Here is a 72089-nt window from a genome sequence, read left to right as displayed (position 1 = left end):
TAGTGAAGCGGAAGGCAAGATTAGTGGTGAAGGGATGCCATCAGAAAAAAGGCATCGACTTCGATGAGATTTTTGCACCGATGGTGAAGATGACTTCCATTCGTATGATTTTGGGACTAGCTGCCTGTTTGAATCTTGAACTTGAACAACTTGATGTTAAAACTGCTTTCTTACATGGTGATTTGCATGAGGAGATTTACATGGAGCAGCCGGAAGGATTTGAAGTTAAGGGAAAAGAGAATTTTGTTTGCAAGTTGAAAAAGAGTCTCTATGGACTCAAGCAAGCACCAAGGCAATGGTATCACAAGTTTGATTCCTTCATGAGTAGTAATGAGTACAAGCGGACTACTGCAGATCCTTGTGTGTATTTTAGAAAATTCTCTGAAGGTAACTTCATTATCCTTTGCTTGTATGTTGATGATATGTAGATTGTGGGACAAGATGTTGAGATGATTTGCAGGTTAAAAGAGGATTTGTCAAAGTCCTTTGATATGAAAGATTTGGGTCCTGCGAAGCAAATTCTTGGTATGGAAATTGCTCGTGATAGAAAAGCTGGTAAGCTTTGGTTGTCACAAGAAAAGTATATTGAACGGGTGCTTGAAAGGTTCAATATGAAGAATGCCAAGCCAGTTAATACACCACTTGCAGCCCATTTCAAGTTGAGCAAGCGTTGTTGTCCTACAACCGAGAAAGAAAAGGAAAGTATGTCTCATATTCCTTACTCCTTTGTTGTTGGTTCATTGATGTATGCCATGGTGTGTACAAGACCGGATATAGCACATGCTGTTGGATTGGTTAGCAGATACTTGGCAAATCCGAGCAAGGTTCATTGGGAAGCTGTAAAGTGGATCTTAAGATATTTGCGAGGCACATCAAATCTGAGTTTGTGTTTTGGAGGTGGTGAGCCTATTCTTGAGGGATTTACGGATGCTGACATGGCTGGAGATCTTGATAACCGGAAGTCTACCTCGGGTTACTTGTTCAAATTTGCAGGGGGAGCCATTTCATGGCAATCCAAGCTACAGAAGTGTGTAGCGTTGTCTACAACCGAGGCAGAATATATAGCAGCAGAGGAAGCAAGCAAAGAAATGCTTTGGTTAAAGCGTTTCCTTCAAGAGTTAGGTTTGAAGCAAAGCGAGTATGTTGTGTTTTGTGATAGTCAAAGTGCTATGGACTTGAGCAAAAACAGCATGTACCATGCTCGCACAAAGCATATTGATGTGAGATATCATTGGTTGCGTGTTGTCATTGAAGAGCAACTAATGAAGTTGAAGAAGATTCACACCAACAAGAATGGTGCTGATATGTTGACAAAGGTGGTCCCTCGAAGCAAGCTTGAATTTTGTTCCAAGCTTGCAGGTATGTCTTCTTGATGACCTTTTATGTTTGGTCTCCCCGAACTGGGCTGGAGGGGGAGATTGTTAAGGGTCCAGCCCATTGATGGGTGGCCCATATATTTTGGTCTTTGTTGAATTCTTCTAGAAGTCTTGGGCAGCTGATGTTGGTGCTGGGTTTTTTGTTTTGGAAGAGAAAAAAAGAAATAGAGAGAGGGTTTTGAGAGAGAAAAGGGTTGCTGGTTTTTCTGGATAGCGAGACAAAATTTCAGATTGCAAGAGATCCGACCGTTGGATCGTTCTGAAATTTTCACAGCTGGTTCACAACACATAGCACTACATCTTGACCGTTCAGATCGTCAATCGGAGTTCTTGATCGTATGTTATCGTAGCTGGCGTAACCTGCATTGTTTTGGTGATATTTCTCAATTTCTCTTCTCTTTTGTGTTGGCTCTTATGTATGTTGTTGTTGGTGGGCTGTGACATCCTTGTAGACTGATTTGGGTGTTTTTACCCTCAATTTGCATAATAAGAGAAGAAGGGTGGACTCCTTCAAGTCCCGTGGTTTTTATCCTTCATACCGAAAGGGTTTTCCACGTATAAATCTTGTGTGTCACTTGCGTATTTATAATTCATATTTGCTTGTGATTCAATTGATGTGTTGCTGATTTGAGCTTGGTTAATATAGTGGTGAATTTCTTTTGGTAAATTGGTGAAGTATATTTGGTTGATTGTCTTGAAGTCGATCCTTGTAGGTGTTGTATCCTACTTGTGTTGTTTTGTGACTCCCCTCACAACCCCCACACTCCACATCGACCCAAACCCTGTTGGATTATGGGTCTTTTTTCCCTTTCTATGTGGATAAATAAAAGTCCAATTTGGACCAACCCATTTTTGCCCATAGGCCCATTCTTATGAGGCAAATATAAACCTATTTAGGGTCTTATTTTCAGACATACAAGAGTGTTTTTTCAGCAGCCAAAAAGAGAGAAAGAGAGATTTTCGCAGTCAAAAATTCAGCCTTAACAGCCGACTTCAAATTGCGATTCCTGCTTCGTTTCTTGTCCAATTGAGCTGATTTTTGGACAGCATATTATCTTCATCTCAATCTTTGATTAGGAACTGACAGAGGTAAATTTGGTGGCCTGCAGCTTCAGTTTTGCTGTCGTGAACAGTAGCTGCGAAATTGGTGATTTTGCTCCTTTAATTCTCTAGATTTGGTGCAATCTTATTTTGTTGTTGCTAGTTGTTTGGCACTTGTTTTTGTGGCCAATTTTGGAGAACAATATTGTAACTCTTGGTGATTATAGTAGAGCTTTTGGTCCCGTGGTTTTTTACTCTTCACATCGAAGGGTTTTCCACGTAAATTTTGGTGTCTTGTGTGACTTGTTTATTATTGCCTTGTTATATTTGTTTGGTTGAATTACTTGCTGCCTTACTATCATATTGCTTGTGGTTGTTTGTCTTCTCTTGGTTCAAATCGAGAAGGGAAAGTATAGACTTGGGTATTCTTCCGCTGTTATCCTGTCAGACATTCTTTGTTAGTGCCTTGTCTTTCCCAACAAAGTGGTATTAGAGCATTGGTTATTGCTGATTGTCATTTTGAATGATGGAGGTAAATATGAGCAAAATGGTGTGTTTAACTGGTAGTAACTATCATATTTGGAAAGGAAAGATGAAAGATCTTCTATTTGTCAAGAAGATGCATTTACCTGTGTTTGCTTCTAATAAGCCTCAGTCTTTGAATGATGAAGAATGGGAATTTGAGCATCTGCAGGTTTGTGGCTATATTAGACAATGGGTTGAAGATAATGTTAGAAATCATATTGTGAATGAGACACATGCCAAAAGTTTGTGGGACAAGCTCGAGACAATTTATGCTTCGAAGACTGGCAACAACAAGTTGTTCCTATTGAAACAATTAATGAATATCAGGTATAAAGAGGGCACTCCTATTTCTGATCATATTAATGATTTTCGGGGTGTTCTTGACCAGCTGTCCGGAATGGGTGTAAAGTTTGATGATGAGATACAGGGACTTTGGCTTCTTAATACTCTGCCAGACTCTTGGGAAACTCTTCGAGTTTCTTTGACTAATTCTGCTCCCAGTGGTGTTGTAACCATGGAATATACTAAGAGTGGTGTATTGAATGAAGAAATGAGAAGAAGATCTCAAGCCTCATCTTCTTCAGCTTCACACTCCGATGTTTTGGTTACTAAAGATAGGGGGAGAAACAAGTCCAGAGGTCAGAATGATAGAGGTAAAAGTAGAAGCAAGTCAAAGTCTAAATACAAGAATATTACATGTGACTATTGCCATAAGAATGGGCATATAATGAAATATTGTTACAAGCACAAGAGAGATATGAGACAACAAAAGAGAGAAGGCGATAATGAAAATCGTGTTGCTGTTGTTGCTAATGATAATCTTCTTGTTTCTTGTGATGCAAATGCCATTAATCTTGTTCGTGATGAGTCTAGCTGGTTTGTGGATTCTGGTGCTACTTCTCATGTCACGCCAAAGAAGGAATTATTTTCTTCTTATACTCCAGTAATTTTGGAACGTTGAAAATGGGCAATAATCATGAAGTTGAAGTTATTGGCATTGGGGCAGTTTGTTTGGAAAGTAACAATGGTTCCAAACTAGTTCTTAATAATGTCAAGCATGCTCCAGATGTTCGCTTGAATTTGATTTCTGTGGGATATCTTGATGATGAGGGTTATGTTAATACACTTGGTGCTGGACAGTGGAAGCTTACTAGAGGTTTGATGGTTGTGGCCCGTGGTGACAAGTTGTCTAACTTGTATGTATTTTAGGACTCCATGTCCAGAGACTCAGTAAATTTGGTAGAGAATGATACTTCATCAGAGTTATGGCATAGAAGGCTGAGTCATATGAGCGAGAAGGGGATTGATAGTTTGGCTAAGAAAAATTTGCTTTCTAGAGTGAAACAAGCAAAGTTGAAGAAATGTGTTCATTGCTTAGACGGTAAACAGAAAAGAGTTTCTTTTCAGAGTCATCCGCCTTCAAGAAAGCTCGATTTGCTGGAGTTGGTACATTCTGATTTGTGTGGTCCTTTTAAGGTAAGATCTCATGGTGGTGCACTTTACTTTGTGACTTTTATTGATGATCATTCTTACAAACTCTGGGTATTTCCTTTGAAGTCCAAGGATCAAGTACTTGATGTGTTCAAGGGTTTTCAGGCCTTGGTTGAAAGATAAACAGGGAAGACATTGAAATGCATCCGCTCAGATAATGGTGGTGAGTATATTGGTCCTTTTGATAGATATTGCAGAGAACAGGGTATTAGGCATCAAAAAATTCCTCCAAAGACTCCTCAGTTAAATGGTTTAGCAGAGAGGATGAACAGAACTCTAGTTGAGAGGGTTAGATGTATGCTTTCAGATGCTAAGCTGTCAGATTCCTTTTGGGCAGAAGCACTTAATACTGCTGCTTATGTTATCAATTTATCTCCTGCTGTTGCTTTAGATGGTGATGTCCCTGACAGAGTTTGGACTGGTAAGAATGTTTCTTATGATCATCTTAGAGTCTTTGGGTGTAAAGCCTTTGTACATGTTCCTAAGGATGAAAGGTCAAAGTTGGATGTTAAAACTAGGCAGTGTATCTTCATTGGTTATGGTCAAGATGAATTTTGCTATCGTTTCTATGATCCAGTTGAGAAGAAACTTGTTAGAAGCCGTGATGTTGTGTTCTTTGAAGACCAAACAATTGAAGATTTTGACAAAGCTCACAAGGCTGATTTTCAGACTAGTGAGAGCTTAGTTGATGTTGATCCAGTTCCTTTGACTATCGCACCGAAAGAAAATCTTCATAATGATGAAAATCAAGTTGATAATGAAGATGTTGATCATGTTCAGAATTACCGGCATGATGTTGTTGATGCTCCAGTGCAAGATGATGTGGTTGTCCAACAACAAATTATAGATGCTCCAGAGAGTTCTCTCAGACGATCTAGTAGAGAGAGAATTGCTTCATCTCGTTATTCTCCCAATGAGTATGTACTCTTGACTGACGGGGGAGAACCTGAGAGTCTTGATGAGGCCATGGAAAGTGAAGAAAAAGAAAGGTGGTTTGATGCTATGGAAGATGAGATTAAATCCTTGCATGATAATCATACCTTTGATTTGGTTAAGCTACCTAAAGACAGAAAAACTTTGAAAAACAGGTGGGTTTTTCGGGTGAAACATGAAGATGGTAATCCAGTTCCACGGTACAAAGCTAGATTAGTTGTCAAGGGATTTAATCAGAAAAGGTGAGTTGATTTTGATGAGATATTCTCTCCAGTTGTGAAGATGTCATCCATTCGTGTGGTTCTAGGCTTGGCTGCAAGTCTAGATTTAGAGGTTGAGCAAATGGATGTTAAAACTGCTTTCCTCCATGGTGACTTAGATGAAGAAATTTATATGGAGCAACCGGAAGGTTTTGAAGTCAAGGGAAAAGAGAATTATGTTTGCAAATTGAAGAAGAGCTTGTATGGTTTGAAACAAGCTCCCAGGCAGTGGTACAGGAAGTTTGGTTCTTTTATGAGTCAGCAGGGCTTCAAGAAGACTTCTTCAGACCATTGTGTTTTTGTGCAAAAGTTCTCTGATGGTGACTTTATTATTCTGTTGCTTTATGTTGATGACATGCTTGTTGTTGGTCATAATACTTGCAGGATTCAGAAGTTGAAGCAAGAGTTGAGTAAGTCTTTTGCTATGAAAGACTTAGGACCAGCAAGGCAGATTCTTGGCATGCAGATTGTCCGTGATAGAAAGGCCAAGAAATTGGTATTATCACAAGAGAAGTACATTCTGAAAGTACTTCACAGATTCAGCATGGACAAAGCTAAGGTTGTCAGTACACCTTAGCTATGCACTTCAAATTGAGCACGAAACAGTGTTCTTCTAGTGATGATGAGAAGGAAGATATGAAGAAAGTTCCTTATGCTTCAACTGTTGGTAGTTTGATGTATGCGATGGTTTGTACAAGACCGGATATTGCTCACGCTGTTGGAGTTGTTAGCCGTTTTCTTTCTAATCCGGGAAGAGAACATTGGAATGCTGTGAAGTGGGTTATAAGATATCTCTGTGGCACTTCTAGTCTGAGTTTGTGTTTTGGTACAGGGAAGCCTATTCTTTGTGGTTATACTGATTCAGATATGGCTGGTGATGTTGATACTCGCAAGTCTACTTCAGGGTACTTGGTTACTTTTGCAGGGGGAGCTGTGTCTTGGCAATCTAGGTTGCAAAAATGTGTTGCTCTATCTACTACAGAAGCTGAGCTTATTGCTATCGTTGAAGCTTGTAATGAATTGCTTTGGATGAAGAGATTCTTGGGGGGACTTGGTTGTGCTCAAGAGAGGTATGTGCTTTATTGTGACAGTCAAAGTGCTATACATCTTGGCAAGAATTCTACGTTCCATGGTCGGTCTAAACACATTGATGTGAGATACCATTGGATTCGAGATGTGTTGGATTCTAAGTTGCTTGAGCTTGAAAAGATTCATACAAATGACAATTGTTCCGATATGATGACTAAAACTTTGCCAAGAGGAAAGTTTGAAGATTTTTGCATGGTTGCCGGGATGGCGGTCTCCTCCACATAGTCGTGAGAGGGAGAATTGTTGGGTTATGGGTCTTTTTTCCCTTCCTATGTGGATAAATAAAAGCCCAATTTGGACCAACCCATTTTTGCCCATAGGCCCATTCTTATGAGGCAAATATAAACCTATTTAGGATCTTATTTTCAGACATACAAGAGTGTTTTTTCAGCAGCCAAAAAGAGAGAGAGAGATTTTCGCAGTCAAAAATTCAGCCTTAACGGCCAACTTCAAATTGCGATTCCCGCTTCGTTTCTTGTCCGATTGAGCTGATTTTTGGACAGCATATTATCTTCATCTCAATCTTTGATTTGGAACTGACAGATTTGGATTTGGTGGCTTGCAGCTTCAGTTTTGCTGTCATGAACAGTAGCTGCGAAATTGGTGATTTTGCTCCTTTAATTCTCTAGATTTGGTGCAATCTTATTTTGTTGTTGCTCGTTGTTTGGCACTTGTTTTTGTGGCCAATTTTGGAAAATAATATTGTATCTCTTGGTGATTATAGTGGAGCTTTTGGTCCCGTGGTTTTTTACTCTTCACATCGAAGGGTTTTCCACGTAAATTTTGGTGTCTTGTGTGATTTGTTTATTATTGCCTTGTTATATTTGTTTGGTTGAATTACTTGCTGCCTTACTATCATATTGCTTGTGGTTGTTTGTATTCTCTTGGTTCAAATCGAGAAGGGAAAGTATAGACTTGGGTATTCTTCCGCTGTTATCCTGTCAGACATTCTTTGTTAGTGGCTTGTCTTTCCCAACAAACCCTCCTCCTCTTCTACTTCTTCATAGGCAACCATCTTCTTCTTCTTCTTCTTCTTTTTTTTTCATCATTTTTTCATCCTCAATTTCATCATATTCTATTTTAATACTTATTCAATTTCACCATTTTCTTTATATTTGATTTTTCTCTTCGGCTTTATTGGTGTTTGATAAAAATTGATGATCAAGTTTAAAAAATAAAATATAATGATGAATTTGTTGGCATGGGGTGACAAAGAAGGGGAAATTGAAGGTTATGGAGAAGAAAAAATTGATATTGACAATGGTGCTAGTGATATTTGGTGGTGGGTTTGTACCTTTGATGTAATTTTGGTAATGAGTCTGTTTATGGGTATCAAATTTTGTTGTGGATGTTTCTAATTTTTGTGGGGATAATAGTGATAGTATGATTTCGATGGTAGATTTGATTATAGGTAATGAAATTTAGGGTGACTATTTTGATTTTTATGGTGAAATATATAAATTTGGTAATAATATGGCGGCAATGGTAGTTGTTTCATGGTGGTGTTTATTGAAAAAGAAACAATTGAATTACATGGAGAATTTTAGTCAAAATTTGACATGATATTTGATGTGGCAGTGACATGACATTGATGTAGCGCAAGTGTTGTACAACTTCCATTGTAAGAGTGGTTCTACACGCCTTAGGAGGTAAAAAAAATCACTATTTAGTAGCAGAGGTGTATAATACGTTTTTATATTAGTTTAAGCATGTAACTGACTTTTCGAGACAAGTTCAAATATGAATATATGCCTTTTTCTAATATATAATGATAAATATATTAGCTATGTTTGGTATAGAGAAAAAACATTTTCTGAAAAACGTTTTAATTTTCAATTTTCCTATGTTTGCTTGACCTTAAATGTTTGGAAAAATATTTTCATGCGCTAACTACTTAGTTGAAGGGTAAATCACATAAATATGCTATATTATAAAAATATTTATCATTTGTGTCAACATAATTTTTACTAACTAAAATATAATAATTTTTTAGAATTAAAAGTTTTTTTTACTGTTTTATCTTCCTTCGTCTCTTTCTCTGCCTTTTTTCTCTCTTTTTTTTCTTCTTCTTCATCATCTCTTCTTATGTATTCTTTGTCTTCCTCTTTTTTTCATTTTTCTTCTTTTTTAAAAAATAAAAATTCATTTAAATAACTGTTTTTAAATCAGTTATTGCCCATATTGCACTAATTTTATTCAAAAACACCATGAGAAGAGGAATAGAAAAAGAAAAAAAATTATCATATCATGTTCACAAATAGAAATTTCAAATCTTTAAAATTATAGAAACATATCTAATAAAATCATATGTATTAGATAGGTATATTTATTAAAATCATGAAAGATAAATTTATAATACATATTATAAATTTCACTCATTTTTTAGTGATATCAACCAAAATAATTTAAGTAACACCCTTGTAATACATTTATAACATCGGCACAAACATCACTCATGCTCTTTAGATACAAACCAAAATAATTTATAAGACACATATAATACATATTTTATTCATGAATAATACAAATTTTATTCAATCTATAGATTATTGTCTTGTCTTTCGTTAATTACGTTTTCATTTATTGTTAATTTTCTCTTCTAATTCAACTTTACTATTATGTGATACACTTTTAACACAAATTTAATTCATGTTGTAGTTTATTATTTGTTGCTATTAGATTACTTGTTTAATTCATTATTGATATAAGTTTAATTCACTCTATGAATTATTGTCTGGTGTTTCATTAGTTACATTTTTTTTATTCATGCTTAATTTTCTTTTCTAATTCAACTTTTATATTTGTGTAATGCCTTTTTAGTATAAGTTAATTCACTTTGCGCTTTATTCGTTTGATTAGTTATGATTGAATTAATTGTTTAATTTATTATTTGATACAAGTTTTATTCAGTTTACAAATTGCATAATGCTCTTTTGTTTGCTATATTTTTCATTCATGTTTAATTCGCTTCTAATTAAACTTTAATGTGTTTAATACATTCTTAATTCAAGTTTAATTCGTCCGGAAGTTCACTATGTCTCTTCATTTGCCATGATTAGAGTACTTGCGTTTAATTCATTACTGATACATGTTTAGTTCACTTTATAGATCATTATCTGGTCTTACATTAGTTACGTTTTTTATTCATGCTTAATTCTCTCTTCTAGCTCAACTTTAATGTTTATGTAACACAGTTTTAGATACAAGTTTAATTTATTTTACAATTTATTGGTTGATTTGTTATAATTGAATTACTGGTTTAATTCATTATTAATACAAGTTTGTTCAGTTTATAGAAAAAAAAAACTTTTTCATTTTCTACATTTTGCATTCATACTTAATTCTCTCCTAATTCAACTTTAATGTATGTATAATACATTTTAAATTTAAGTTTAATTCATTTTAATTTGTAGTTTATTATGTCTCTTTATTTGTTATGATTAAATTACTTGTCTAATAAATTATTGATACAAATTTTTTATTCAATAGAATTATTGACTATTCTACGAAAGAAAGTTGAAAAAGAAAGTTGAAAAAGAAAGAAAGTTGACATCCAATTTTGACCCTCCCCGGTAGGAATTAATTCACGAGCCTTTTAATTTTCAAACAATTTAGAATAATTAGTTTTATAAAATTGAAATACTTTTCAAAGTCATTTTAAGTGATCCTAGTCGATTTTTATAATTTATAATTAGTAAATATATTTTCATATAGTTTATAGATATAATTAGTATATTTTCTTATTCGAAAATAATCTCAAAAAATATTTTAATTTTAGTAAGTATTTTATTAGATTAGTTAAGTTTAAATTATAGTTATATTTTTGAATCATTAGTTTACAATTAAATTGATTATTTTATTTTTGTTAAGATTACTAAGCTCGTTAATTAATTATATTAATTCGTCTTATCTATATTTTGGTCGAATTCATTAGTAAAATTCAATTTAGCTAAATCGATAATTCATTTGGCTATATGATATGATCAAATTTTTGAGCTCTTACAAAACATTTTTCAGCAGCCCATCCAATTTTTCAAATAGGACCACTTCAATTCCTTTAGCCAAAGAAACTCATTCTTTTCCTGATTTCCTAATAACACCCAGCCCACTTGCTCCTTCGATCCAACCCAATCCCAATTTAATACCCAAAAGACCCGTTCCCAGACCCTGTATGCGTTCTTTCTTCTTCTCCAGAAGTTCCAGTGACCCAGATCGCTAAAACACAGGAGAAAATCGTGACCCGAGTCCGGCAACTCTTGTTGTGTCGTCTTTTGTCTCTCTCGTTTATCCTCTGCGTACTGGAATATGTTGGGTTATGGGTTTTTTTTCCCTTCCTATGTGGATAAATAAAAGCCCAATTTGGACCAATTCATTTTTGCCCATAGGCCCATTCTTATTAGGAAAATATAAGCATATTTAGGTCTTATTTTCATATACACAGAGAGTTTTTTCAGCAGCCAAAAAGAGAGAAAAAGAGCAGTTTTTCGCAGTCAAAATTCAGCCCTAACAACCAACTTCAAATTGCGATTCCCGCTTCGTTTCTTGTCCGATTGAGCTGACTTTTGGACAGCATATTATCTTCATCTCAATCTTTGATTAGGAAGTGACAGAGTTGGATTTGGTGGCCTGCAGCTTCAGTTTATCTGTCGTGAACAGTAGCTGCGAAATTGGTGATTTTGCTCCTTTAATTCTCTAGATTTGGTGCAATCTTATTTTGTTGTTGCTCGTTGTTTGGCACTTGTTTTGCGGCCAATTTTGGAGAAAAATATTGTAACTCTTGGTGATTATAGTGGAGCTTTTGGTCCCATGGTTTTTTACTCTTCACATCTAAGGGTTTTCCACGTAAATCTTGGTGTCTTATGTGATTTGTTTATTATTGTCTTGTTATATTTGTTTGGTTGAATTACTTGCTGCCTTACTATTATATTGCTTGTGGTTGTTTGTCTTCTCTTGGTTCAAATTGAGAAGGGAAAGTATAGACTTGTGTATTCTTTCGCTGTTATCCTGTCAGACATTCTTTGTTAGTGCCTTGTCTTTCCTAACAAAGTGGTATCAGAGCATTGGTTATTGTTGATTGTCGTTTTAAATGATGGAGGCAAATATGAGCAAAATGGTGTGTTTAAATGGTAGTAACTATCATATTTGGAAAGGCAAGATGAAAGATCTTCTATTTGTCAAGAAGATGCATTTACCTGTGTTTGCTTCTAATAAGCCTCAATCTTTGAATGATGAAGAATGGGAATTTGAGCATCTGCAGGTTTGTGGCTATATTAGACAATGGTTTGAAGATAATGTTAGAAATCATATTGTGAATGAGACACATGCCAAAAGTTTGTGGGACAAGCTCGAGACACTTTATGCTTCGAAGACTGGCAACAACAAGTTGTTCCTATTGAAACAATTAATGAATATCAGGTATAAAGAAGGACTCCTATTTCAGATCATATTAATGATTTACAGGGTGTTCTTGACAAGCTGTCCGGAATGGGTGTAAAGTTTGATGATGAGATACAGGGACTTTGGCTTCTTAATACTCTGCCAGACACTTGGGAAACTCTTCGAGTTTCTTTGACTAATTCTACTCCCAGTGGTGTTGTAACCATGGAATATACTAAGAGTGGTGTCTTGAATGAAGAAATGAGAAGAAGATCTCAAGCCTCATCTTCTTCAGCTTCACACTCCGATGTTTTGGTTACTGAAGATAGGGGAGAAACAAGTCCAGAGGTCAGAATGATAGAGGTAAAAGTAGAAGCAAGTCAAAGTCTAAATACAAGAATATTACATGTGACTATTGCCACAAGAATGGGCATATAATGAAATATTGTTACAAGCACAAGAGAGATATGAGACAACAAAAGAGAGAAGACGATAATAAAAATCGTGTTGTTGTTGTTGCTAATGATGATCTTCTTGTTTCTTGTGATGCAAATGCCATTAATCTTGTTCGTGATGAGTCTTGCTGGTTTGTGGTATCTGGTGCTACTTCTCATGTCACGCCAAAGAAGGAATTATTTTCTTCTTATACTCCAGGTAATTTTGGAACGTTGAAAATGGGCAATAATCATGAAGTTGAAGTTATTGGCATTGAGACAGTTTGTTTGGAAAGTAACAATGGTTCCAAACTAGTTCTCAATAATGTCAAGCATGCTCTAGATGTTCGCTTGAATTTGATTTCTGTGGGATATCTTGATGATGAGGGTTATGTTAATACACTTGGTGTTGGCCAGTGGAAGCTTACTAGAGGTTTGATGGTTGTGGCCCGTGGTGACAAGTTGTCTAACTTGTATGTATTTCAGGGCTCCATGACCAGAGACTCAGTAAATTTGGTGGAGAATGATACTTCATCAGAGTTATGGCATAGAAGGCTGAGTCATATGAGCGAGAAGGGGATTGATAGTTTGGCTAAGAAAAATTTGCTTTCTGGAGTGAAACAAGCAAAGTTGAAGAAATGTGTTCATTACTTAGCCGGTAAACAGAAAAGAGTTTCTTTTCAGAGTCATCCGCCTTTAAGAAAGCTCGATTTGCAGGAGTTGGTACATTCTGATTTGTGTGGTCCTTTTAAGGTAAGATCTCATGGACATGCACTTTACTTTGTGACTTTTATTGATGATCATTCTCGCAAACTCTGGGTATTTCCTTTGAAGTCCAAGGATCAAGTACTTGATGTGTTCAAGGGTTTTCAGGCCTTGGTTGAAAGACAAACATGGAAGACATTGAAATGCATCCGCTCAGATAATGGTGGTGAGTATATCGGTCCTTTTGATAGATACTGCAGAGAGTAGGGTATTAGGTATCAGAAAACTCCTCCAAAGACTTCTCAGTTAAATGGTTTAGCAGAGAGGATGAACAGAACTCTAGTTGAGAGGGTTAGATGTACGCTTTCAGATGCTAAGCTGTCAGATTCCTTTTGGGCAGAAGCACTTAATACTGCTGCTTATGTTATCAATTTATCTCCTGCTGTTGCCTTAGATGGTGATGTCCTTGACAGAGTTTGGACTGGTAAGAATGTTTCTTATGATCATCTTAAAGTCTTTGGGTGTAAAGCCTTTGTACATGTTCCTAAGGATGAAAGGTCAAAGTTGGATGTTAAAACTAGGCAGTGTATCTTCATTGGTTATGGTCAAGATGAATTTGGCTATCGTTTCTATGATCCCATTGAGAAGAAACTTGTTAGAAGCCGTGATGTTGTGTTCCTTGAAGACCAAACAATTGAAGATTTTGACAAAGCTGACAAGGCTCATTTTCAGAGTAGTGAGAGCTTAGTTGATGTTGATCCAGTTCCTTTGACTATTGCACCGAAAGAAAATCTTCATAATGATGAAAATCAAGTTGATAATGAAGATGTTGATCATGTTCAGAATGACCGGCATGATGTTGTTGATGCTCCAGTGCAAGATGATGTGGTTGTCCAACAACCAATTATAGATGCTCCAGAGAGTTCTCTCAGACGATCTAGTAGAGAGAGAATTCCTTCATCTCGTTATTCTCCCATTGAGTATGTACTCTTGACTGACGGGGGAGAACCTGAGAGTCTTGATGAGGCCATGGAAAGTGAAGAAAAAGAAAGGTGGTTTGATGCTATGGAAGATGAGATTAAATCCTTGCATGATAATCATACCTTTGATTTGGTTAAGTTACCTAAAGACAGAAAAGCTTTGAAAAACAGGTGGGTTTTTCAGGTGAAACATGAAGATGGTAATCCAGTTCCACGGTACAAAGCTAGATTAGTTTTCAAGGGATTTAATCGGAAAAAGAGAGTTGATTTTGATGAGATATTCTCTCTAGTTGTGAAGATGTCATCCATTCGTGTGGTTCTAGGCTTGGCTGCAAGTCTAGATTTAGAGGTTGAGCAAATGGATATTAAAACTGCTTTCCTCCATGGTGACTTAGATGAAGAAATTTATATGGAGCAACTGGAAGGTTTTGAAGTCAAGGGAAAAGAGAATTATGTTTGCAAATTGAAGAAGAGCTTGTATGGTTTGAAACAAGCTCCCAGGCAGTGGTACAGGAAATTTGGTTCTTTTATGAGTCAGCAGGGCTTCAAGAAGACTTCTTCAGACCATTGTGTTTTTGTGCAAAAGTTCTCTGATGGTGACTTTATTATTGTGTTGATTTATGTTGATGACATGCTTGTTGTTGGTCATAATACTTACAGGATTCAGAAGTTGAAGCAAGAGTTGAGTAAGTCTTTTGCTATGAAAGACTTAGGACCAGCAAGGCAGATTCTTGGCATGCAGATTGTCCGTGATAGAAAGGCCAAGAAATTAGTATTATCACAAGAGAAGTACATTCAGAAAGTACTTCGCAGATTTAGCATGGACAAAGCTAAGGTTGTCAGTACACCTTTAGCTATGCACTTCAAATTGAGCACGAAACAGTGTCCTTCTAGTGATGATAAGAAGGAAGATATGAAGAAAGTTCCTTATGCTTCAGCTGTTGGTAGTTTGATGTATGCGATGGTTTGTACAAGACTGGATATTGCTCACGCTGTTGCAGTTGTTAGCCATTTTCTTTCTAATCCGGGAAGAGAACATTGGAATGCTGTGAAGTGAGTTATGAGATATCTTTGTGGCACTTCTAGTCTGAGTTTGTGTTTTGGTACAGGGAAGCCTATTCTTTGTGGTTATACTGATTCAGACATGGCTGGTGATGTTGATACTCGCAAGTATACTTCAGGGTACTTTGTTACTTTTGCAGGGGGAGCTGTGTCTTGGCAATCTAGGTTGCAAAAATGTGTTGCTCTATCTACTACAGAAGCTGAGCTTATTGTTATCGTTGAAGCTTGTAAAGAATTGCTTTGGATGAAGAGATTCTTGGGGGGACTTGGTTGTGCTCAAGAGAGGTATGTGCTTTATTGTGACAGTCAAAGTGCTATACATCTTGGCAAGAATTCTACGTTCCATGGTCGGTCTAAACACATTGATGTGAGATACCATTGGATTCGAGATGTGTTGGATTCTAAGTTGCTTGAGCTTGAAAAGATTCATACAAATGACAATGATTCCGATATGATGACTAAAGCTTTGTCAAGAGGGAAGTTTGAAGATTGTTGCATGGTCGTCGGGATGGCGGTCTCCTCCACATAGTCGTGAGGGGGAGAATTGTTGGGTTATGGGTCTTTTTTTCCCTTCCTATGTGGATAAATAAAAGCCCAATTTGGACCAATCCATTTTTGCCCATAGGCCCATTCTTATTAGGAAAATATAAGTCTATTTAGGTCTTATTTTCATATACACAGAGTTTTTTCTGCAGCCAAAAAGAGAGAAAAAGAACAGTTTTTCGCAGTCAAAATTCAGCCCTAACAACCAACTTCAAATTAAGATTCTCGCTTCGTTTCTTGTCCGATTGAGCTGACTTTTGGACAGCATATTATCTTCATCTCAATATTTGATTAGGAACTGACAGAGTTGGATTTGGTGCCCTGCAGCTTCAGTTTTTCTGTCGTGAACAATAGCTGCGAAATTGGTGATTTTGCTCCTTTAATTCTCTAGATTTGGTGCAATCTTATTTTGTTGTTGCTCGTTGTTTGTAACTTGTTTTGTGGCCAATTTTGGAGAACAATATTGTAACTCTTGGTGATTATAGTGGAGCTTTTGGTCCCGTGGTTTTTTACTCTTCACATCGAAGGGTTTTCCACGTAAATCTTGGTGTCTTGTGTGATTGGTTTATTATTGTCTTGTTATATTTGTTTGATTGAATTATTTGCTGCCTTACTATTATATTGTTTGTGGTTGTTTGTCTTCTCTTGGTTCAAATCAAGAAGGGAAAGTATAGACTTGTTTATTCTTTCGCTGTTATCCTGTCAGGCATTCTTCGTTAGTGCCTTGTCTTTCCCAACAGAATAGTCTAGGTGTCGAAATCTCATCGCCTCTTCGTCCTTGGTTTCTAATCCAATGGCAAGCCTTTCAATATCGTTGAGGATGGTACCAATTTCAGCTATTAGAAACCTTATCTCCAAGGAATTCGAAATTCGAATTCATCCCGTTTTCCCTCTCAAAATCTGTCCATTTCCCCCCTTATCTCATCACCAATTTCTTCTATATAAACTCTCATCTACTCTTTATTGAAGGGAGGATTTTCGATCTGATAAGGCATATCTCAAATGGCTTCAATAGTTTAAGGACAAGAGTTCAAACAAATATATTTTTTCATTTTTATGAATTCATCAGAATCTTGTGTAGTCGAAGTTCCTGGTGGATGCTGCTTCGTAGTCAAGCTTGTCGTTCCGGAGCGCTGCTCCAACATAGGTGATACTTCTTCCCTCATTTATGTCTTATTTTTATTCCGAGTACTATGTGATGAGCATTCTGTTGGTTTCTCTGGCTTCATCCTTGTTTTCTTCATTATTTTGACTTCTATACTCTTCTTTGAAAGTCTGTTTGGTTGGAATTTCTAACTGATAATTGTGTCATTCATTTCATTGTCTTAGTTAAATGGATGAATCTGAATTTATAAATGCTTAAAATTTGGCTTTCGTTTTGTTTCGAATCGTGTGATCGTCTTGCCGTAATTGTCATGCCTGATATGTCTCAACTTCGTCTAAGTTCTAGTTGAAAAATGCTTGTGTGTAAATTTCCATTTTGATCATATTTTACCTCTAGGTTAGTGTCTATATATGTGATATTAGTACAATGTTTGTGACTTTCTCGTATGAGTTAATGTGGTTCAAGCTTTGTTTTGTGTTCATTACCGTGCTGATTTGAATCATTAATGGTTGAGTTATAAGTTTTTCCTAAAAGATTCTTGTGAATCTGTAATGTGCTATCCATTTTTATCAAGTTGAATTGCTTAATCAAATGTTTGGAATATGTTGTTCACTATCCATATCTAAGAGATAGACGGTAACTTTATTTTTGTTTTATTTTGTTTAGTTCGACTTATAGTTAATAATACCTCTGTTATTTGTATTCTACATATGAGTATCACTTGTTTTGCTTGCAGTTCTTTAATGTGGACATATGTTCTATTTTTCTTTTGAATACACTGAAAATTTCTTTAGCCATGTCTCATTATATTTTCACTAAAGATATTACTCTTGTGAATTAGTTGAAGTGTAAATATTACTCTTTTTCAAGAGCTTTTACTTTCCTTTGCATTGTTTATTTGTTTTGAATTTACATTTGTTAGTTCCAATACTGAGGTTTGACATTAATTCATCTTCTTTTCTTTTGCTTGTATGAACTCCCTTTCGAATCCATGGTGGATTTATCTTCTTCGCATTTTCGAGTTGAGTCATAAAATCTCGATTTTACTTTCCTATCTATCGAATGCGGAAGCTGTTACATGTTCCAGAGCTCCAAAATACTGCTGGAAGTTTGCTCAAAATCCCAAGAAATGGTCAGTATACATACTGTATACAACTTTATACACTCATATACAGGTCAAGAGCAGAAAATACATGGTAAAAAAAAACAAAATACAGGTCGGAGGCGTCAAACCGGACTGTATGCAGTCGCTATAAACTTTTATATACACAAAAAGAGTTAAGAAACGCCCCATATACAGAAATATACGCTTGGTGTATACACATGATTTCAAGGGTTAACATAGGGCCAGAGCCCAAATCAGTAGCCTGAAAAGCCCAAGTTAAAATATTCTTCCCTCTACTATGATTTATTTGCTATTATTGTCATTGACTAACACTTCTGGTTGAATTTTATTAATTTCTCAAGGATAGTCATTTCTCTTTATTTTTATATATTTAAAAAATATATATACATATGGATTTTGCGTAGTCTTTATTCTACTGTTCAGTTTTGAATGACTCTTCTTTACCTTATTTCCCTTTAAAATAATTGGCTATAAATGATATGATAAGTAACAAATAAAAATAAATTTTGTTTACTTAGTCAAGATTTGAAAATAAAAATTAAAAGTCAGTTTTAGTCAAATCGCCTGTTAACCGCGAGTTAGCGGGCATTTTGAGGGCCTAACTTCTTCTCGGATTGTACATTTGAACTTCGAACCTTTTTCAACTAATTTTTATCTTTTTTAAACCTTTTGGAAAATAATTTTATGTTTTCTTGATTTTTACTAAAAATTCAAGTGGCGACTCTGTAATTTGAAAAGTCTGTTTCTCTTAAATCATAAGATTAATCAATTTTTTGAAAATTAGTCCTTTTTTCTTTTACTTATATATTTTCGTAAAGCAGAAATGGCGATTCCTCTGGGGAGTTCTAACCAAAATGATTTGACTATTTTGACTAAATCTTATTATTGAAGTGCTTATATGTGATTAAATTACTTAAATTATAAAGAGGCATTGCATATCATGTCATATTTCTGATATATATTGTATAGTATATTAAAGGAAGATTTGCGGAAACGCAGCCGAATTTTTTATACTCAACTTCTTTCGGAGTTAGCGCCATTTTATTGATTTGTTATGCGTCCAATGGTTGTCGCGATTTCCAGCCCAAATTGTCCGTTTGGGTTTAAGGTCTTTTCAAAATTCACTCCTAGTCAACTAGCGTAGAGCCAAGCCAAAATCCCAAATTTAGGAGCATTTGAACTAGGACGACTCAACACTCAAGGTGTGTTGGGCCCATTAGAAGACCACTATGAGTCCAAAACGGCATACGGCCTAAACGGACGTTCATACTTGTGTGTTTAAATTTGAAGGATGTATACGTTGTTTGAAAAATCATTGTCTAGTGGATAAGAATTAGATCATAGTTTATACTAGCTGAAGAAAGTTTCACAAGCTACTATCCCAAGACATTGGCATCCGGAGACTACGAGTTCAACAACGAAGGTTTCATGGAAGCATAGTGTGATGACCCGCCACAATTCTGGCCATTTTGCATCATCTGAATGGGGCAGACGACCCTAGTGCCTTGGAGAGGCTTGTAGAAGACTCCAGAGCCTTCTAGATCCTTGGGGCAGACTAGAGAATTCTAGGAGCCTTTTGGAAGAGCTAGAGACATATTCTAGGGAATGTAGAACGTGTAATTGCTTCGGGACTTGTAATATTTATTTCCTCTTAGGCCCTTAGGGAGTAGTATAAATAGAGGGTCTCTCATTTGTAACTCATCCAACAATTTAATACAAGTCCTCTCTTCCAAAGTCTTTCTTTGTCTTTCTTTATATTCTCTTAGCGTTCCGAGTTTAAAGGCTTACTTGAGCATACGAGATTGTGAAAGAATCGTGAGTAATTATTTTGTATCCTGTTTTCCTCGGTATGTATCCCCATTTGTCCTTATTTAAATTTGTGTAAATTTGAATTTTAGGGCAATGAAATATTTCAAATGACATATACATCCTACAAATCGTTAGGCCTGCCCTTTGCATAAAAGGGTCACAAGCATGTTTAGGATGCGATATATGTGTTTTAACTGTTTATGTGATATATTGCTATGAATGAGGATATCGTAAACCCACTCTTGCCAGAAATTCCCAGAAATATACAAGTCATTATCACAAAAATGTCCGACCAAATTTTTTGGAGTCTCAAGTTTCTCACTCAAAGACACCTCTCGTATCCCAAATCCTAAAACATTAATCTACAATCTCAGGAAAAGCAAAAATTATTGCTATGGACAAGAATAAGAACATCTAGATGGAACTCACTTGAGAAGAACTACAAAGAAAGATCGAACAGATCACCGGGAAATTCAAGAAGCCAAGGAGAAAGGGCTCAGAGTCGACATGGCCACCGCAATCTACAAAGCTGCAACCGTGACACTGGATGAGGATATGGCATCACAGATGAAGGGAAAGAAAGATATTGAGATGAAGACAGAGGACTTGCGAGAGAAGTTAGACATGTTTCGGTTGAAATTCCAAGAAAGAGATGCAAGAAAGGTGAAGAGCTGACAGTGGAAATTAAAGAATTCGCCTCCATGAGAAAAAGGATGGTCGCACTGAGGAAGAAGAACAAAGCCTTCCATAGAAACATGATTGATAAACTTCAGAAAATGCGCGAAAAGTACCCCGTCTACGAGCAAGGAGCTAATAATGGTCCTGATAACGCCCACCCTGAAGCGATTGGGGAAGAAGACGAGGAAATCGTCTACAAACCTCTATTCCTGGGCCGTTTGAAAGAAGAAGAGTAATGTTGCAACAAGAAGGGAAATGAATAATGTGTCGTCATCATTTTATCTGTTAAAAACTCTAATGTTATCTTTCAATTTCCTTGTAATCGTAATGAACGGATGATTTGAAAATGTTTTATCTTGTACTCGAACTATGTTGGGCCTGAATTCTCCCTGTGAGATACGGAGGCAGCCTTCCCAAGACCGGCCGCTATCTTTAAAAAAAAATTATTCTCCCCCTTCATATTACAAGAAAATACGAAGTCCAGATCAACGGACGTCAAAAAATAGCTGCAAGAAAACCTTAGCTCAACGTGATTTAGCTTTTCTTAGATACTGTCAAACTTAAACAAGCAAACTCTTGCTTGTTAAAAAATCTATTTTCGTCCTCACTCAAAGGTTGAAGATATTCCTCAAACATAGCAACTTGTGTGTTTATCTGCTCTACGTGTGATATTATGTGATTTATATTCTGAATCAGTACTCACAAATTTGTCTTTGAGCTATTTTCCTTCTCAGGTACTCTGAAACTGATCTATGTCGATCAAAAGCTGGCAGATCATCCCAATTTCACCAGATCAAAAGGTCCCGCAGATTTATTCCCTAGACAAAGCTCAGACAAAGGAATGACAGTTATGGGGGATAGTAATGAAGAAGTAAGTCTTATTGATGTTGTGGTGGCTCAACCCACAGTAGCGGACCAAATTGAGTTGATTCTACAGCTGATGCAACAGATTGCAGAAATAAGAGTTGAAATGCAAACAAGGCAAGATCTGACTCCCCCACGATTTGCTGCTAATGCTGCTGATGGGAGACCTCCAATCTACTTCCCTTCTTCAAATATGGATCCAGCCCACAACCAGCCATCTACACCTGCTCAGAATCCGTTGGTTATAGACCTGACTACCCAAAATCCCTAAAATACTTCTGCATCCTACCAAACTCCACCTGTTTCTCAAAACAACCACCCCCAAATGCCACCCCATCCTCAAAATACCCACCATCAAACTGTTCCACTAACGCAAAATCAAAACCAAAATACTTTCAATCCCTAAACACCCCACCACCACTTAAATTTAGAATACCAATTCGCAGACTTACCCACAGAATTATTGAACCGCTCAAAATTCTCAGAGTCCCTCTGTAGCTCCACCGTTAACAAAAAGAACCACTTTACATATTCTTATCCCTGTCGAGCACGATGTGCACGGTTCTGAGCTGGACTATTATGAGGAACAGGAAAAAGAGTGTAGGGCAAAGGAAGAGGCAAAGATCGACATAAAATAAGAGATCAAGAAAGCCATGAAATAGCTCCAATGCGTCCCCGTTATCGCCGGGCTTGGTTATGAAGACTCGTGTATTCATCCAAATTTGGACCTTCCAGAAGGGTTCAAGATCCCGAAGTTTGACACCTTCACAGTAGTGGGCAACCCTATGGCTCATCTGAGAGCCTACTGTGACCAGCTCGTTAGAGTTGGAAATGATGAAGCTTTGTTGATGCGTCTGTTCAGCCGAAGCCTGTGCGGAGAAACTCTTGAATGGTTCACCTCGCATAAAACCTGACAATGTCCCAACTGGAATGCATTGGCCAGAGATTTTATCGATCGATTTGCTTACAACGTAGAAATTGTTCCAGATCAATACTCTTTGGTATAATAAATCAAAAATCAACCGAGAGCTATAGGGAGTTTGCCTATAGGTGGAGAAAACAGGGTGAGACTGCCTATGTCTGAAAAGGAAATTGTAGATGTGTTTGTGCGGGTGCAAGAGCCCGAGTATTATGATCGAATCATGTTACTCGTAGGAGCAAAATTTGTCGAGATAGTCAAAGTTGGTGAGACTATGGAAGACGGGTTGAAAACGGGGAAGATAGGCCATCCTGGATCATCAGGAACGTTAAAAAAGAAAAGAGAAGAAATCGCTGCTGCTTCATATGGGGGAAGGAAAACCCCCAGAAGCTCGTCATATTCCCAAGGTCATTCTCGACCTTCTCAAAACTCTTACCAGGCTAGTCAGAAAAAAAATCCTCCTCTTATTTACAAAAATCCATCTCCCACTTACGAAAATCCACCTCCAATTTACCAAAATCCATCTCTCATATACCAAAATCATCCTCCACTTTATCAAATTCCTTCTCCTTACTATCAAGGTGTTACTCCCTATTGTGCTAACGTGAAGTCGAGCTATAGAGCAACCCCTCCTGTTTATCAAGCCCAAGCTCCACTATACCAAAATCCCCCTCCGAACTACCAAGCTCCAACGCCAAACTACCAGACAAACTCATATCCCAGAAATCAAGCTCCCCGTCCGAACAATCGAGGTTATCAACAGATGCCTCCCCCACAAGGAAATTCTGATCTTTCTCGACCTCGATCCGAGAAGAAACCTTCGAGGAATTTCACTGCGCTCGCAGAAAGCCGAATAAAGTTGTACAAATGACTGGCTGTGGTCAGATATATCTAGCCAGTGGGTCCCAAACCTGTAGATATCAGTTCGAAATTCTATAGTCTAGATCATAGATGTGATTATCATTCCAACAGTATTGGGAATGATACTGAGGATTGTATCAACCTCAAACATAAGATTCAGGATTTAATTGACTAAAAGGTGGTTTCTCTCCAACCAGCTGCACCTAATGTTGATACCAATACTTTGCCGAATCATGGAAGTGGCAACGTCAGTTTGATAGAAACATACGATGATTGGTGTGGGACGAAAGTGGTAACTCCAATCGTTCATGACAAGTTGGAAAAGGTTGTGGCTTCCTTAAGCGTCAAAAAGAAGAAAGAGTTTGTTATTTTGACACCTGCAAATGTTGTTACCTTGGTGCCATCAAAAACTCTTATCAAGCCAAAATTTGTGATTGAGACTGCTGCACAAGGTATGACCCGATCCGGAAGATGTTATACTCTTGAGGAGATTGCTCTCGGAGTTCAAAAAGGGGATCAAGATAAAAAGCCAATAATCGAGGGTGATGCAGAGGAATTCTGGAGAAGAATGCAGCCGATAGATTATTTTATTGTCAAGTATTTGGAGAAGACTCCAGCCCTGATTTCTGTATAGGCCCTGCTGATGAGTTCTCAATCGCACAGGCAAGCTTTGATGAAAGATCTCGATGATACGTATGTACCCGTAGGCATAAGCAGTGATAACGTGGCTACTATGATTCACCAGGTTATTCGAGGGCATCGAATCAGCTTTTGCGACGACGAGTTGCCTTTTGAAGGGAGGTCCCACAACAAGGCACTGCATATCACTATCGTATGTCGCAAAAAGGTTGTCAATTGGGTCTTAGTAGATGATGGATCTGGTTTGAATATTTCCCCGTTGTCGACACTGAGGTAGTTAAGGTTTGACCTTGGGAATCTGGAGTAAAACCAAGTCAATGTAAGAGCCTTTGATGGGGTTCAGAGGGATACGTTGGGAGCCGTAAATTTGGTTATCCAAATGGGCCCTGCCTAGTTTAGCGCACAGTTTCAAGTCCTAGATATTGACACCAGCTATAACCTTCTTCTAGGAAGGCCTTTTATTCACATGGATGGAGTTGTGCCTTTTACCCTGCATCAGATGATGAAACTCGTTTGGAAGAATGAAGAGCTAGTCATTCATGGGAAAGGTAGTCACTCTGACAGACAGGTGCCGATTATGGATGAAGTGTCTCGAGGTACTTATTTCTACACGGTGGAGCTCGTAAATGCTATCGGTGAAGACTTGGCCCCACAGCCTCTCATGTCTACTGTGTATAGGATGATTGCTAATGTGATGTTAAAAAGTGGATTTAAACCAGGTTTCAGATTGAGAAGGAATTCCCAAGGAATTTTTTAGCCCATTCAAGTTCCCGTTAAAGGAGCAAGGTGTGGCTTGGGATACGTCCCCAAAGATAATTATAGAAGACAAAGAAGAAGAAGAAGGATCAAGCATTGGCCAAACCAATTCCACATCTGTATCAATCCTTTCCGGTCCGTGAATATGCCGAGTAGGAGGACCTTGGGGAAGAAATATGTGACCTTTTTGAAGAGGTTGACGCTATCATTGAGGAAGAGGTCGAGCTGACAGGATACTTGTGATGTTGATCCAGGAGAGATGCTGCAGAATTGGACCTCCACGCTTATCCTAATTCCCCGTACTCCTTGGCAGAAGGCATCATTTTATGCATATTTAAATCGGTGGTATCCCGGAAGAGGCCCGAGACCCACAATTTTTAATTTTTTCTTAACTGTTTGAATTTTTGAATTTCTACCTTGATGTTCAAAGAAGGAAACATGGCCCTATGCCATGACCAAAGTTTGCACCATTTCTCCCAATTTGAATGAAAGCCTCTTTTATTTTAAAATTTATTTATTTACTTATCTGTTATACTTTGCTTTTCTAACTTTGTTTGTTTATGGTTTCAGTAATGTAAATTTTAAACCTGCCAATGTCATGTCATGTCACGAGCTGAACGAACAAAATGAGGCAGGTAATGACGAGGTTGATGGTGTTAAGAAGAGGAAAGTGAGGTACCGAAATATGTTGCTGAAGAGTTTTTGCAGTTTGAAAATCAGCATAATCTAAAATTAGAGAAAACTGAAACTGTAAATCTGGGAGACCCAGAGTGTGCAAAAGAGTTCAAGATCATCGTTCACTTGAATGAGGATCAAAGAAAGGGTCTGATTCATTTACTCACCGAATACATTGATGTGTTCATCTGGGAAGTCAGCGACATGTTAGGGCTGAGTACCAATGTGGTGTCTCACAAGTTGCCGATCAATCTAAGGTTCGATTTGGTGAAGCAAAAGGCTCAAAAGTTCAAGCCTGAATTGAGTTTAAAGATAAAGCAAGAGATCACTAAGCATATCGAGTCTCGGTTGGTTGAAGTGACAGAATACCCGACTTGGTTGGCCAATGTTGTTCCGGTCGCTAAGATGGATGGGAAGATCAGAATTTGTGTCGACTAAAGAGATATCAACAAAGCTAGCCTGAAGGATAATTTTTTGTTGCCAAATATTCAAATTCTGATCGATAATTGTGCTAAACATGAAATGCAGTCATTTGTGGATTGTTATACAGGTTATCATCAGATTCTGATGGACGAAGAAGATGCAGAAAAGATAGCTTTTAGTAGACCTTGGGGTGTATATCATTACAGAGTGATTCCAGTTAGCCTCAAGAATGCTGGTGTTACCTATATTAGGGCTATGACGACCATATTTCATGATATGATTCATAAGGAGATAAAGGTGTATGTGGATGACGTCATAATCAAGTCCCGCGAGAGTTTGGACCACTTGACACATTTGAAAAAGTTCTTTGATCATCCACGTCGGTATAACTTGATGTTGAATCCCTCTAAATGTGCTTTTGGAGTGCCAACCGGCAAGTTGTTGGGATTTATAGTCAGCAAAGAGGTATTGAAATCGATCCTTCCAAGATTAAGGGAATTCAAGATTTACCTCCGCCAAAGACTAAGAAGGAGGTGATGAGTTTCTTGGGGAGGTTGAACTACATCAACCGATTCATAGCTCAATCAACTATGGTGTGTGAGCCTATCTTCAAACTGTTGAAGAAAGATGCTCCAACAAAGTAGACTAAAGAATGTCAGACTGCTTTTGAAGCTATCAACAACTATTTGTCCGACCCACTGGTATTGGTTCATCTGCGAGAAGGGAGCCCTATGTTGCTATATTTGTCCGTCTCAGACAACGGACGAAACATGAAAGAAGGAGCGAGCCATTTATTATATAAGCAAGAAGTTTACTCTATACGAGTCTTGTTATACTCTGTTGGAGAGAACGTGTTGTGCTTTAACTTGGCTTGCCCAGAAGTTAAGACATTATCTGTCTTCATACACGACATATCTTATTTCAAGAATGGACCCGCTGAAGTATGTTTTCCAGAAGGCGATGCCGACCAGAAAGTGAGCTAAATGAAAAATGCTGTTGAGTGAATTTGACGTTGTGTATGTTACTTAGAAGGCGATAAAAACACAGGCCTTTGCTGATCATCTTGCAGAAAAATCCTGTTGATGAAGATTATAAACCACTTAAAACTTATTTTCACGATGAAGAAATATCATCTCTGGGTGAGGATATTTCAAAAGCATATCCAGGTTGGAGATTATTCTTTGATGCAGCGGCAAATCATTTGGGGCGGTCTTAGTGTCAGAATACAGTCAGCATCTATCCCATAGCGGATAAACTTCGATTTGATTGTACGAACAACATGGCCGAATACGAAGCTTGTAAACTTCGATTTGATTGTACGAACAACATGGCCGAATACGAAGCTTGTATTCTTGGTTTGAGAATGGCCATTGACATGAATGTCTATGAGTTGTTGGTTATCGGAGATTCAGATCTTTTGATTCATCAAGTTCAAGGACAATGGGCTGTGAAGAACCCAAAGATTATACCTTACGTATAGTATGTGCAGAAGTTGTGCAAAAGATTTCGTAAGATCGAGTTCCGACATACTCCTAGAATACAAAATGAGTTGGCTGACGCTTTGGCCACCATCGCTTCAATGATTAAACATCCAGATACTGATTATATTGATCCTCTGGATATAGAGCTGAAAGAACATCCAGTTCATTGTTCACACATTTAAACAGAACCAGACTGTTTGCCATGGTATTTCGATATAAAAAAGTACTTGGAGTCCGGGATTTATCCTGAAGATGCTACGTCCAATCAGAAGAAGTCGATACGTCGTATGACTCTCAATTTCTTTTTAAGTGGAGAAATCCTGTATAGGAGGACTACAAACTTAGGTCTTCTCAGATGTGTTGATGCTGCGAAGCTTATTGAACAGATACATGCCGGAGTTTGTGGCACGCATATGAATGGGCTCACTTTGGCAATAAATATCCTTCAATCCGGTTATTTCTGGATGAATATGGAGAATGATTGTTGCAAGTTTGTGCAGAAATGTCATAAATGTCAAGTGCACGGTGATTTGATACGAGTGCCGCCTCACGAACTTAATGTTATGAGTTCACCTTGGCCATTTGTAGCTTGGGGTATGGATGTTATCGGTTCGATAGAGCCAACCGCTTCAAATGGACACAAATTCATTTTGGTTGCTATTAATTACTTTACCAAATGGGTGGAAGCAGTATCGTACAAGTCGGTAACCAAAAAAGTTGTAGCTGATTTTTTTCGCAACAATCTGATATGCAGATTTGGAGTGCCAGAATCCATCATTACTAATAATGGTGCAAATCTTAATAGTCACTTGATGAGGGATATTTGTGAACAATTTAATATTACTCATCGAAATTCGATCGCTTATCGTCCTCAAATGAATGGAGCTGTAGAAGCCGCCAATAAGAATATCATGAAGATTCTGAGAAAAATTATTGATAATCACTGTGGTTGGCATGTGTTTCCATATTCTTTATTGGGTTATCATACGATTTTCAGAACGTCGATTGGAGCTACTCCGTACTTGCTAGTATATGGAACAGAAGCAGTCATACCTGCTGAAATCGAAAACCGTCTTTAAGGATCATCCAAGAAGCTGAGTTAAGTAATGTTGAATAAGTCAACAAGCGGATTGATCAACTAACTTTGATTGATGAGAAGAGAATGGTTGCCGTTTTTCATGGGCAGTTGTATCGACAGAGAATGATTTGTGTTTTTCACAAGAGAGTAAGAGTTAGAATTTTCAAAATCGGTGAGTTGGTACTTAAGCGCATTTTTCCTCATCAAGACGAGTACAAAAGAAAATTTGCACCAAACTGGAAAGGACCTTACATGGTTTGTAAAGTATTATCTGGAGGTGCTTTGGTCCTGTCGGAGATGGATGACACCGTATGACCGAAACCAATCAACTCAGGTGTTGTCAAGAGATACTACGTGTGAAGCTTGGGTTTGCATTTCTGTTATTTACTTGTAATCATTCTGTTTGCTTGTATTTGTTTGCTTAAATTTTTATCCCTTTGTAATGAACTACGTTTGACCTGAATTCTCAAGAATGAGATACATAGGCAGCCTATGTCGGCCTCGGTCACCCCATTCATCCCTTTTAAATATTTCTTTGTAATGAACTACGTCTGACCTGAATTCTCAAGAATGAGATACGTAGGCGGCCTATGTCGGCCTCAGTCGATTTCTTTATAAAAATTTTATTATTGTTAGTCTTTGAGGGGGAACTACGTTTCACCTGATTTCTGCCTCAACAGGATACGTAGGCTCCACAAGAGTTCGGTCATATTTCCCGAAAGATTTCTATTTCTCTTTACAATAGAAACTGGGACAAAAATTTTTAGAGGATCTCAAAAAATTCTCAGCAAAAGATTTTTCCTCAGCAAGTCAAGAGTGAAGATATTTTGAGGTTTGCAACTGGGACAAAATTTTGAGAGGATCTCAAAAATCCAAAATTTACTCAGAGACAGTTGAAAGATAAAGTCGATACAGTTAACTAGGACAGAAATTTTGAGGATGGCCTCAAAATTTCAACATAAGTTTATCGGCAGTCTAGAATGGTTTTGAATACTCCCTATCGAATAATCAGATATACCTCCAAGCATCAGGCTCAAAGAAGTTCGCTAAGCCTGGCGTGACATGACACTTGGCAGTGACCATTTTCAAAATATTACTTCTCGAAAAATTATTTTCCTAAAGATTTTCCTTTTGTGTTTCATTTGTTTTGCCATAAAATATTTTGTCTTATCCATCAAGAGTTGGGAGATCAAAAAGATCAACCGGAGATAGCATGACAAGGAGCAGGCCACTGAAGAAATCAACACAGATCAGTTTGTTTTAAAAACTAACAATTTTTCTGTGGATGCAGGTTTATAGTTTGCTTTAATATCAGCAAACTCCCCTGATCAATAAATATGGAGAAGTCAAGGGAGGATAAAGCTCTCCCAAAATTTAACCGTGTTCCCGTAAACGCAGGAATTATTTTATATTGCTTACACCGGAGAATTAGGAATACGAATGGTCTATTTCAGTCAATTTCAAACAACATGAAGTCCATAATGAACGTCCAGTCTGATTTGAAGGGGAATCAAGCGAAAATCTCAAGAAAGAATTTACAATTTTCATAAAGGGCGTCATCAGCATCATAATGTCAGATATGGTGTTACCACTACTGGGAAGGGTCATTTATTTTATTGCCGATAAAGACGATACACTTTCTGGAGGATTAGTTTACTTTATTATCAAATCAGACAACATCAATATCCAGAAGGCACCCAGAAGATAACTATGTTGCTCGGTTGAAGCGCTATCTTCATTTGGTACCAAGGATAACATCAAGAGTCAATATTCTTGCATCGCGGAAGATCACGCATAGCGAGTTAATATTCATACATCGAGGAAGATCATACATCACGAGTTAATATTCATGCATCGCGGAAGATCATGCATCGCGAGTTAATATTCATGCATCGCGGAAGATCATGCATCACAAATTATTATTCATGCATCGTGAAAGAACATGTATCGCGAGTTAATATTCATGCATCACAAAAGAACAAGCATAGCGAGTTAATATTCATGCATCGCGGAAGAACATGCATCGCGAATTAATATTCATGCATCGCGAGAAGATTTCATGCCTCACAGAAATTATGCATGGCTAGAAGATATTCATACCTCCCAAAATTTATGCATCGCTGGAAAGTTTTATACCCTGCAAGAAATCATGCATCACGAGAAGTTATTCATGACCCGCAAGAAATCATTCACTGCCAGAAAAGAAAATCGTGCATCCCAAGAAAAATCTTTATCCACGGCATCAACTGCATTTTTTTATTTTTATAAAAGTAAACATCAACAAGAGCATCGAAGACGACGACAAGAGAAATACTAGCACACCACATCAACTTTCCTTTATGTTGACATCAAATGAAGAATACATTGAAGATTATATTGCAAACAAAAGACATAAGCTTTATTTGCTTTACGTCAAATCAATTGAGTTGACGTCAAACATCGAGATGAACAATTAAGTATTGGCATGGTAAATGACATTGTCTCCCATCTTAACTACATTTTTATGCTGACGAGTTTTATCTCAGTCTTTGTCGAGAGCATCCGAAAGGATGAATTTTCCAAAATATACCACAGGTGTGGACGACATCAAAAAGGATGCAGCATAACGTGGAACTTTTTCTTAGCAGCGAACTGGGACACAATCCAAAGAGGAATGTCAAACTCTTAGGACGCTAGCAGAGGAACGACTTCCACCACAATCAAACCACACCCCTATCAGAAGGCATGTGGGTTTTTCTATAGGTCTGTTAGTTCCAGTCATACATCCGAAAATTTTAGGATCTACCGAAAGTAAGTTTCCAATCTGAGTGACAATGCGCCAGGAGCTTGAAAATTATATCCGTGTAAGTTCTTAATTATGGGTGTGAAGCGCGCCACATTCATGGCTAAGAGGTTACAAGCCTCCTTTTCATACTCGTTTAATCCTGTCACTTGTCCAGAGCCAAAGGTTATCTAGCATAATAGATTTCTTTTTCAACCGATTGAGTCGAACTACAAGCAGCCTGATTCCTAAGATTTAGGATACGTAGGCAGGCTAAATGTTGAAAACTCGGCTGTATTCCAACATTCACTCTTAAATCCCATTCCCGAGCATTTTGATCCCTTCATAATTCGGTACCGAAGTGACTTTTGAATGTCTTCTTAATTGTGCGTTAAATCAAACGTATCGAAGTACAAGTGTCCATAATTCTCATATAGCCTGGGATACGTAGGAAACCCATTTCCGGGGTTCGACCATAATTCCTAAAGTCTGTACCAAATTATGTTGGAAAGATGAATTTGTGGTAAGTAATAATTGGATTGGCCACTTTCATTTTCCTCGAATTTCTTGCATCAATCCGAGGGAAACGAGGGACAGTTGTTGACACCCAATTTTGACACTCCCCTGTTGGAATTAATTCAGGAGCTTTATAATTTCCAAACAATTTAGAATAATTAGTTTTATAAAATTCAAATACTTTCCAAATTCATTTTAAGTAATCCTAGTTGATTTTTATAATTTATAATTAGTAAATATATTTTCATATAGTTTATAGATATAATTGGTATATTTTCATAAATATTCAAAAATCATCTCAAAATATATTTTAATTTTAGTAAGTATTTTATTAGATTAGTTTAGTTTAAATTATAGTTATATTTTTGAATCATTAGTTTATAATTAAATTAATTATTTTATTTTTGTTAAGATTAATAAGCTCGTTACTTAATCATATTAATTTGTGTTATCTATATTTTAGCCGAATTCATTAGTAAAATTCAATTTGGCTAAATCAATAATTCATTTGGCTATATGAAAGGATCAAATTTTTGGGCCCTTACAAAACATTTTTCAGGAGCCCATCCAATTTTCCAAATAGGCCCACTTTAATTCCTTTAGCCTAAGAAACCCATTCTTTTCCTAATTTTCAACCAAGCCCAATAACACCCATCCCACTGTCTCCCTTGACCCAACCCAATCCCAATTCAATACCTAAAAGACCCGTTCCCAGACCCTGTACGCGTGCTTTCTTCTTCTCCAGAAGTTCCAGTGACCCAGATTGCTAAAATACGGGAGAAAATCGCGACCCGAGTCCGGCAACTCTTGTTGTGTCATCTTCTATCTCTCTTCTTTTTCCTCTCCGTACGGGAATAGTCTAGGTGTCGAAATATCGTCGCCTCTTCGTCCTTGGTTTCTAATCCAATGGCCAGCCTTTCAATACCGTTGAGAATGGTACCAATTTCAGCTATTAGCAACCTTAACTCCAAGGAATTCGAATTAATCCAGTTTTCCCTCTCAAAACAAGCCCGTTTCCCCCCTTATCTCAGCACCAATTTCTTCTATATAAACTCTCATCTACGAGGGAGGATTTTTGATCTGATAAGACATACCTCAAATGGCTTCAAAAGTTTAAGGACAAGAGTTCAAACAAATATAATTTTCAATTTTTGATTTCATCAGTATCTTGTGTAGTCAAAGTTCGTGGTGGATATTGCTTCGTAGTCAAGCCTGTCGTCCCGGAACGCTGCTCCAAGATAGGTGGTACTTCTCCCCTCATTCACGTCTTATTTTGATTCCGAGTACTATGTGAAGAGCATTCTGTTTGTTTCTCTGGCTTCATCCTTGTTTTCTTCTTTATTTTGACTTGTATACTCTTCTTTGAAAGTCTGTTTGGTTGGAATTTCTAACTGATCATTGTGTCATTCATTTTATTGTCTTAGTTAAATGGATGAATCCGAATTTATAAATGCTTAAAATTTGGCTTTCGTTTTATTTCGAATCGTGTGATTGTCTTGCCGTAATTGTCATGTCTGATATGTCTCAACTTTGTCTAAGTTCTAGTTGGAAAATGCTTGTGTAAATTTCCATTTTGATCATATTTTACCTCTAGGATAGTGTCTAAATATGTGATATTAGTACAATGTTGTGACTTTCTCGTATGAGTTAGCGTGGTTCAAGCTTTGTTTTGTGTTCATTACCATGCTGATTTAAATCATTAAATGGTTGAGTTATAAGTTTTTCCTAAAAAGTTCTTGTGAAGCTGTAATGTGCTATCCATTTTTATCAAGTTGAATTGCTTAATCAAATGTTTGGAATATGTTGTTCACTATCCATAGCTAAGGGATAGGCAGTAACTTTATTTTTGTTTTATTTTCTTTAGTTCGACTTATAGTTAATAATACCTCTGCTATTTGTATTCTACATAGGAGTGTCACTTGTTTTCCTTGCAGTTCTCTAATATGGACATAAGTTCTATTTTCCTTTTGAATACACTGAAAATTTCTTAGCCATGTCTTATTATATTTTCATTAAAGATATTACTCTTGTGAATTAGTTGAAGTGTAAATACTACTCTTTTCAAGGAAGACATGGGCTTTTACTTTCCTTTGCATTATTTATTTGGTTTGAATTTACATTTGTTAGTTCCAATACTGTGGTTTGGCATAAATTCATCTTTTTTTCTTTTAAACTTGTATGAACTCCTTTTCGAGTCCATGGTGAATTTATCTTCTTCGCATTTTCGAGTTGAGTCATAAAAGCTCGATTTTACTTTCCTATCTATCGAATGCGGAAGCTGTTACATGTCAAGAGCTCCAAAATACTGTTGAAAGTTTGCTCAAAAGCCCAAGAAATGGGCAGTATACATACTGTATACAACTTTATACACGGATATACAGGTCTAGAGCAGAAAATACATGGAGAAAAAAAACACAATACAGGTCTGAGGCGTCAAAGAGGACTGTATGCAGTCGCTAAGAACTTTGATATACATAAAAAGAGTTAAGAAAAGACCCATATACATAAATATACGCTTGGTGTATACACATGATTTCAAGGGTTAAAATAGGGCCAGAGCCCAAATCAGTAGCCTGAAAAGCCCAAGTTCAAATATTCTTCCCTATACTATGATTTATTTGCTATTATTGTCATTTTACTTACACTTCTGGTTGAATTTTATTAATTTCCCAAGGGTAGTCATTTCTCTTTATTTATATATATATAGAGAGAGAGAAAGAGATTTTGCTTAGTCTTTATTCTACTCGTTACTTTTGAATGACTCCTCTTTACCTTATTTCCCTTTAAAATAATTGGCTAAAAATGATATGATAAGCAATAAATAAAAATAATAAAAATAAAATTTTCTTTACTTAGTCAGTATTTGAAAATTAAAATTAAAAGTCAGGTTTAGTCAAATCGCTAGTCAATCGCGAGTTAGCAGACATTTCGAGGGCCTAACACCTTTTTGGAATGTACATTTGAACTTCGAACTCTTTTCAACTGATTTTTATCTATTTTAAATCTTTTGAAAAATAATTTTAAGTTTTCTTGATTTTTACTAAAAAATTAAGTGGCGACTCTGTGATTTGAAAAGTCGATTTCTCTTAAATCATAGGATTAATCGATTTTTCGAAACTTAGTCATTTTTTCTTTTACTTGTATATATTTTCGTAAAACATCTAGATGTGCTCTTTTCTAATAACAAACATCTATAGAGTTGACTTTTTTCAATTTGAGATACATATATATATGTTATTTTAAAAAGTCATTTTCCTTGATGACTTTAAGAAATCATATTAATTGGCAATAATATATTTATAAACTCAACCCCTTGCCCTTTTTCTAAATATACATAGCTGTTCACGAGTGTCATCCTAGATCATGGCAAGTATATTAATCGAAGAACATGGCAACTTTTTGTATCATTTCTCCTCTATCTGTATCTCCAAGTTCCTAATACTAAGTAAGTAGGACATGTGTTATTCAATCATAGAATCAATTTCGATAGTCAACTCTATAATGTATGTTTGTTATTAGAAAAATGCACATCAAGGTACTGTAATGTTTTTTAGAATATCATATTCAAATAAGTAGTTAGCACATGAACCGCAATCTAAATTAAATAAACATTAGAAATTTTTTCTTTGTTATTTCCTCCCTCTCTCACATTTTCTCAACATTTGTGTTTTTGCTTCTATTTATTTGAAACTAGATATGATTCATTTGAATGTATAAGTAACAAGGGGATAAAAGGGTAAAGAAAATGGAGAAGTTTTTGTTGTTTGCTCTCTTATTTTTGGCAATAACAATATTGGGTTCAAGTCATGGGCTTGATCAAAGTCCTAAAGGAGTGGAAAAATGGTTTAAAAAGCTTTCTCATGCAAAACTAAAAATGACCAAACTTCACTTCTACTTTCATGATACTGTGACTGCAAAGAAACCATCAGCAATCCAAATAGCACAAGCCAATAATACATTTCAATCACCAACATTATTTGGCTTAGTGAGGATGATGGACAATCCATTGACGGTTAAGCCCGAGCCAAACTCAAAAGAAATAGGCCGAGCCCAAGGGATCTATGGTTCCGCATCATTTGAAGATATAGGTCTTCTTATGACTCTCAACCTTGTGTTCACCGATGGTAAGTACAATGGTAGCACACTCAGTATCCTTGGGCACAATCAGATATTTCACAAGTATCGAGAATTGCCAATCGTTGGTGGTTCTGGTGTTTTCAGGCTAGCAAAAGGTAGCGCTACCGCGAAAACATACAGAGGTGATAATACCACACAAAATGCAATAGTTGAATACCATGTTGTGATTTTGCATTATTGAAATCTGTTGGATTGTTTTGATTGTTCATAATGTATTCTTGATTGCTTTTTTTTTTTTTTTTGGTTGTGCATTATGGAAGTATGCTATGTCGTGATGCTAATAAAGTTAATGTGTTTGTTAAAGAAATAAAGTACTCCCTGTGTTTTTACTTTTACTTGTCACACTTTTGTTTGACATACTCATGAAGAAAATAATTATGAGATACCTATTTTACTAACTTATTCCCCCTGTTAAATGATGTCTTAAGAAATGAATATTTAACACCAATTTTTCTCCTTCACCGTCTTCTTCGTCTTCCCCAAGCTACCTGCTACGCGAATTTCATATATGGATAACATTACAATTTTATGCAACACAACAATAGTCATGACGTTGTAGGGGCGGCTTAACATAATTCGAGACCTAAAGCGAAATTTTGATTAGAGGCTTAAATTTAAATAAATATTATTTGTATTTATTTATTTTTCTAAATTTTTAAATGTAAATTATTACTTGATATCTTTATTATAAATGAGTTTTTTAAATACATTATTTATTTATTATTTTAAAGCAAGATTTGGTCACTTTAACATTGAAAACATCATGTTATTGAGACAATTATTATATGAATCGATAATATTGTTCTGTAAGTAATAAGTTGATAAATTTTAAATAAATATAAGAGTAAGAATCATATAATCTGATCCAAAAAATTGATAACTGGGTATATCCTACTTTAATATGTAAAGTTACAAAAAAAATATTTGTAATTTACTTTGTTCAACACTTATCGACTATTTATTCATATTTTTGACAGAATATTACTCTAATTATTAAAAATTTATAAAAATCGAGTGCATAAAGAGTTTAAAAAAGATAAATAATGTGAGTTTTAACAAATATATATATATATACACACACACACTTTTTATTATAAAAAATTATTTTTTTCATAAAAGAATTAAACTTAAATTTTTATTTATAGAAATTTGAGGCCCAAAAATGGGGGGCCTAAGGCAATGGCCTAAAATTTCTAAGGCAAGAGCCGGCATTGTGACGTTGATGTAACTTTAGTCAACTCTACTTTCAATTTCACAGATCTGATTGAAACAATAGCAATATAACTACAAAAAGATGCTGCTACAAGTAATATTGAAATCAAATAAGCTTTTTGAGATGGATTTTCACCACTGAAAATTATGAACAACATAGGTGAATTGAAAAAACACAGTTATGTGATTACTGCATATCCATTGGTTGTGGAATTAACAGTAGTATCTATCAAAACTCCATATCAATGGTGGATTTCAAAGGAACTACTGTAACCCAGAGCAATGTAGAAGGAATTGTAATTGTATTGAATGAGACTTGATAATGCCTTTGATTACTGATCGAAGTATATGTATACAAGAATGCCAGCTATAAAGAAGAAACAGAAAGTATCTAACTAATTATTAACTGACTTCTAAATAACTCCTCTCTAACAAACTAATGAATCAGCTAACTAATTAAGTCTAGGTTGTGATTAGCACATTAATTAATAACAATTCTCAATACCTCTCCTCAAGTTGGTGGTGAGAATTCCACAGCCAACTTGTTCAAAATGGCTGAATGCTTGACATCAGTGAAAACTTTAGTAAGGATATCTTCAAGTTGATTAGTAGTAGAAGTTCATTAATTATAATTTTTTAAGTGTGTTCTTGAACCAACACAAATATACTCAGGACTTGATTGTTTTGGCTAGTCATAAAGAATCTTCCTCTATAAATACTCTATTGGAACTGAATGTAAAGTACTCTCATGCGGAAAAAGATCTTCTTGCTAATCCAACTTTGTATCGAAAATAGTTCGGAACCTAAATTATCTTACTATTACTTAGCCTGATATCTCTTTTGCAGTTTAACAAGTGAGTCAATTTATGCAGGATTCATGCCATCTACATTTGGTGGCAAACTGTTGCATCGTTCGATATTTCCTGGGAAGATCTCCTCGTGGATTATTCTTTTCTGATGGTTTTGAGATTCAGCTTAATGCATTTAGGGATTTTGATTGGGCTGGATGTCCTGATACTCGTCGCTACGTCATGGGTTGGTGCAGGTTTCTTGGAGATTCCTTGCTATTTTGGAAGGGCAAGAATCAAGACCGTGTATCAAAATCTTCCACCAAAAATGAATATCGAGCAATGTCTACAGTTTGCTCTGAGATTGTTTGGATTCGTGGTTTACTTGATGAAATTAGATTTCCTCAATCTAATTTCACTCCTCTCGATACTGACAATGCAAGTGCTATTCGAATTGCTACTAATCCAGTTTATCATGAAAGGACCAAACACATTGAAGTAAACTGTCATTAAATCAGAGAAGATGTACACAAGAGTCATTACTCTTCCACATGTATCTAGTGATCTTCAAATAGCCAATGTGTTTACAAAGTCTATAGCACGACAACATTATCAGTTTCTTGAAGGAAAATTGATGCTTTTTGATCCATCAACATCAATTTGAGGGGGGATGGTAACATTATTGGACAAATTTTAAATTTCTATACGTATCTATGTTATAACTTTAAATATTTGTGTAATAATGATAAAATATAGCATAGATTAATATAGCATATTTTCATAGATATTACAATTAAGAATAACATATATTTAGAGATATATAGCAGATTTTTAGGCATGTAAATCAGAATTTTTTCTATTATGGAAGAACTCTCATTTGAGCACCCATTCAACAAAATTGACAGCATCAACATGTGTACTTAGTGTCCATTATCTATGGAGTATTTTTTTAAAAAGAAGTATCTTCTTTTGTGACGATTTACTTCTAATTTTGAATATGACATACTTAAAAATACAAGATTAATACATATTTTGATATATTTCATATATTTTTAGTTTAAGACAACAAGATTTTAAACTCTTTTTTATTTTCTTAAATTTTGTATCAAATTAAAACTAAACAAATAATATAAAAAAGGAGAAGGTCACAAAATTATGGGAAATTATTTAGAAAAATCATTAAACTTTCTTTAGTGGTTCAGTAAATCTTCACAGCAATGACAGTTGGTGTTTTATTGGATATTCAGACCACTACAGTCTGCATAGGATATTAAGAGACAGTCTCATATTAGACACAATGGCATATTATCAAGGTAAAAATGAAATGAAGTTTTACATTTTGTGGGGTATAACTCGATTATATAATTTATTTATTTATGAGATCCATAATATAGAAAAATAATTTACAAATTTATTTCAATTATAAATATAATTGAATTATTTTTGAAGATAAAAGTGTTAAGTTGAGTGAATCTATTGATACAAAAAGAAAGTTTAATGACTTGTCTTAGATAATTTTCTATAATTCACTGATTTTTTAGATATTAACTCATTTAACTAGAGTAGTTAAATTTTACCCTCATCCATTCTTTTGAACAAGTCACATTCAACTTTTATATATATATATATATATATATATATATATATATATATATATATATATATATATATATGCGATGGGGCACGGCTCGTGCCATCAAAGTAACATAATATTCAGTAAATTTTGTGCGACATGTTAAAATATCTGCATTTTATATGACTAAGAAAGTCCTATCATGCCATTCTAATGTAGAAGTTGATAATATATATAGTTTGTACATTACACAAAAATTAAAAAAATTAACTTTTTCATGAACAATGAGGTTTAGCATCACTGTTGAAGAGTAATGTGAAAACCCATGTTATGGATAACATATACTTGAAATCGGGATAACAACATGCTCAATTCTTGCTAAACAATTTAGTGTAGTCATCTTTTATCTTCACTTCTACATGTCATCTTTATTCATATCTTAATCATCTTTTGAACTTTGTAACATCAAACCTGCCAAATAATACTAACAATTCAAATTAGGATACCAAAGATTTCAAGAAACACTATTATGCCAATTTCACACAAAAATACTACTTAACTGATTACAAAACATACTTCCAATGAGCCTTTTAAAATCATATTTAATATGTTCCGAGTTAAAACCTTACCATACTTTCTTTCTTCCCCTAATTTAGCAAAATCACAATTTCATATACTGCCCTAAATTAAAAATCTATAGGAAATTTTGCAACATCGAAAACATTATAGGCAAATCTAAGTCATCATTCATTGTGAATATCTTATTTGCATATGAACCAACCTGTCTTTCTAAGAAGCAATAACATAAATACAAATTTGTTCACTGGATTGAGAAAAAATAACACTAACCAAGGAAATGTAAGATTGTCATCATATACTTTTATTGGGATCATGTCTTCTAAAAGTTAGTAATTATTCATTTAATCTCTATTTATATTGAAAGTTGAAACACAACTATAAATTTGTTTTTATGATTTATCAGATATAAAATAATGATAGGAAGGATAAGATAACATGTACATTCATATTCCAACAATTTCAATTATTAAAGGAATAGTTATAAAGATCCGCGATGTAAGAGATAGTTAATTCATATACTGTTGCATTACTATGAGTGCTAGTTCAGTCCCGAACTTTAAATAAAAAAACAGAGAAATCTCAATTAGTGTTTCATTCCTATGAATACCAGTTTAGTACCAAACTTTAATAAATAGAAGAATTCTGACATATTCTTCTAACAGTGGTCTACAACAATTTGCAAAATTACAGGTTTCATAAGTTAAATTCTATTCCATACTTCCCTTGAGATTCTATAATTGATATAATATTTTCCCTTCCTTTTTTTTAACAAAAAAATTAACATTATTCAAGGATATTAAAAAATGGCAAAACCTCTACGGTCCATTTTAGATGAAAATGAAACGATTAAGAATGCTTTGACAGTTAAAAACATAATCTTGAGCGATGAACATAATGCACAATTCAAAAATTTGAAATATACATAAATATAGTCTTTAACTTTCATCATTCAAAAAGAGATCATATATCAAGTGTCAAATCATAACTTTAAGAATTAAGAAACTAAATGAAGTAGCTACCTTGGAAAAAAATGTCATGTTGATGTATGTAAAGTTGAGTTCTTTCTCAATCATAAACACCAAAAAGAGTAAGCAGATTTTAATTTCACATCTTCTTTATTGATTATGTTTATATCTAAATGTTGCTTCCAAGAAAAAACAGGTAATACATTTATGGGAAAAAGGACAAATATATTCCCAAACTATCATAAATGGTACGTCAATACCCTTCTTTATACTTTCAGGTCGTATATATCCTTACCGTCAATATTTCGAAACATATATGCCCTTAGGATAGACGGAGAGACACATGTCATAATTTGAACCCATCCTCTTCTTCTTCCCCAATCTAACCTAACTAAACACCCACTCGTGTCAGTTTTCCCACAAATTAATTACTTTTCTTCTAGTCATTCCAGCTCCGCACCATTTGATTTTACACTTCTTGTTCGATGTGAGCATAGTTATCGTGCTTCTTGTCAGCACAAATAAGTTGTTGGCTGCTTCATTCTCCAGTTTCTATTCAATCATGATGCTTGTTCTGTGTTCCTAGAAGCATGAAAAACTGGATATGCAATAAACGTTGGGATAATATCAAAAATTGTGGAATAATGAATTGAGTGTGAAAGATTAAGACTTGATGGTTGCTTTTATAAGTGAAATTGAATTTCGTAATTTGAGTTTCATTATATTTTTTTCAATTTCATACAATCAAAATCAAAATCTTTATGAGTGATTTTAGTCAAATCAATTGAAATATTCTACAAACATTTTTGGTTGAAGAACATGAAGAATAAGAAATGGACCAAAGGATTTCTGAAAAAAAAAAAAATCTTCTTCTTCGCTTGAAATTGTTTTTCAAATCTTAACGTTTGAAATAAGGTTTTGTGTATAGAAGTTAAGAAAAGATGAATTTGAGAGTTTTGATTGTCTTACTGAAACTTCACTTTTGACTTTGGGTGCTTTTGGTTACAATATGGGTTATAAATGGGTTAAAATTTTGAAAGATGGGTCGGTTTTTTTATTTATGGGTAAGAACTAAATTAAATTTGTATGGACCGTTAAGATCATGACACGTGTCTCTCCGTCTATTCTAAGGGTATATATGTTCCGAAATATTGACAGTAAGGATATATACACGAAGGATATTGACGTATCATTTATGATAGTTCGGGATATATCTGTCATTTTCCCTTACATTTATCTATAACTATTAAATAGTATTAAGTATCAATTTTTTTTTGCTGCTACTCATTGATGCAAGATTGTCTAATATTTAAACTGACACACATATTAATTGGATTTGTATTCAGCCTGCAAAATGTTGAGAAGAAAAGTTAAATTTGCTATATTTAAAAGCCAAATCATTTATTAACAGAGAAAAATCATTTATTAGAGTAAACATGTATAAAGCTCCATATCATATCTTTCCTTCTAAAAGGAAGGTTGATGACCAACAAAGTCCCTACATGTACATGAGAGAGGGAAGCATAGAAAAAGAGAAGAAGATCAAGGGATTTAACTGAGAAGGTTCAATGAGAGAGGAGAAATTTGGTTCTACATGAGTAAATGAAACTATATGTGTCTTCACTGCTACAAACATACAATAGATATTTCTGGAAGGACATTAGTATACATGGATTTTCATAAACCAAAGTAATAAACTAAAAAAATGTAAATAAACCAAGGTTTTTACTGCCTCAATGGTAGATGCTTCAACATTTTAAATAAACAAAATTTATTAACCGTCTCACTCTTGCGTTTATAAACTCCATTATCAAGGATAAAAGAGATATAATATCTCTCTCAATAGACAACAATACATATTGAAAAAAGAAGAAGATAAATATCATAACAAAAACACTACAAATTCAATGAAGAAGACCACTGAAAATGAAAACAGTCAAGTTAGAAGATAAACTTACTGATGAAGGAAAGAGGAAGGCATAAGAAAAACATGATCTAACCTCTATAGCTGAAATCATGTTCATTTCATCTTTAAACACAACTTTAGTAGAATAATCTTTGTACATTTTTGAAAATCAATTGATATCTCAATAATCATATCTAGCTAACCTCTTCATTTTACTATGAAAAAATACGAGAGACACATTTTAAGCTCAAAGACAAAATCTACTACTAAGGAGCTCCTAAATGTAAGTGCAAATAGTGAACATATTAGAGAAGATAACTATCAATGAAGTAAATAAAATCTTACAAAACTTAAAAGTGTGTATTTACAGTATATCCAACTATTGATATGGTTACTATTTTTATTTATCGATCAACAACGTATATGCTACCAATTGAAACATTAGAGTTCAATGAAATTTCTATATTTGCCTTTAAGTTTAATATCATAAGTGCAGTTGTTCAAAAAAATAAACAAGAGAACTGTCATTCACCCAAAATAGAAGCACATAAGATTTAAGAACCATAGTCATATAGAAAGGAGAACAAAAGAGGAGGCTTAAACTGACGACAACTCATCCAAACCATCCCACAATGAGCCAATGTAATAGAGTTGGTGATAATTACCTTAGAAGAGGAGAAAATGTGTACGTACTCACAACCCAATGCCATTTGTTGCTCATCAAAAGTCATTACTTCTGCAAAAATCAAGTAAAATCATCAAGATATAGTAACGGGATCCAAGTTTTCAATAATCAATAGAGCGGAGCTCAGTGTCACAATTGTGTTATATTGAGAATATATGAATGCTTATATAAATGAAGAAGTGGAGACACACCACTAATTTTTCAAACAAATTTTTATCTTACTACAATCGACAGAGAGAAAAGGAAAAAAATTAAAAAGCAAAAAATGATATCCCTATAAATAGAATAACATAATCACGTTAATTGTCAAATGTATATAGAATTGGACAATTAAGAATTAATAAATTCAAAAATTAAAATTATATTAAATCAAATTATCCTATAAAAGGAATCCTTGACAATTGTCAAAGTGAGAGACTATAACATCAACCCCAATAAATAAGGGTAGGCAACATGAATCTTACGGGTCATGTTACTCCATTGAAGATTCAATATCCACATGCACTAAAATAATTTTGAACAGTTTCTCTCTTACACCCCTAATTTTCATAAACTCCGGGGGGGGGGGGGGGGGGGGAATTCATATACATATATTAATTTTTTGATTACTTGGAAGTGAAATGGGAGGAGAATTACGCTGTTAACCCAATTTTCAAACTTTAAATAAAAATTTCAAACTCCTATTGAAAAATATAAAGTGAAAGCATAAGAACATAAATAAAGAAAACAAAATAAAGAGTGACAACATAATCCACCATCAATTAAAAAAATTATACACTTTAAAAGAGTGAAGAACATAGAAAAGCCATATATTAATAAAAATGGACCTGAGATTCGACGCTTTAGAAACTATAAAAGCAATAAAGCACAAAGAGAAGGCACCTACTCATAGTATAAAGCTCACCGGACAAACTAACCGTGGAGGAACTTGCATTAACAAAGCTGGATTTTATGCTCTTGTGTTTTTGTGTCGAAGCATAGTACAGGAATTACAAGCACCCAAAACAGCCCCTGAATATTAGAATCAGGAATTTGATGAATATAATAAGTCTTGAAGAGAAAATAGGTCAGATTAGACAGATTGAAAAACATGTAAATTTACCTGAAATCATGAAGAAATACTTTGGTATGGCATTCAAAACAAACAACAGAGATTTTAAGTGTCTACATAAAGAGAAGACACTCAGTAACACATGGATTCACCATTGAAGAGTTGAGACCTACAAAGAAGAGTTCAGAAAATAGACCAAGCTTAGCAGAAGAGGAGATAGAAATCTATAGAGAATTGTGAGATGATAGTGCAAAAATTGCACACAAAGTGAAGCAAAAGTGAGACACGTGTTTATTCATCAAAGAAGAAGGGCCAAATATATTGTACAATTAGTACTACGTTTAGTACAATTAGAAGATGCAGTGTTCGTCCTTTGTTGTTCACTTACTGTCTTTATTATTTCAGATTTGTTCTCAGTTATTTACATTATGGCTCAAATAGTTTTAACTCTTGTCATTTAAGGTTCATTCAGGAGAAGCACTACTACCAAATACTTCTCTAGTATTGAAAACTCGAAGTCAATACATTTAATTATGGAGAAGCAGCCCGTCCAGTGTTGGCATGGTAATTATGTTAATGAATAACGAATTAATTTTAAAGTTGTGATATATATTTCCTTTGATTTAATAGACTTATTAATGTCACGATCCAACCCACCGGGTTATGCGCGCACTAACTCTGACACCTAGATAGGAGAACCCTTATCACCCAATTTAAAACTTAAAATGAAGAAATAGAAAAAAAACATGATACATTACCTTAATAAAATGAAAGAGGAAATCTTTAATGACTTGGTTGATAATTATCGAAAATTGTCATAAATATTACAGTTTAGCCCTCCCGATGTTAGTCTCGATTGATTTTTGAATGAGGTTTGAATTCATCTCGAGGTTTGAGTTGGAATTTGTGAATTATGAGAAATTTGGCATTTGACAGGATAAAGTTATTTAAAAGTATTTTAGTGTCTTTTGGAGTGTTGAGTGGCGGAATGGATTCCTGTCGATTTCATTAGTTTTGAAATTCGGAAATTCATTTGAGGGAGTTTTCGATTTCAGTTTTAGAGTTTTTTTGAGGATTTGAGGTCCTAAGTTGGAAAACTATGGAATTTTAGTCTTTAAGTTACCTTTAGTTAATATGCTGGGTAGGGGTGTTCGTAGTTCGGTTTAGATTGGTTGTTGATTAAAACCAAAACAAAACCAATCTAGTCGGTTTTTAAAATTTCTAAAACCAAACCAAACAAAACGAAAAAATAACCATCGTTTTGGTTATTATTGGTTTGGTTCAATTTTCTAGTTTATTCTGTTCGAAAGTAATAACTTTTTTTGAGTACGTACGTTTGATAGACACAAACACCATTACATGAACAATCTACAGAAAAGCTAATGTCGGTTCAGTCAAACAATTAAGCAATATTAGAGTGTATGACTATTTTATGTGATACAGTGTAAAGACTAAAATGCATTTTGATGGACTTGGATTTGAGATTGTTATACTTGAGCTTAAGTGTTGGGCTTGAGAAAATGAAAAAGTTAATGACTTAAGTTAATTAAATTTAACAAAGTATTTTTAATTTTTTATGAATAATATATAAATAATTATAAAATTTATATATCTAATTTATCGGTTCGGTTTGGTTATTTTTGTGTTGTTTTTTAGTAAAAAAATAAATAAAATAGTATCGATTTTCAAAATTTAAAAACCAAACTAAACAAATATCGTTTTTTCAATTGGTTTGGTTCAAATTGTGGTTTGGTTTAGTTAATAACCATAACCATGAACAACCCTAATTCCAGGTTCAAATGCTCTGATGAAATTTCGAGATTTTCCTTGGATTCTGGGGATTATTTAAGGTTTTGTGAGGTCTTTGTTTAGAGGTTCTAAACTTGATTTGGCCTTTTTAGGCGTTATGTTTCTTTCTTGTTACTTACGTGGGACTTTGGTCAGGATATCCGAGATTCATATATTTGAATGATTCCATTATTTGTGAGATTGAGTATAGTCAATTTACATATATGGTTTGTATGTATAGGGTTTTGAACTAATCCTGAAGGCCCTTTTGGTGAATTTTGTGTCTTATGTGATTTTTTTGTTACTAGTGTCTATTGACCTCCACGATCACAAAGGGTAGGTCGTTGGCCACTGCGCTTGCGTATGAATGTCCTTGGTTGCAGAGGATTAGGGCTACTGGCCTCCGAGTTCGTAGAGAAGCTTATGTGTTCTTGGAGCTCTTTAATACGTTGTCCATCCTCTTTCGCAAAGGATCCGTGGACAAATATTTTTTGAAATCAGTTTCTCCCTTTTTAATTTTTGGGAAATTTAATGTTGCGATTTGAACAAAGTTTTTGAGAAGAAGCCATTGGGTAACGATTCCCAATCATAAAATCTTCATTTACCCATTGTTAATGAATTTAAGTGTTCAAATTAAGATATTTGGGAATGATAAGCTGGGTTTCTTCAACAGCTTGATAAAATAGTGGTTATGAGCTAAATTTTAATCTATTTCTACAATGGTTTTCACTAATGACTTCTGAATGTCTTGGGTAATGTTTCGAAGTAAATATTTTCTATTTCGAACAACATTTTCAAATTTGGACTTTGGAGTTGTTTTGATTCATTTTTCAAAATGTATGATATTCTTTTTTATTATTTCAAGAATCTTATTGTGATTACTTCATTAAGTTCGATTGTGTGGCTTTGGGCATTGTTCTAAAAGGAAAGCTCAAGTCTTGGATTGACTTTTGATTTAATTGAGACAAGAGATCTTCTAAACCTTGTGAAACTTGTAGAAGATTGTTCTTCTAAACCTTGTGAAACTTGTAGAATATTGTATTCCATTCATTGTGTGTGCTGGGGAGTAATCAGAATAAAGTGATGGGTTCAATTTTTCCACTTGATTGGTATTAATGAATAATAAGGAGATTAATAAAAGAGGTAATGTGTTGATCATTGTGCTTTGTGAATTGCCTTATTGTGGACCATAAATTGTTGATTGATGAAATTCTTTGATGGCATTATTGTGGATTTGAATTGCTTAAGTTATTATATTTTCCTTGTGGTGTGGAATTTCTTATTTGCATTTTGCGTCACCGTGAAGAACCATGTGATCATTTTGCCGAAGAGAAATGGGTTCGGTTAGTTATATTGATGGTGAATTCATTTTCGGCTAGAGTTTTTAATGCTGAGGTCATTACCAACTAGCTTTATTAAAGTTGATGTCATTTTTGGTGAGTATTATAGATAGAAGGTCATTGACAACGAGTGTTATTGATACCAAGGTCATTATCGGTGAATTCATGGACTATAGGTGTTTCTTATGAGTATTGTCACGCCTCGAAGCTACCCTAGGATGCGGACACGGGACCTAGGATCATGAGTGACCCCAAGCTAATCATGTTGACATAGAATTAATAAATATTGTGCGGAAGCTAAATCACATGAATAATTTTAAGCGATAGGAAAAATCCATATACTATCTAAATAAATTAAAACTGAGAGTTTGAAATACAAATTCAAAGTCAAACTCTAACACTAAAGTTGAATCAAACGATGTTTGAATTAAGCCTCTAAACTAACTATAAGTGATGGGAAATGTCTCAGTTAAATCTAGCAAAAACTAAATGTTAAAGACTAAAATGGAAAGATAACATGTCAATTGTCCTTGAAGAGTGAGGATTCATCACTGATGTTGCTGAACTAAAGATCGGGAACCGATCTATGCGGGATTTTGAGAAGGTGTAGCGCAGAGTATGCCTAAGTAATTGAAAGGTACTGATTATGGAGGATAGAATAAATTTGAACAATAACATACTTAAATAAGTAATAAGGCAATGTTATAATCTAAACATGATAAGGATACTGAAAGTACTATACATGACTAAACTGAATGCAATGAACAAGTTTATAGCATAAGAAGACTGAATATTGAACTGTACTGAATAAAATTTTATTGAACTGTGGGAGCTGATAATAACCGACAAAAAAACACAGAGCTAAATGTGTAGTACGATGTATATGCCCCATCAACAGGACCCAATATACGCTGCCAGATGTATAGAGGTATGCTGGCGTGATCACTAAAATGATGCCCATAGAGGAGACTTACAACCTACGGAGCACTTAATTTTGGACTTGAGGGTGATTGACCCTAGTCCACTCGGTATTGAGCTTCTCTCTGTTGATTAAGTAAGTGACATTTTATGACTGAATTTCTATAATACTGGATAGCAAAAAACTGACATGCTAACTGAAAATTCATCATTAATATATTGATAATGAAACATTTAAATCTGAGGCATGCATAACTAAAATATCTGACCTAGCATGTGTAATTCATGAACTAAAAGGACTACATAGTAAGGGTTCTTAATTTATGAAGGTATTACGCAAAACCATACTAAAATCATAATAATCTGATTAGGAACATTAAACTAACTAATTCATAATGATCTGCTGAAATTCTAGAGACCCTAGGTCTAAATAATAATAAGGGAATCCAGAATCTGACTAAAATTTGGGGACTTAATGGACAAAAGCTACCCACTAGTGAAATCTCATATACTTGGTGAGAAGTTTCATAAATAAATCTTTAGATTTCGGGGCTATATTTGATGAAAATATGTTGTATTCTTGGACCAGGTCTTAGTCGAATGTGTCTCCTTTTGTGTTCTAATTTTTCTATCTTTTTGGTGAATGATTTTCTTATGGTAGATTCTAATTAAGTTACTAGGCTAAAACTACGTATTTTAGGGGTAAAATGATGTAGTTTAGGGGTCCTACGCATAAGGAAAGGACCAAACAACCGTTGAAGTAACTTTTATCGAGTCTACCAACGGACAAGATCAACAGACCATGGTTGGATCGACGGTCAGTTCTGGCAACCATTGATGGGGTTATGAAAGTTGAAAATTGGGGTCTGATCTACGCACACAAACCGAGGTTTGTGGCCCTACGTTGCATGGTTCCAACTATGGTTTGACACTTAGAGAAATTTCTTGTAGTTTTTGAGGAAGGATCGCAAGTACCCATCCACGGACCAACAACACTGGTCGTGGGTCACCCTATAATCCGTGAGTGGTAATCGCGGGTTGCACTTGAAACTCTAAAATTTGCATTTTGGTTTGTTCTAGCATACAGGGTGTTACATTATCTTCCCCTTGAGAAGATTTATCCTCAAATGAAGACTAAATTAGCTGAAATGGAGGGAGAGAGTTGCATCCCCTAAAACTAAATACTAGAAACTGATTTCTGACCGACTAAGTTCTAAGAACATGCAAATACACTGAAAATGCAAGTACAAACTGAAAGAACAAGATGCTAAGATTGAAACTGCTTAGGAATGACTGAAAATCTAAAGAAGAACTATTACCTCAAGCTGGAATGGAATTGAAAGGAAATAGGTGAAGATACTTGGCCTTCATGGCTGCTTATATTTCCCAAGTATCTCTCTCTACGGAATGACTCCTCCACAAAATCTTGACTGAAGTGTCTTCTTTGTTTATCAACCTTCTAAGGTGACTATCAAGAATCTGAATTATCTCATCCTCATAAGTGAGACTATCATTCACAACCACACTTACTAAAGGTACTATATATGCTGGATCACCCACGCACTTCTTTAATAATGAAATGTGAAAAATCGGATGCACTACCACAAGTTTTTTTGGCAACTCTAACTCATAATCCACTTTGCCAACCTTTTTCAAGATCTTGTAAGGGCCTACGTATCTAGGTCTGAGCTTCCCTTTATTAAAAAATCTAATCACCCCTCTCATAGGCGACAATTTTAGGAAAACTCAATCATCAACTTGGAACTTTAATTCCCTTCTCCTTACATCTGCGTAGGATTTCGGGTGACTATGGGTCGTCTTAAGTCAATCTCTAATGAGTTTAACTTTCTCCATAACATCAAGAACTGAATCTGGCCCTATCAAGGCTGCTTCACCTACTTCAAGCAAACAACTTGGAGATCTTCATCTTCGCCTATACAATGCCTCATAAGGGATCATCTCAATGTTGGCATGGTAAATAATATTGTAAGAGAACTCTATAAGAGTAGGGTAATCATACCAACTATCATTGAAATCGATCACGCAAGCTCTCAACATGTCCTTAAAACTTTGAATAGTACGCTTTGCCTGACCATCCGTCTGTGGATGAAAGGTTTTGCTAAGATTGACCTTATTACCAAGACCTTTCTGAAAGGACTTCAAAAAATGAGAGGTAAAATGAGAACCTCTATCCGAGATGATAGATAAAGGAACCCCATCCAATCTAACTATCTCACTAATGTAAAGCTTGGCGTAGTCCTCCACCAAATCTATAGTCTTGACAGCCAAAAAGCGCCCAGACTAAGTAACTCTGTCAATAATCACCCAAATGGAGTCATGTTGTCTGCGAGTATGAGGTAAACCCGTGATAAATTCCACGTTGATCACTTCCCACTTCCAAGTAGAAACATTGCTCTTTTGAGTCATACCTCTTGGTTTCTGATGTTCGATCTTAATATGCTGACAGTTGGGGCACTTAGTCACAAAATTTTCTATATCCCTTTTCATACATTACACCAAAAGACCTTCTAGAGATCACGGTACATCTTAGTGGCACCTGAATGAATAGAATATCTAGAATTATGAGTTTCTACAAGAATCTACTGTCTCAACTCACCCACCTTAAGAACACATAATCGACCCTAATGACGAAGCACACCATCTCCGCCTTGGGAGAAAACCTCAACTCTTTATTCGTGGACTGAACCCTTTAGTTGAAATAGTATCAGATCACTATCTTGTTTTTCCTTAACATCCACTAGCAATGAAGATTTTGACCCATTTTGAACTGATACACCACCATCTGATATTCTCATGAGACGAACTCCTAAGCGAGCAAGCCTGTGAACATCCTTTGTTAGTTCATTTCTTTTTTCCTATACATGTGCTACACTACCCATGGATAGTCTAGTATGAGCATTTGCTACTACAATGGACTTACCAGGATGGTAATGCACACTCATATTGTAATCATTGAGGAAATCAAGTCATCTCCTCTAACGAATATTCAACTCTTTCTAAGTGACAAATATTAAAGGTTCTTATGGTCTATAAACACATCTACATGAAAACCATATAATTAACGTCTCAAAATCTTAAGTCCAAACACCACTACTTCTATATCGAGGTCATGAGTTGGATAGTTCTTCTCATGTACCTTAAGTTATCTAAAAGCATATGCTATAACCTTACCTCGCTTCATCAACATACAACCTAGGTCAACTCTGGATGCATCACAATGTATAACATAACTGTCTGACCCCTATGGTAGAGTTTACATAGGAGCCGTAGCCAACCTAGGTTTCAGTTCTGCAAAACTTTTCTCAGAGTCATTTGACCTTTAAAACTTAAACTTTATCTAAATTAACTTAGTCAATGAAGATGTAATGGATGAAAAACCTTCCACGAACCTTCTATAAAAGCCTGGTAAACCCAAGAAACATCTGATGTTTGTAGGAGAGGTAGGTTTGGGCCATTATTTCACTACTTCTATTTTCTTAGAAATCATTCGAATCCCTTCTCTACACACAATGTGACCAAGGAAAGCAACAGATTATAACCAAAACTCGCACTTGCTAAATTTAGCGAAGAAATGTCAATCTTTGAGAAATTTTAGAACAACACTCAAATGATTTGCATGTTCTTCCTCATTCCTAGATTAAATGAGGATATCAATAAAAAAGATTACGCACGAGTACAATAACTGCTTGAATACACTATTAATCAATACCAAGAAAGTTGCGGGAGATTGGTTAATCCAAATGACATAACTACAAATTCATAATGATCATACTGAGTTCTGAAGTAGAGATTGAGAAGGGTTATGAGAGAGAGTTTCTGGACTAATATTAATGGTGACTACTACATAAGAAATTACAAAGGGAAGAGTAGTCCTTCGATCTAACAAAGTATAAACATCTAATCAAAGACTCGTAATGTACCAGCGACTACATCTGGATAATCTTCCTGATCTTGGCAAGCTTGAAAAGCATATAAGCTATTTTGGTACTAACCGCCACCCGTACTACATGAGTTACCTTGTTGAGTTGGGTGACCAGCTGGTGCTACTGAAGTTGTAGACTAAGCTTTACTATTATTTTCCCATTGACCTATTAAGAGGGACAATCTTTTAACACTAAGCTCTACTATTATTTCCCCATTGACCCTATTAAGAGGGACAATCTTTCAACATGTAACCAGATTGACCACACCCTACACATCTTTTACTTCCTACGAGGCACTCGCCCGAATGGTTCTTACCACACTTTGGAAAAATTGGGTGCGGTCTGGTGCCTAAAATACTACCTTGACACTTAAAGCCTGATGCTCTACCTTGGTTATCATTTAAGAACTTGGAGGATGTAACACTAGCTGATGAAGGTGGTGGATTTGAAAACTTATACTGAAACTGTTAACGATTTCCACCATCTGATTTCTATTGAGAATTGTCATAGTTGCATGTCCTATCCTTCTTGTTCTCCTTGGCATGTCCCCTAATCGTATCACCCTCAACCTGCTAATCATGAGTCATGATCCTATAGATGTTGATATCTTCTAGCAACATAGCATTTCTACACTTTGTTTTCACAAAGTCGAGTACCTCGTAAAGAAACTTATTCATTTGATCCTTGGAATTGGCTACCATGTGAGGAGCATACCAAGAGAGCTTGGTGAACTTAAATCCATACGCATGGACTAACATGAAACCCTGCCTCAAATTCATAAATTCATGAGCTCATGCCTCCGTCAACTCCTTTGGGAAGAACCTGTCTACAAAAATCTCACTAAAGCATTCACAAGTGATAGGAGCTACATTTGTACCCCTACACTCTTTCAACTGAATGTAGCAGATGTGAGATACACCCTTCAGCTAATAGGATGTCAACACTACTATACCATCACCCACTTGCATATCTCCAAAGAACTTCTTGACCTCATCTATGAATTTTTTGGGATCCTCACCCATCTGTGATCCGAAAAGCTCAGGCGGATTCATCCTAAGAAGTCACGAACCCTGGCTTCCACTCACCCACCACGAGTCGCAGGAAATGAACCTTCTCTTTATTCCAATTAGTTACACTCTGAGCCAAATGTTGAATGGTGTTCCTAAATTCAACATTCGATACTTCCTGATCTGGGACTGGAGAAACTATTTAGCATTCCTAGCATTCACATTCCTTCCATAAGCTCAAGGAGGAGACATGACCTGAAAATGCATAACGTCGAGTTAGAACGGGGAATTATATCATACCTTACGCACGATAAGAGTATCAAAGAGATCAAGTTTTCCTAAAACACTTTGCAGCCTCATTCTCTTTCGATGTGGTGTAATTCACACCCATGAAAGGGACTCTACTTAGTGTGGATTTTTGGACATTCTAGGACTCTTAAACCTTGGGCTCTAATACAAAGTTTTTTACGCCCCGAAACTACCCCCAAGAAGCGGACGCGAGACCTAGGATCATGAGTGATCTCAAGCTAACCCTATTGGCACATCATGATCAATTAAAGTAAACTGAATCAGTATAATTTTTCCGGAAACAAAATCATTTTTGAATAATCTAAAATGATGGGGAGAATCCATATACTATGTAAATAAATGAAAACTGCGAGCTAAAAATACAAATGAAAAATCAAACTCTAACACTAAAGTTGAATCTAACTATGTTGGAAATAAGCCTCTACACTAACTAGAAGTTTTGTTACATGCCCCAATTAAATATAGCAAATTCGAAAAACTAAAGACTAATATGGAAAGATAACATGTCAACGATCCTCGAAGAATGATGACTTACTACTGAAGTTGTTGAACTGAAGATCAGGAACGGATTTATGTCTGATCTAACTCTTGAGGACCTGAACCTACATTAAGAGAAGATATAGCCCAGAGTATGCATTAGTACATGAAAGGTACTAAGCATGTAGGATTGAAAAAAGTTGAACAATAACATAACTAAAGCAATAAAACAATAATATAATATAAACATAATAAAGATACTGAAAGTACTGTATATGACTAAACTGAATGCAATGACCAAGTTTATAACATGATGAGACTAAATATTGAACTGTAGAGATAATGTGGTAATGAAATATAATCTGACTGAACTGTGGGAGCTAAAAATAATCGACATAAAACCATATAGCTAAATATGGAGTTAGATGTATATGCCCCATCGAGAGGACCTAATATACCCTTCCACGGGTATAAAGACATCTGGCGTGATTACTAAAATAATGCCTACAGAGATACTTACAACCTAAGGGGCACGTATTTTTAGGAATTAAGGGTGAGTGACACTAATCCACTTTGTATTGAGATTTTCCCAATTGATTAAGTTTTAATAATTTATGACTGAATTTCTATAATACTGGATAGGTCAAAACTGACATGCTAACTGAAAATGAAACATTAATATACTAATAATGATACATTCAAATCTGAGGCATAAATAACTTAAATATATGACCTAACAGGTGTTATTCATAGACTAAAAAGACTACATAGCTAGGGTTCTGAATTTGTGAAGGTATTTACGCAAAACCATACTAAAATCATGATAATCTACATAGGAATATTAAACCAACAAATTTATAATGATCTATTGAAATTCTAGAAACCCGATATCTCGATAATATTAAGGGAATCAAGAATCTGAGTAAAATCAAGGGACCTAATGAATTAAGGAACCACTAGTGAAATCTCACATACCAAGTGATGAACTCCACGAAGAAATCTTTTGATTTCGGGGCTGAAATTTATCAAAACCTGTTGCATTCTCGGATTAGGGCTTGGTTGACTCTTTCTCCTTCTGTGTTTTATTTGTTCGATGGTTTTGGTGAATGATTTACTTAGGATAGTTAACAGTCTAAAATTAACCATTTAAGGGTTAAAATACGTAGTTTAGGGGTCCAATGCATAATAAAATGACCAAACAACCCGAAACTTAACCAATGTCGGGAGCCACCGACGGAGTGTGATTGGACCATAGGAACGTGGCTAGACCAACGGTCTGTGCTATTAAATCATCCATGGGGTTTTGGGAGGTTAAAATAGAGACTGATCTATGGACCATTGTCTGTGGTGTAACCTACGATTTGTGTGTCCGACCGTGGGTCGACGCTTAGAAATTTCTGGGGGTTTCTGGGTAAGGGTCGCAGGTAGCTATCCGCAGACCAACAACACGGGCCGTGGGTCACCCCACGGTCCATAAGTTGCACCTCTAACACTAAAATCTACATTTTGGTTTGTTCTAGCATACATGTTGTTACAAGTATCGATTGATACCGTTCATAGTAGTCTTGAGAATTATATTCAGTGAACTTAACTATTTTGAGATAATGAACTTGATACCTGTAAATAATATAGTTGATAATTGTGATTGACATATTTTACACCAGTGATTGGCATACTTGATACTTGTGATTGTCGAATTGTGACTGTTGGACAATTATTTTCAAGTCTTATGAAGTGTGTATCGTAAATCTACTAGGTTAGGGTGATTTTTATGCAGTTTGTAGTTAGAGAAGGTTTGGTCAGGATGAAAGAGAACTTGTATTCTAGCTAGTTTTGCCTACTTATTTGGTTACTTTTTGAGCATCATATTATTTGGTACTTACTCCTTGCTTCTACACTTTTATAGTTTTAGAGCTTAGATCAGTGTGATTTCCTTTCTCCTAGTTACACCTGAGGCTTCTTAAGGATACATTAAGAGCAAGATTTTTTTCATTCCAACGGGCTTTATTGTTCCTTATTTTATGTCTTGTTCTATTTGAGAAACAAACCCATTAAGACTTATAATTATGTTTTAATTCTGCACTTTATACATTAATGGTTTGTATACGTGTCAAATTTTAGGGTTTCATTAGAATGAATAAGTGTTCTATTCTTATGCCATTGTTGTTTATATCCACTTTTCTTTCTTGTTTTTGATTGAGGTTCACTTGTCTTAGAGGGAATTTCCAAGTGTCACCATGTCTAATTTTGAGTTATGATAAGTTAATATCTTCATGCAAGCCCCTTATATTTCCACGTGCTTATCTATTCCAAGAAGTTTGTAGGGTCAAGTAAATCTCATACTAATTTCTTTTGTTCCAGCACTGTCTTTTGAAAGCCTGGATTTTAAGACAAATGAGAGTACGCACATCTTGATTTATCATGCTTTAGTGTTACTACACTATCTACCATCCACTCAACTACCATAATAGATATCCAGAACAAGATGATCAGTAGATGTAATTAAGTAAATATGTAAATATATATGCATAAACAGTGCAAAAATGTATGTGTGTATATATCCTGTAGATACTCTAAATTTACATTCCAGCAAAAATATTTCATACACACGGACATAATGTTGGACCTATGCTCACAGGGGCGACATATATATAGTAAAATAGAAACATGTGAACTTTTAAGAATGAATTTTTTTATTTCATAAAATATCAACTAATACCACAATTACAATTCATAGAAATTATTTCACTAAATAATGTTTTGTTAGATTATTATTGAGTAGATGTTATATATAGTAGTTATAACGTATGTGTATTTTTCTTCAAAAATCAAAATTATTATGCTCAATTGTTGATGGGAAACAACACTGTATAAAAAAGAATTAACTATTTGGGATGTGTCTAACAAAAGGAGTGAGTAACTTCTATGCACAAAAACCTCAAATTTATTATTGGACCTATTAGCAGGGTGAATTAGAGAGGATTTATTTACTTATTTTTACCATTTAAATGAAGATATTAGTTAGGCGGATATCGTAACACATAGAATTAATGGGTTCTTATGTAATAATTTTAAAATTATTATGCAAGAACTACTTTTTTTAAGCGGTAGTTTTACATTAAGATAATTTATACCTAAATTGCTAATTTAGTGATCGACGTTACACAAAATTGGATCTAGAAAAGAATTAAGTTGAATTTGGAAACCTATTCTCTAAGGCTAATGTACTTGAGAAATTTTTTTTTTGTATCATACACGAAAGGAACCTTTTTTATGTATGAGCTTGTGACCAAAAAAATTAGATACTTTAGTTCAATATATATACGTATCATGTTAAAAATAAGATCCGACTTCTCTTGTAATATCGAATATGCCATTAGAGTCAATTGATATTCGAAAAGTTCCTATATAAGTTGTCGGATCCTCAAAAAAAAAGGTTTTTCAGTGAAAACGTTGTTCAAGTTTTCTTATTGTCCTTTCCAATACATCTCTTCTAATTTCCCTATTTCCAGACGAAGATACATCCATATTAGAGAGATTTCACCATCTCACAGAGAGCTAGCCTAGATGTAAAATGTAAATGAACTAATTTTGTTGAAGATGAAAACATAAAAGAAAATTAATGAGTGTATGAGAGTTTTCTTTGATTTATCACTTTCACAATATTCACTAGTTACTAAGAAAATTCAATTAATTTATCAATTTAGGCAACTCAAAGCATCACTGAGGATGAAAAAAAACCGACTTAGTAACATAAGAAATTCATGACCTTTTATTTTTTTTAATATAAAACCTCATATAGATTGATAATTCGTTACTAACAACAAGTGACTTCATTAAAAAGACAACAAATGTTCATGATAGTAGACTCAATCTCTAGTTAAATCTTTTGTAAGCATAGCTTCAATTTTATTAACTCCAATTATAAATTCCATGATACTCCTGACTTCAATATTCCTCCTCATCTTCTGGCTCAGGGGCAACATTTAAATCAAATTTTAGATGCTCCTTCAAAATAGAATTTAGTGTTTCTTTTTTAATATTCTCTACCACAACTTCAATGCCAACTTCTGCTCCTCCATATGTTTATCTTGATGTATTTCTGAGCCAAGGTGCAGAATATTATGCATTAGTACTCGTTTTTTTTCTTTCTCCTTACATGTTTGCAATTCTTTATGAAGATCTTTCAATTCCTCAAAACCTTTTAATTCACCCTCAGCATAATGATGCCCGGGGGTCCTCTACTTTCATTTTGAGAAAATTTTCAATTATATCTTCTACGCTTGTGGAACCACAGGAATATGGTTTTCCACTTGGTGAAAAGAGCATCACAGCAACATCTGCACCGGTCTGAGTTGCAAACTTCTTTGCATCCTCAAACAAAGTTTTTTTTCTTTTTGAGAAACTCACAGCACGTGCTCTCTCAGACTCGATAAGCTTCATTTCAATTTTTTGCTAACCTTTTTTAGTCTCATTTTTCATTGCAAAAGAAAATGATATGAAGAAGACAGTAATATATTTCTATTGAATAAGGCTGAGCAACTTCAAGAGAAACACTTGTAAAATTTATAGTAGATGTGTGAGTGTACTTCTCACGAGTATTGCAATGCTTTCTTGTTATGATTTTAGCTATCACGTGTATTGTCATGTTTACTTAATACTTTCATATTACGAGTGTATATGTTTATTTAATGCTTTCACATTATATGGGTCTTTCTATGACGTTTGCTTTCATGTGTGTTTTTAGATTTGTTTAATGTATTCATAATATGAGTCTACTATCACATTCATATTACGAGTCTATATTTTCATATTATGTGATTCTATTACAAGGTTACCTTGTAACTAAATAAAAAATTATAAAGTTGCAAGGTAATAATGTCTAATTGAATTTTAAGGCAAAAAAAAAAAACGAAACAATGCTTGTGTGTGTGTGTATATATATAAGTACAAATACACATCATATTTTCAAGTATTCGATGTTTTACATTGTCATTTGGTGATGAAGGATACGCTTATATGCTAGTATCATTCACACAAGCATAAGAAATATATACAAAAATGATAAAGTTATTACAGAATACATTTCAAATATGTATATTGGCAGAATAAAATGCACAGATCAAAGTAATTTGTGTTCCTTCTACTTACCATTGGATCTTATCCCGTAGATTGTATATCGTCTTCTTAATGTTTTGAGATCAATCAATTTTTATTTCTTAAAATACTTAGCGACCGACGTTCCTAATTTTTTCCTTGCTCGTACAATTATTTGCTATACCAAAAAGCCCACTTTTACTATTTGTCATTTTAGAACAAATATATGATGTGGTTCACGTATTTTTCCTCTATGAAAAATTAACGGTAAGTTTAAATATGAAGAAATTTTATAAAGGCAAAAAAGATTATCTGTTATGTTGACAAACCTTGGTATAATAAATCTTAAAATAAATATAACTTTACATACTTCACAATGTTAATAGATATATGTGGCTAAAATTTTTTTTGTATACATCAAAAACAAATAGTAAATATTATAATTACATAATCATAGTATGTGTAGAAGTGCACTCGCCGACTTTCCATGAATTCACCATTTTGAGAAGAAAAAAACTGAAAGTTCATGTTATTTTTAAAAAAAGATTATACAATTCTATTTCAATTTTTATGCTAAAACTAAAATTCGTTTATCCATATGTATATCATCAAATATTTTAACGTATTTATTTGATTGACTTAGCGCCCGTTTGTATTGACTTACAAGTAGTTTTTAATTTAATAATAAAAAGTCATTTGAAATAACTTTTAAGCCAAAAAATAAAAGTATGGTGAGACCTACTTTTGGTTTTTGACTTATTTTAAGTAATTTTTGTTCTTGTCAAGCACTTCCTCACTAATTTTATTTCATTTGTTAAATAATTAAAGTTATTTTTTTATATTTGACAAACACTTCCAAATGTTTAAAACTGACTTGAATGTAGGTTTAATCAGCTTTTAATTCAATTCAAACACCCTTTTAGACACTAATGCTTACTCAATAAATAACATATAAACTATATAATTGATGATATATTCCTGGTAAGGCTTGTTTACATTATTTTAAAGATGTACATAGGTGGATAAATCATGTGCAAGATTAGTTATCCAAAAGTAATATCATCTTCACATTTAAAACATAAAATTACTTAATTATTTTGGATATTTCATCAAACACTTTACTAGTGTAAGAAGTTCTTTCTTCACAGGAACTACCACCTCTCTATTGGCTTGGGCCGTCACAGCTCGAGCCAACACTTAAAAATTCAATCTAAACTCCGAATTTGTAACTTGTTCGGCCAAGGGATCGACCGAAGAATGAGGAAGAGCTTCTTGTTCCAAATTCTTCCTCACATTCTTTTTAGAGTAAGCTGTTCAAGTAGACTTATCTTGAAGAGCATAAGCTAAGTATTAGGAGAGAGAATTTACAGAGTCAAACTCTATAGCATGACTTTAGAGTAATGAAAGAAGTGAAGTTTCCTAATAATCTTGAAGTCTCTCATCATAAATGTGTCTCTCTTCACACTCATGAACAAGACTCTACTAGACGCGGCTTATGAGACATATTATGACCGTTCTAAACCTTGTGCTCTGATTTCCAATTTTGTCACGACCCAGGGCTACACCCTAGATGTAACATGGCTTATAGAACCCTGAAGGACTCCATACAAGCCACTTAGCTTTCACAACTTAAGAAATAGAACAATAAAGAGTAAATAATAATCTTAAGTCCAAAATATTTTTTTAGAAAAGCGGGGAGTCTAAACATATGTCTCAACATAGCCATCTATTACAATCCAACGAAATTAGGCGTAGCCAATATATCCTGTCAAAAAAAAAAGAGAAACTAAAACGAAAGTAATTAGTCCTCGCACCATAAGGACTCACCAAGCTCGGGATAGAATCAAAGTCCAAGATCTTGCCACTAAAATGGGAATCCTGTCTATCGGACCCTACATTTGGAGAAAATGTAGGGAAAAGTATGTGTTGGTAAAAAAAAATGCGATAAGTATGATAGTTATGCATTAAAACATTTAAAATATGCTAAAAGAGACATTTCATTCCATAACATGCAATTGACTAAGTAAAACATAATATAAAAAGGTAAATATAACACAAGTCATAATATCATGGTCAATGCAAGCTAAATAAAACTTTAAACACATATGAGATATTTCTTCTATAACCTTAGTTCACTATAATCTTGTTATGAAAAATTATCCTTAATCAACTTAGAGACCATGGGAACTATAACATCATCACCTGATGTCCCCCAAACCAAAAAGAATTGTTCTACTTGCCTAACGTAAAAGCAAGAACCTCTAGCAGCTTAAGTGGATGAACTAGCTAATCATCCTATGAGGGCACTTAATTTATGAAATGAGGATATTGATACTAGAAACCGGAGTACACTGATGGGGGAGCTTCCATCTCATGAGACTTCTTCTATAAACCCGACCTCTATTAACGGGAGAGCTCCTATTTCAATGTCAATATCCACTTGGTGTGTTAACCATAACTTCCATGGAACAATATTTTCTTACTTATATATACTCGTTATCCTAAGAATCCTTTTTATGTACAACATGCTAGTGTGTGTTTATGAGGATAGTCTTTCACAACATAACATAAAACATCATTATTTGACACTTAACTCTCAAATCACCCTTTAACATTTGCATAGGTTTCTTAGATCATGCATAAACTCATACTTTGCCAATTCAAGATTCAAAGTTTACTTTCAATCACAAATTCTAGAAATCATGGTTTAGATAGGGATTTTGTAAGAAATTCATGTAATTATATTACTTCATTCTTTGGATCATAAAATTCCAATTTCATAATCAACAACCCACATCATATGCAATGGGGTTTGCATGGGTTCATAGGGAAAACATCAAAAAAGCATTGTAAATCATCAATTCATGAATATTTAAACATAATTCAATTATTAAGATAAATATTGAAAAGAATCCATGGTGATTGAAGAAAACCCTACCTAACTAGGGAATTCTACCTTTAGGAATAGAGGGATTTGGGGACTCCATGAAGGTATGAGATTTCATGGATGAAACCTACCATACCACAAAGTCCACTTGCTTCTCTTCAATGGAGTAATTGATATCTTAGATTGAAACCCTATGTTGAATTATTTTCTTCTTGTTCAAACTTTCAAGAGAGAGAATATTTCGGAGGAGATTTGATTTCTTTAGTGAAAGTTGGAAGAATGAATTAAATATGGTGAATTTAAAGTAAAAAGACTTATATAGGGGTTCTAAATATAGGCAAAACGATATTTGTATAGGAATTAATTAATTAATTAGGAAAAGATCTAACTGCCCCTGAAAATAACAGTCAAACAGTGACCCACACGACACCACTATCACGGATCGCGACTGGACCAACGGTCTGTCAAGCACATCCGTAGTTAGGTGGTCTGGGAACTGATCTTAGGGGGTCAGAACCACGGATTGTGGACCCCTACGGTCTGTAGGTCCAGTCGCGGTTCTAAGCCTGGACAACTTTTTGTATGGCCAATCACGAACCCCACCTACGGTACGTGGGTAAACCTAAGGACCATCAGTGGTCCTTATGGATGGCAACAGTAGGTTTTGGATTGATTCTCACTTGTATTGGTGGGAATCGCCAAGTGTCATCATGAGTGTTTTTGAGTTGTGATAAGTTACTACCAATTTCATGCAAGCCCCTTATCTTTCCACTTGCTTATTTATTCGAGGAAGTTTGTAGACTAAATAAAAATCATACTAATTTCTTTTGTTCCTACACTGTCTTTTGAAAGTTTGGATTTTAAGACAAATAAGAATACACACATCTTGATTTATCATGCTTTAGTGTTACAACACTATCTACCATCCACTCAACTACCATAATAGATATCCAAAACAAGATGACTACTAGATGTAATTATATAAATATGTAAATAAATATGCATAAATAGTGCAAAAATGTATGTATATACAGATATATATATCCTGTAGATATTTTAAATTTACATTCCAGCAAAAATATTTCATACACACGGACATATTGTTAGACCTATGCTCACACGGACGACATATATCTAGTAGAATAAAAACATGTGAACTTTTAGGAATGAATTTTTTTATTTCATAAAATATCAACTAATACCACAATTACAATTCATAGAAATTATTTCACTAAATAATGTTTTGTTAGATTATTATTGAGTAGATGTTATATATAGTAGTTATAACGTATGTGTATTTTTCTTCAAAAATAAAAATTATTATGCACAATTGTTGATGGGAAACAATACTGTATAAAAAAGAGTTAACTATTTGGGATGTGTCTGACAAAAGGAGTGAGTATCTTCTATTCCCAAAAACCTCAAATTTATTATTGGACCTATTAGCGGGGTGAATTAGAGAGGATTTATTTACTTATTTTACCATTTAAATGAAGATATTAGTTAGGCGGAGATCGTAACACATAGAATTAATGGGTTCTTATGTAATAATTTTAAAATTATTATGCAAGAACTACTTTTTATAAGAGGTAGTTTTACATTAAGATAATTTATACCTAAATTGCTAATTTAGTAATCGACGTTACAAAAAATTGGATCCAGAAAAGAATTAAGTTGAATTTGGAAAACTATTCTCTAAGGCTAATGTACTTGAGAAATTTTTTTTTGTATCATACACGAAAGGAACCTTTTTTATGTATGAGCTTGTGGCAAAAAAAATAGATACTTTAGTTCAATATATATGCTTATCATGTTAAAAATAAGATCCGACTTCTCTTGTAATATCGAATATGCCATTAGAGTCAATTGATATTAGAAAAGTTCCTATATAAGTTGTCGGATCCTAAAAAAAAAGGTTTTTCAATGAAAACGTTGTTCAAGTTAAGTTTTCTTATTGTCCTTTCCAATACATCTCTTCTAATTTAAATAGATGAAGATACATCCATATTAGAGAGATTTCACCATCTCACAGAGAGCTAGCCTAGATGTAAAATGTAAATGCACTAATTTTGTCGAAGATAAAAACATAAAAGAAAATTTAACGAGTGTATGAGAGTTTTCTTTGATTTATCACTTTCACAATATTGACTAGTTACTAAAAAAATTCAATTAATTTATAAATTTAGGCAACACAAAGCATCACTGAGGATGAAAAAAACCGACTTAGTAACATAAGAAATTCATGACCTTTTATTTTTTTTAATATAAAACCTCATATAGATTGATAATTCATTACTAACAACAAGTGACTTCATTAAAAAGACAACAAATGTTCATGATAGAAGACTCAATCTCTAGTTAAATCTTTTCTAAGCATAGCTTCAATTTTATTAACTCCAATTATAAATTCCATGATACTCCTGACTTCAATATTCCTCCTCATCTTCTGGATTAGGGGCAACATTTAAATCAAATTTCATATGCTCCTTCAAAATAGAATTTAGTGTTTCTTTTTTAATATTCTCTACCCGCAACTTCAATGCCAACTTCTGCTCCTCCATATGTTTATCTTGAGGTATTTCTGATCCAGGGTGCAGAATCTTATGCATTAGTACTCGTTTTTTTTCTTTCTCGTTACAAGTTTGCAATTCTTTATGAAGATCTTTTAATTCCTCAAAACCTTTAAATTCACCCTCAGCATAATGACGCCGGGGGTCCTCCACTTTCATTTTGAAAAAATTTTCAGTTATCTCTTCTACACTTGTGGAACCACAGGAATATGGTTTTCCACCTGGTGAAAAGAGCATCACAGCAACATCTGCACCGGTCTGAGTTGCAAACTTCTTTGCATCCTCAAACAAAGTTTTTTTTCTTTTTGAGAAACTCACAGCACGTGCTCTCTCAGACTCGATAAGCTTCATTTCAATTTTTTGCTTACCTTTTTTAGTCACATTTTCCATTGCAAAAGAAAATGATAGGAAGAAGACAGTAATATATTTCTATTGAATAAGGCTGAGCAATTTCAAGAGAAACACTTGTGAAATTTATAGTAGATGTGTGAGTATACTTCTCACGAGTATTGCAATGCTTTCTTGTTATGATTCTAGCTATCACGTGTATTATCATGTTTACTTAATACTTTCATATTACGAATGTATCTGTTTATTTAATGCTTTCACATTATATGGCTCTTTCTATGACGTTTGCTTTCATGTGTGTTTTTAGATTTATTTATTGTATTCATAATATGGGTCTACTATCACATTCATATTATGAGTCTATAATTTCATATATGTGATTCTACTACAAGGTTACCTTGTAACTAAATAAAAAATTATAAAGTTGCAAGGTAATAATATCTAATTGAATTTAAAGGCAAATAAAAAAGAAACAATGCTTGTGTGTGTGTGTGTTTACACGTACATATACACATCATATTTTCAAGTAGTCGATGTTTTACATTGTCATTTGGTGATGAAGGATAGGCTTATATGCTAGTATCATTCACACAAGCATAAGACATATATACAAAAATGATAAAGTTATTACATAATACATTTCAAATATGTATATTGGCAAAATAAAATGCACAGATCAAAGTAATTTGTGTTGCTTCTACTTACCATTGAATCTTATCCCATAGATTGTATATCGTCTTCTCAATGTTTTGAGCTCAATCAATTTTTATTTCTTAAAATATTTAGCGACCGACGTTCCTAATTTTCTCCTTGCTCGTACAATTATTTGCTATACCACAAAGCCCACTTTTACTATTTATCATTTTAGAAAAAATATATGATGTGGTTCACTTATTTTTCCTCAGTGAAAAATTAACGGTAAGTTTAAATATGAAGAAATTTGATAAAGGCAAAAAAGATTATCTATTACTTTGACAAACCTTGGTATGATAAATCTTAAAATAAATATAACTTTACATACTTCACAATGTTAATAGATATATGTGGCTAAATTTTTAATGTATACGTCAAAAACAAATAGTAAATATTATAATTACTTCATCATAGTATGTGTAGGAGTGCACTCGCCGACTTTCCATGAATTCACTATTTTGAGAAGAAAAAAACTGAAAGTTCATGTTTTTTTAAAAAAAAGATTATACAATTCTATTTCAATTTTTATGCTAAAACTAAAATTCATTTATCCGTATGTACATCATCAAATATTTTAACGTCTTTATTTGAATGACTCAGCGCCCGTTTGTATTGACTTACAAGTAGTTTTTAATTCAATAATAAAAAGTCAATTTGAAATAACTTTTGAGCCAAATAATAAAAGTATGCTGAGACTTACTTTTGGTTTTTGACTTATTTTAAGTCATTCTAAACTTATTTTAAGTAATTTTTGTTCTTGTCAAGCACTTCCTCACTAATTTTATTTCGTTTGTTAGATAAATAAAGTTATTTTTTTTATATTTGACAAACACTTCCAAATGTTTAAAACTGACTTGAATGTAGGTTTAATCAGCTTTTAATTCAATTCAAACACCCTTTTAGACACTAATGCCTACTCAATAAATAACATATAAACTATATAATTGATGATATATTCCTGGTGAGGCTTGTTTACATTATTTTAAAGATGTACATAGGTGCATAAATCATGTGCAAGATTAGTTATCCAAAAGTAATATCATCTTAACATTTAAAACAGAAAATTACTTAATTATTTTGGATATTTCATCAAACACTTTACTAGTGTAAGAAGTTCTTCCTTCACAGGAACTACCACCTCTCTATTGGCTTGGGCTGTCATGGCTCGAGCCAACACTTAAAAATTCAATCTAAACTCCGCATTTGTAACTTGTTCGGCCAAGGGATCGACCGAAGAATGAGGAGGAGCTTCTTGTTCAAAATTCTTACTCACATTCTTTTTAGAGTAAGCCCTTCGAGTAGACTTATCTTGAGGAGCATAAGCTAAGTATTAGGAGAGAGAATTTAAATATTCAAACTCTATAGCATGACTTTAGAGTAATGAAAGAAGTGAAGTTTCCTAATAATCTTGAAGCCTCTCATCATAAATGTGGCTCTCTTCACACTCATTAACAAGACTCTACTTGACGCGGCTTATGAGACATATTATGACCGTTCTAAACCTGGTGCTCTGATTAAAAAGTTTTTCACGACCCAGGGCTACACCCTAGATTTAAAATGGCATATAGAACCCCGAAGGACTCCATACAAGCCACTTAGCTTTCACAACTTAAGAAATAGAACAATAAAGAGTAAACAATCATCTTAAGTCCAAAATATTTTTTTAGAAAAGCGGGGAGTCTAAACATATATATCAACATAGCCATCTATTACAATCCAACAAAATTAGGAGTAGACAATATATCCTGTCCAAAACAAAAAATAAAAACAAAAGAGAAACTAAAACGAAAGTAATTAGTCCTCACACCATAAGGACTCACCAAGCTCGGGAAAGAATAAAAGTCCAAGATCATGCCACTAAAATGGGAATCATGTCTATCGGACCCTACATTTGGAGAAAATGTAGGGAAAAGTATGTGTTGGTAAAAAAATGCACTAAGTATGATAGTTATGCATTAAAACATTTAAAATATGCTAAAAGAGACATTTCATTTCATAACATGCAATTGACTAAGTAAAACATAATATAAAAAGGTAAATATAACACAAGTCATAATATCATGGTCAATGCAAGCTAAATAAAACTTTAAACATGTATGAGATATTTCCTTTGTAACCTTAGTTCACTATAATCTTGTTGTGGAAAATTATCCTTAATCAAATTAGAGACCATGGGAACTATAACATCATAACCTGATGTCCCCCAAACCAAAAAGAATTGTTCTACTTGCCTAGGTAAAAGCAAGAACTTCTAGCAGCTTAAGTGGATGAACTAGCTAATCATCCTATGAGGGCACTTAATTTATGAAATGAGGATATTTTTACTAGAAATCGGAGTACACTGACGGGGGAGCTTCCATCTTATGAGACTTCTTCTAGAAACCCGACCTCTATTAACGGGAGAGCTACTATTTCAATGTCAATATCCACTTGGTGTGTTAACCATAACTTCCATGGAACAATATTTTCTTACTTATATATACTCGTTATCCTAAGAATTCTTTCTATGTACATCATGCTAGTGTGTGTTTATGAGGATAGTCTTTCACAACATAACATAAAACATCATTATTTGACACTTAACTCTCAAATCACCCTTTAACATTCGCATAGGTTTCATAAGATCATGCATAAACTCATACTTTGCCCATTCAAGATTCAAAGTTTACTTTCAATCACAAATTCTAGAAATCATGGTTTAGATAGGGATTTTTTCAGAAATTCATGTAATTATATTACTTCATTCTTTAGATCATAAAATTCCAATCATAATCAACAATCCACATCATATGACATGGGGGTTTGCATGGGTACATAGGGAAAACATCAAAGAAGCATTGTAAATCATCAACTCATGAATATTTAAACATAATTCAATCATTAAGATAAATATTGAAAAGAATCCTTGGCGATTGAAGAAAACCCTACCTAACTAGGGAAATTCTACCTTTAGGAATAGAGGGATTTGGGGACTCCATGAAGGTATGAGATTTCATGGATGAAACCTACCATACCACAAGTCCACTTGCTTCTCTTCAATGGAGTAATATATATCGTAGATTGAAACCCTATGTTGAATCATTTTCTTCTTCTTCAAGCTTTCTAGAGAGAGAATATTTCGGAGGAAGTTTTATTTCTTTAGTGAATGTTGGAAGAATGAATTAAATATGGTGAATTTAAAGTAAAAAGGGTTATATGGGGGTTCTAAATATAGGCAAAATGATATAGTATAGGAATTAATTAATTAATTAGGAAAATATCTAACTGCCCCTGAAAATAACAGTCAAACAGTGACCCACATGACACCACTATCACGGATCGCGACTGGACCTACGGTCTGTCCAGCACATCCGTGGTTAGGTGGTCTGGGATCTGATCATTGGGAGTCAGAACCATGGATTGTGGACCCCTACAGTCCGTAGGTCCAGTCGCGGTTCTAAGCCTGGACAACTTTTTGTATGGCCAATCACGAACCCCACCTACGGTACGTGGGTAAACCTAAGAACCATCAGTGGTCCTTATGGATGGCAACGGTAGGTTTTGGATTGATTCTCACTTGTATTGGTAGGAATAGCCAAGTGTCATCATGAGTGTTTTTGAGTTGTGATAAGTTACTACCAATTTCATGCAAGCCCCTTATCTTTCCACTTGCTTATCTATTCGAGGAAGTTTGTAGACTAAATAAAAATTATACTAATTTCTTTGTTCCTGCACTGTCTTTTGAAAGTTTGGATTTTAAGACAAATAAGAATACATACATCTTGATTTATCATGGCTACTACACTATCTACCATCCACTCAACTACTATAATAGATATCCAAAACAAGATGACTACTAGATGTAATTATATAAATGTGTAAATAAATATGCATAAACAGTGCAAAAATCTATGTGTATATATATCCTGTAGATATTCTAAATTTACATTCCAGCAAAAATATTTCATACACACGGACATATTGTTAGACCTATGCTCATACGGACGACATATATCTAGTAGAATAAAAACATGTGATCTTTTAGGAATGAATTTTTTATTTCATAAAATATCAACTAATACCACAATTACAATTCATAGAAATTATTTCCCTAAATAATGTTTTGTTAGATTATTATTGAGTAGATGTTATATATACTAGTTATAACGTATGTGTATTTCTCTTCAAAAATCAAAATTATTATGCTCAATTGTTGATAGGAAACAACACTGTATAAAAAAGAGTTAACTATTTGGGATGTGTCTGACAAAAGGAGTAAGTAACTTCTATGCACAAAAACCTCAAATTTATTATTGGAACTATTAGAGGGGTGAATTAGAGCGGATTTATTTACTTATTTTTACCATTTAAATGAAGATATTAGTTAGGCGGAGATCGTAACACATAGAATTAATGGGTTCTTATGTAATAATTTTAAAATTATTATGCAAGAACTACTTTTTTTAAGAGGTAGTTTTACAGTAAGATAATTTATACCTAAATTGCTAATTTAGTAATCGACGTTACACAAAATTGGATCCAGAAAAGAATTAAGTTGAATTTGGAAAACTATTCTCTAAGGCTAATGTACTTGAGAAATTTTTTTTTGTATCATACACGAAAGGAACCTTTTTTATGTATGAGCTTGTGGCAAAAAAAATAGATACTTTAGTTCAATATATATGCTTATCATGTTAAAAATAAGATCCGACTTCTCTTGTAATATCGAATATGCCATTAGAGTCAATTGATATTTGAAAAGTTCCTATATAAGTTGTCGGATCCTAAAAAAAAAGGTTTTTCAATGAAAACGTTGTTCAAGTTAAGTTTTCTTATTGTCCTTTCCAATACATCTCTTCTAATGTAAATAGATGAAGATACATCCATATTAGAGAGATTTCACCATCTCACAGAGAGCTAGCCTAGATGTAAAATGTAAATGCACTAATTTTGTCGAAGATAAAAACATAAAAGAAAATTTAACGAGTGTATGAGAGTTTTCTTTGATTTATCACTTTCACAATATTGACTAGTTACTAAAAAAATTCAATTAATTTATAAATTTAGGCAACACAAAGCATCACTGAGGATGAAAAAAACCGACTTAGTAACATAAGAAATTCATGACCTTTTATTTTTTTTAATATAAAACCTCATATAGATTGATAATTCATTACTAACAACAAGTGACTTCATTAAAAAGACAACAAATGTTCATGATAGAAGACTCAATCTCTAGTTAAATCTTTTCTAAGCATAGCTTCAATTTTATTAACTCCAATTATAAATTCCATGATACTCCTGACTTCAATATTCCTCCTCATCTTCTGGATTAGGGGCAACATTTAAATCAAATTTCATATGCTCCTTCAAAATAGAATTTAGTGTTTCTTTTTTAATATTCTCTACCCGCAACTTCAATGCCAACTTCTGCTCCTCCATATGTTTATCTTGAGGTATTTCTGATCCAGGGTGCAGAATCTTATGCATTAGTACTCGTTTTTTTTCTTTCTCGTTACAAGTTTGCAATTCTTTATGAAGATCTTTTAATTCCTCAAAACCTTTAAATTCACCCTCAGCATAATGACGCCGGGGGTCCTCCACTTTCATTTTGAAAAAATTTTCAGTTATCTCTTCTACACTTGTGGAACCACAGGAATATGGTTTTCCACCTGGTGAAAAGAGCATCACAGCAACATCTGCACCGGTCTGAGTTGCAAACTTCTTTGCATCCTCAAACAAAGTTTTTTTTCTTTTTGAGAAACTCACAGCACGTGCTCTCTCAGACTCGATAAGCTTCATTTCAATTTTTTGCTTACCTTTTTTAGTCACATTTTCCATTGCAAAAGAAAATGATAGGAAGAAGACAGTAATATATTTCTATTGAATAAGGCTGAGCAATTTCAAGAGAAACACTTGTGAAATTTATAGTAGATGTGTGAGTGTACTTCTCACGAGTATTGCAATGCTTTCTTGTTATGATTCTAGCTATCACGTGTATTATCATGTTTACTTAATACTTTCATATTACGAATGTATCTGTTTATTTAATGCTTTCACATTATATGGGTCTTTCTATGACGTTTGCTTTCATGTGTGTTTTTAGATTTGTTTAATGTATTCATAATATGGGTCTACTATCACATTCATATTATGAGTCTATAATTTCATATATGTGATTCTATTACAAGGTTACCTTGTAACTAAATAAAAAATTATAAAGTTGCAAGGTAATAATATCCAATTGAATTTAGAGGCAAACAAAAAAGAAAGAATGCTTGTGTGTGTGTGTGTGTGTACACGTACATATACACATTATATTTTCAAGTA

General features: G+C 34.4%; 5 protein-coding genes and 1 long non-coding RNA gene across 6 annotated transcripts; 3 read left to right on the top strand and 3 right to left on the bottom strand.

The window, feature by feature from the left end:
• The first annotated feature begins 23183 nt into the window (after window positions 1–23183).
• On the top strand, window positions 23184–28230 carry LOC138342059 (uncharacterized). Its single transcript, XM_069294241.1, has 9 exons — window positions 23184–23229; window positions 23375–23774; window positions 23841–24089; window positions 24249–24512; window positions 25143–25207; window positions 25309–25643; window positions 25776–26135; window positions 26740–26836; window positions 27338–28230. The coding sequence occupies exons 1-9, from the start codon at window positions 23184–23186 to the stop codon at window positions 28228–28230; spliced, it is 2709 nt and encodes a 902-aa protein (XP_069150342.1).
• A 3957-nt stretch (window positions 28231–32187) lies between these two features.
• Window positions 32188–35954, top strand: LOC101251429 (dirigent protein 22-like). Its single transcript, XM_004231549.5, has one exon. The coding sequence runs from the start codon at window positions 35252–35254 to the stop codon at window positions 35822–35824; it is 573 nt and encodes a 190-aa protein (XP_004231597.2). The 5' UTR covers window positions 32188–35251; the 3' UTR covers window positions 35825–35954.
• A 1146-nt stretch (window positions 35955–37100) lies between these two features.
• Window positions 37101–38156, top strand: LOC109119464 (uncharacterized mitochondrial protein AtMg00810-like). The gene is made up of 2 exons (XM_019212008.1): window positions 37101–37151; window positions 37728–38156. Exons 1-2 carry the CDS (start codon window positions 37101–37103, stop codon window positions 38154–38156), a joined length of 480 nt encoding a protein of 159 aa, XP_019067553.1.
• Window positions 38157–41931: 3775 nt separating this feature from the next.
• Window positions 41932–44761, bottom strand: LOC104645550 (uncharacterized). Its single transcript, XR_739424.4, has 4 exons — window positions 44454–44761; window positions 44256–44362; window positions 43332–43402; window positions 41932–42107 (listed from the first exon to the last, which is right to left on the bottom strand). It is a non-coding gene; the product is annotated as an uncharacterized lncRNA (long non-coding RNA).
• Window positions 44762–64595: 19834 nt separating this feature from the next.
• On the bottom strand, window positions 64596–65090 carry LOC138342057 (agamous-like MADS-box protein AGL29). The gene has a single exon (XM_069294240.1). The coding sequence runs from the start codon at window positions 65088–65090 to the stop codon at window positions 64596–64598; it is 495 nt and encodes a 164-aa protein (XP_069150341.1).
• Window positions 65091–71066: 5976 nt separating this feature from the next.
• On the bottom strand, window positions 71067–71561 carry LOC138342056 (agamous-like MADS-box protein AGL29). The gene has a single exon (XM_069294239.1). The coding sequence runs from the start codon at window positions 71559–71561 to the stop codon at window positions 71067–71069; it is 495 nt and encodes a 164-aa protein (XP_069150340.1).
• Between the last annotated feature and the right edge of the window lie 528 nt (window positions 71562–72089).

The sequence above is a fragment of the Solanum lycopersicum genome, chromosome 2 (genome assembly GCF_036512215.1).
Source record: "Solanum lycopersicum chromosome 2, SLM_r2.1".
Classification (NCBI taxonomy): domain Eukaryota; kingdom Viridiplantae; phylum Streptophyta; class Magnoliopsida; order Solanales; family Solanaceae; genus Solanum; species Solanum lycopersicum.
Note: the sequence above shows the minus strand (reverse complement) of the source record. Positions and strands in the feature narration are given on the sequence as shown.

Bases quoted from the DNA above. Each gene is read 5' to 3' on its own strand.
- LOC138342056 (XM_069294239.1), bottom strand. From the start codon at position 71,561: ATGAAGCTTATCGAGTCTGAGAGAGCACGTGCTGTGAGTTTCTCAAAA.
- LOC138342059 (XM_069294241.1), top strand. From the start codon at position 23,184: ATGACTGGCTGTGGTCAGATATATCTAGCCAGTGGGTCCCAAACCT. The intron at 24,513-25,142 runs GTTAAAAAGTGG...TTATGGTTTCAG, and splicing joins AGGATGATTGCTAATGTGAT to TAATGTAAATTTTAAACCTG. The intron at 26,837-27,337 runs GTTGGAGATTAT...ACATTTAAACAG, and splicing joins TATTTCAAAAGCATATCCAG to AACCAGACTGTTTGCCATGG.
- LOC101251429 (XM_004231549.5), top strand. From the start codon at position 35,252: ATGGAGAAGTTTTTGTTGTTTGCTCTCTTATTTTTGGCAATAACAATA.
- LOC109119464 (XM_019212008.1), top strand. From the start codon at position 37,101: ATGGTGGATTTCAAAGGAACTACTGTAACCCAGAGCAATGTAGAAGGA. The intron at 37,152-37,727 runs GTAATTGTATTG...CAATTTATGCAG, and splicing joins AGAGCAATGTAGAAGGAATT to GATTCATGCCATCTACATTT.
- LOC138342057 (XM_069294240.1), bottom strand. From the start codon at position 65,090: ATGAAGCTTATCGAGTCTGAGAGAGCACGTGCTGTGAGTTTCTCAAAA.